Raw genomic sequence first — 72,089 nt, 5'->3', positions numbered from 1 at the left:
TGTTCTGGAATTTGAGTTAGGCCTTAATAATGTTATTATTGAGGAAGAGGAGGAGGATCAAGTAGAATCTAGTGACTCAGATGTTAGTATGGGTTCCTAAAGTTGGGGTGAGGTTGATGCTGACATTTTAGCAAGGAAAAAAGCTAGGAAATTTGCCAAACAGGCTGCTAATATTTTAGCAAAGCGTTCCTTGCAATCTGATTCAAGTTTGGAATCTTCTCCCAGCAAGTCTATTGAGGAATCTCCAAGCCGTAACACTAACATGGAAATTCAATCGGGGTTGGTTGATACTGTTTTTGATAAGAATAATATTTTGTCTAAGGAAGAATTAGAGGTGGCAAGCAATATTCAGTTGGAAGATGTGCGTGCTCAGTTCATTAGAAGTCCAGCTTTTAGACGAAAATATCTCAAAGAAAAGAGGGAGCAAATGGAAAGTATGAATTCAAATAAAAAATCTCCTAGTAAGTTGTCTCCTATTAAGCTTGTTCCTGGTAACTTTGCCTCTGAGGATGAAGATGGAGAGTTTTATGTGGATGAAGATGAAGATGTCTTGGGTAACTATGCTTTTGATACGGATATTATGGATGGAATTTTTTCTAAGAGCAAATCGTATAGAGTTGGTTGCAGCAGAAGTAAATTGCAAGGAGTTGGTTATAGATATAGGTAGCTTCTTTTAATTTTCTGGTTACTACTTTTGTTATTTCTTTTTTGTTTTTAGTCCCCTTTGGTTTATGGGGGTAGGGAGTTTTGTGCTTCTTTTTTGTAATTCTTGTAATTACGTTCTTTTTGCTTAATAAACTTTTTTGACCTATCAATCTCCCAATGAGACTGAACTGAAATATATCACGTCCCTCTGAAATATATCCAATTTTGAATACTCTCAGAAAAAAGCCTCTATACAAAATCTAAACCAACTTCGTATTGTTGAGACCAAGCAGGCTACCCTTAGCTACTTAGTTCCCTCGGTATCCCTGCGCCTTCGGCTTCTAGAGTCACGCACGTGAATAACAAGTCCTTTGGATCGTATTCCAAACAACAAAGGAAGAATCTGTTTGGTAACCACTCTAATCAATCTTTGCTATAAGATATAGATGAGTTGTTGACAAAGGCTCTTCCGTTTAATCTAATAAACTCATTTGTTTGGTTATATCTATCTAAGTTTAACTACCCAAATAGTAAAGTATAGATTCGCACTCAATCGAATAAATCTGATTCTAGTTGGATCCCATCCGATCAAGGTTTGTGCACACAATTCACAAGATACGAAAACCAATAAGAAATCTTCTTCGTCTTCAAATATTCTCTTGTGATCAATCACACACAGAACGGAGTCTTTTAACAACGGATTATCACAAGATGTCTTTTGATCTAACAACAGTTCTAAATATCCCGTCGATACTTCTATTTATTTTGAGTGAATCTTATATCAGAAGAGAAGATTCTCAAGAATAAACAAACTAGGTGCAATCAAAGTTTCAACAACCATTAGTCAACCAAATCAATCGAAAACTAATAACACTACAATTATCTAGTTTCCCACCAACGGTACTCGTGGAGCTTCTTGATCCCACAAAAGTCTTTAAACGAGCGGTCGTAAGAGATTTCACCTAATTAGGATATTTTCCTCTCCGAATAGACGGCTCCACCAGAAACAACAAGAAATGAAGTTTGCCTGGCTCTTAGGATGGTCTGATAGAAATGCAAACTTAGGTATTTATAGACCAAGGATGTTTGGACACAAAGGAATTTCCAAAACCGAAAATATTCTCAAAATATACAATGAATGGCAAAATTCGGTTTTCATAATTCTAATAAAAGCTTGTCCAATATTTCCGAAATCTCTCAATAGAAAATCTCCAATTAGTAAATGCATATTACTAATTTTTATCCGGAGAGGCAAAATACATCTTGCGCTTCTGTTTGGGTTAGTTTCCCTTGCTTGTACATAGAATTATGGACAAAAAGGATTCTATTATCTATTGCAAAAATTCTTGGGAAGCCAATTGCTATTGATCAGAAAACTTTGGATCATGATGTTGAAAACTATGCTGCTGTGCTTATTGATATGATTTTTCTAAACCAATTCCTAAAAGAATTCGTTTGAAAGCTAATGACAATGAGTTTTGGCAATATGTTGAAGTTCAGGATTTGGAGAATATCAAGTTTTGCACACATTGTAAGTTTATGGGTCATAAGTTCGAAAATTGTCTTGCTGCTCGCAAGCTTTTGGGAGGTTCTAAAATTGTCTTGCTGTCTCAAAAACCTCAGAAAGATGATAAACAGGTTAACAATCCAAATAAAAAGTATGCTTGGAGTGAAGTACGTGGAAAAAATAACGTGAATGGTAATGGTTCCAATGCAGACAAGGGAATTCATTCTAAAGTTATTGTTTCCCATGAAAACCATGAAGAGAACGTCAATAATATTGAAGCAAAGGAAGGTATTCAGTCTGTTGGTGCTATTACAGCACAAACTGACCAAGGTGTTGGAATTTCTTCACATCAAGAGAAAGAATTAACTGAGGATAAACAATTGGAGGATGAGCTTAATAGCTCTTTTGTTGAGTATCGTGAAGCTCAGCTCAAACTAATAAGATATAAAAATGCAATTGCAGCAAAAAAGGATATTGCAGCACGTAAAAATTCTGTTCATGCAATTCATGAAGCTGTTCCATCAGATAGTATGCAAAGTAATTCGAAGATTACTAGCAAGCAAACTCAGTCAAGGACTAACGTGGAATCTGGCTTGGTTATGCAGAAGCAAACTTCCGTGCCCAATAAGAACTCTGAGTCTGTATCCAAGCAAAACTTGGTTTTGGAAACTCAGCAGCAGTTCGTGTACAAGGAAAACTCTGAGATTATGTCCGTGAATTGTCATACTCAGGCCTTGAATATCTCTCCAGAGCCAGGGTCTGTACCCAACTCGGTTTTGGAAACTTATTCCAAGTCAGAGTCCGTGAATAAGAATAAGCATGCCAAGCAAGCTGAAAATCAAGCCGTGACTAATTCTGAGGCTAATTCTAAACAAGAGTCATCTAAAGAGGATTGGAAAACAGTTAAAGGTAAGAACTCCCCTACTAAGGGTACACCTTTTAAATTTAAATCTTTTGAAACTCCTTATGTGGATGCACATTTTCAATCTGAATTAGTGGTGAATAAAACAAGTATGGTGCTCTAGCTTCTGAGTTAGGCCTTGCTAATGATTCTAGTGAGGTTTTGGTGGAGGAGGAACAAGATGATTCTAGTGACTCAGACATTAGTATGGGTTCGAAAGAATGGGATGACGTTGATGCAGATATTATAGCAAGGAAACAAGCTAGAAAAGTGGCCAAGAAAGCTGCAAAACACTTGGCGTTGCGGTCTTTGCAATCTGATGCTAGCTTGGAGTTCAATAAGGCCAATGATGAATCTCTAGGTTGCGACAATGATCATAACAAGGGAACAACAACCGAATTTGATATTAATAATATTTTATCTATGGAGGAATTAGAGGAGGCAAGTAACATTGAGAATATTGAAGTGTGTGAAAATTTTATTAGGAATCCAGCCTTTAGACAAGACTATTTCAAGGAGAAAAAGGAGCTAATGGATCGAATGACACCTAAGAAAAAAGCTCAATCTCCTATTAAGCTTATTCCTGGTGGTAATTATGCTTCAGATGAGGATGAATATGATGATATTTATGAAGATGAATACAAGCATCCTTATGGAGACCTTGATTTGACACAAATAATTACTGGGTCATTCCAAGAAGAGGAATTTTAGAGTTGGAAACAAGGGGCGCAAACGATTTTAATGTTCCTAGTTTTTCACTTTATGTTATTTATTTGTGTTTATGAGCTTATTTTATGAGCTTTTAGCGTTTTCCTGCCCCTTTGGTTTATGGGATGGGGAGGCCTTGAGCCTCCCATCTTGTAATTCTTGTAATTACGCTTTTTTGTTATAATAAACCTTGGACTTAACAAAAAAAAAGCATATTACTAATTTTTATTCTCTAGAGATATGCATTTAATTGCTGGTAATTAAAGCATATAAAACCAAAACCTTAATTAAAAGATTCTCAATTTATTTCGGCACATGATCACCTTGAGTAATAAGGAATATCTTTGAATAATAAATGATGAGAGTTATTGTTCGTGTTCAAACTATGTTGACATCTTTTCACTGCAAATCCTTATTTCATATTTACATGGATTTGCATTCTTTTAATCGATTATACCACACTTCCAAACAAGTTTAGAATTGGTTCACCTGTTTTCCAAGACTACTATGTGATTAATCAAATACCAAATCACATACATGGGTTCAATCGGTTCTACCAATTACTAGGATCGGTTATACCTAATTATGGAAATACTTGTGATCGATCAAATTCGGTTGTTGTTTCGTTGAAGAAAATATGAAGGAAGGAAAGAGAAACTCTGGCGAAAACACTAGGGTTTAGTTTTTTCACGTAGGTTTCATAGTTCATCACGGATTCAATATGGTAGAAAATAATCCTAGTTCATCACGGATTCAGCAACACCAATCCTTTGCGGACAAGGTAAGGGCAAAACAAACCCTAAAACCAACAGGAGTTGATATTACTAGTTTACCTAATCCTACTCTGATTGATGGAGAACCATCCCTTGTTATACCCGCGGATTACTATGAAGAGGGTTGTAAACCCTTTCAACACAGTTTCATTGCAAGACTAAACTTCACGGGGCTGAAGTTCTTTGAGGTAAAAACTCTTTTAATATCTCAATGGCAGATTAATCCTAATTCTGTTAGGTTTATGACTATGGGAAAAGGTTTCTTTGTTATTATGCTACAAGATGAGGAAACTAAGGAGAGAATCAGACGTACAAAGTGGTTTGTTCAACAGCATGAACTCAAGTTAATGGATTGGTACCCAGGTTTTGATCCTGATCGTCAAAAAACTTCCCATGCAAACGTATGGGTTAACTTTCCTGGTTTACATGCAGAACTATGGACTGAGAAGAACTTGTTATCTATGGGAAAAGTTTTAGGGACTCCTATTGTGGTTGATCAAAGAACCCTAAATCTGGAGTATGGAAACTTTGCTTCAGTTTTGGTAGATGTGGATTTTGCAGAACACATTCCAAGTAGAATTAAGATAACAGCTGGGGGGAGGACGTTTTGGCAATACTTGGATATCCCAAAATCACCTAAATTCTGTATGAAGTGCTGCATAATTGGTCACAATGATGTTGAATGTAGGAGACAATCAAAGAATAATGAGAAAACGTCTAAGGCTGATGCGAAAGGGGAGTGGCAGAATGTGCGTAATAGGAGAAACCGTAAGGGCGATGGAGCTGACGCAACCGTGGCTGTTGCTGGTGGTACAAACGTTGTTGCTGTAGGTGTTGGCGCTGCTGTAGGTGGTGTAAACGATGGTGCTATTGTGGTTCATGATGTTGTTAACGGTGCTGGTGGTAATGTGGATGATGCTCTTGCTGTAGGGCACGGTGGAGCTGTGGTGAATGGGGTGGTTGAAGCTGGTTTACTGGAGAGTGCTGGTGGTTTGGAGCAAACTCTTTAGCTAGAGAATGATTTAGCGAATACTGAAGCCAATCTTCATGCAGCGTCTGAAGCTTTTGAGAAGGCTAAGAAGGCGTTAGCATTGCAAAAGAGTTCGGTTATTGGGTTGTCAATGGTTGAAATTGCAACCTCATCTAAGTCAACTAAGAGTGGTGAATTGGCAAGAACTAATCACTCTAGTGACAGGAATGAGGCGAGTTCTTCTTTTACGCTGGTTGAGGCTGGTAATAAGTCTTTGCAAGACATGGTGGTTGATAATATTGAGGATATCTCAAGCTACAGAGCTGTTGCTGAAACTTCTATCGTGGTTTCTCCTAATAACTTCAATGTTTTGAATGATGAGTTGGGTATGGATAATGATGATGTTGAAAACTTTTCTGGAGGGGGTTCGGATGCGACAAAAAACACTTCTGGAGGTAGTTCGGATGAAAAGTTGACGCCTGAGAAAGCTTCATCAGGTGTTAAGGGTGTTAAGTAGGCGAAAATACCAGTGGATATGCCAAAGAAAAGTAGAAAACCAAGACGGGTTTTGATTACAAGTTCTAGTTCTTCTCAACAATGTTTTAATGACTCCAAATCAGATTCGGATTCTGAAGTGAATGCTTTGGGAAACCGAGTTAGGAAGGGTGTCTCTTCTGTTTTACAAAGTAGGATTCCTAGCAAGATTCCACAAGCTATTCATAATAAAAAGAAGAGTGTTTCCTGATGAGAGTTCTATATTGGAATATTAATGGGGTGGCGAAGGTGGAAGCGGGTAGTAAGTTACGTAAATTGGTGCATGAATACAAGCCGGTAGTACTTTGTATTGCTGAGCCTAAGATTCGTTGCACTGACAATGTAATGATAAGGTTAAATTCTGCTGGTTATAATAAAAAGGTAATTCATAATTCTACTTCTAGTTCTTTGGGTAATTTATGGATTCTTTGGGATGATTGTATTGAGGAGCCGGTGGTGATTAATATGTCTAGACAGGCCATTACGGTTAAAACTGAGGGGGTTCTTATCTCTTTTGTTCATGCTAGTTATATTCAAGTTTTTCGTAGGAGGCTTTGGAGTCAACTTGAAGCGGTTGACGTAACTACTCCTTGGTTGGTTATGGGTGATTTCAATTGTGTTCTTCGTCAAGATGAAAAGAAAGGGGGTAGGACAACTCGTCTCTCTTGTATTAATGAGTTTTCGGATTGGATGGAGGATAATAACTTGTTTGAAGCAGATTCGTTGGGGTCTAAGTTTACTTGGACCAATGGTCAGACTGGTGTTTGTAGAATTATTAGTAAGTTGGATCGTGCTATTATTAATGAACCTTGGCTGTCTAAGTTTTCGAATTGGCGGTGTAAAGCTCTTCCTAGGGAAGTTTCTGACCATTCGACTCTTATTGGTTTTCCTTTTTGTGATCCTAGGCCTAGACGTGCTCCTTTTCGCGTATACAGAAGATGTGGTTTTCTCATCCGGATTTTTTGAAGATGGTGGAGTTATCTTGGATGGCGCCGGTGTATGGTAATCATGGTTTTATCTTTCCTTTCAAATTGAAGCGGTTGAAGGAGGCAATTAAGTTATGGAATCAAATGGTTTTTGGTAATGTCAATGTTAGACTAAAGCAAGCAACGCTTAAGTTTGAGGTAGCTAGTAGAAATTCTGATGAAGATCCGTTTGATGTTTCAAAACTTAATAATATGAAGGATGCTCTTGTTGAGGTTCAAGATATTCAAAGGCAGCAGCATATAATGTTAAAGCAAAAATCTAGAAATCAGTGGTTGTTGGAGGGTTCTAGTAACAATTCTTTCTTTCACAACTCTATTAAAATTGTAGAAGTGCTAATACAATCTCGGATCTTGTTGCTGAAGATGGGAGTACTATTACTGATCCGGTTCATCTTAGTGCTCATGTGGTTTCTTACTATCAGGCTAAATTCAATGGTGAGGATGGTCAGGTAAGTGAAACTCTTTTTGATTATGATCATGATTCTATTACTGTGGAAGAGTCGCATATGTTGGATGCTATTCCTACTTGTGATGAGATTAAACAGGCGGTTTTTGATTTGGGAGCTGATAGTGCGACAGGTCCAGATGGTTTCTCGGGGTGTTTTTATAGACATTGTTGGGAGATTATTCAAAGGGATCTGATTTTAGTGGTTACTTATTGCTGGTCTTCTAAAACCGTTCCTAATGGGGTTAATTCTAGTCTTATTCTTTTGCTTGCAAAGGTTAGGGGAGCTGCTAGGTTGAAGAACTTTAGGCCGATTGGTTTAAGTAATTTCTTTTTTAATATTTTTACTAAAATCTTGGCCACTAGGCTTGGTAGGGTGTTGGGAAAGTTGGTGTCTGAAGAGCAAGTGGCTTTCATGAAGGGAAGGAATATCCATGAGAATATTAGTTTAGCTTCTGAGATTGTGAATGAATTGCACATCAAAAGGAAGGACGGTAATTTGGGTTTGAAGCTTGATATCTCTCAGGATTTTGATACGGTGAGCTGGTCTTTTGTTCTTGAGGTTTTTAGAAGGTATGGTTTTTCTAAAGATTGGTGCTCTTGGATTTGGAAAATTCTGGATTCGGCGCGTATTTCTATTCTTCTTAATGGTAGTCCGGAGGGTTATTTCAAGATTAATAGGGGTTTACGGCAGGGGGATCCTCTATCTCCTCTTATTTTTGTTTTGATTGAGGATGTGCTTAGCCGCAACATCACTAAACTCTTTCAGAATAAGGATATATCTTATATGGTTAAACGTAAGGGTATTGCTCCTACTCATTTATTTTTTGGTGATGATATTATGATTTTTTGCAAGGGAAATATGGAGTGTGAAGAATCTGGTGAAACTTTTGGAGAATTACCAACAAGCTTCTGGTCAGAGGGTTTGTAGGGAGAAGAGCAAGATCTACTTCGGTGGTGGGACTTTGAGTAGGCGCCAGACCATTGCAACTTTCTTAGGTATGGCAATATCTAACTTTCCTGATAGATATTTGGGAGTTAAGGTGATGCCGGGGATGGTTAAGTATAGTCACATCAGCAACGTTGTTGATAAGTTAAGGGATCAACTTTCGGTTCTGAAAGGTAAGATGTTATCTTTTCAAGATAGGGTTGTGCTTGTTAAGAATGTTCTTTCGAGTTATTATATTCATAACATGGCTGTGTACAAATGGCCGGTTAAATTCACACTTCAATGTGAGAGTGTGATTCGTAATTTTCTGTGGTCGGGTGATTCTAATCTTACCAGAGCTTTTGTAGTTGGTTTTGATAAGATTTGTAGTCCTTTAAAGGAAGGTGGTCTTGGGATCACTAGCCTAAGGACTATGAATAAAGCTTTGCTGATGAAATTGTGGTGGGCTATAAAATCTTCTCGTAAGAGGTGGGCGAGGTTTTTGGAAGCCAAATTCACTTGTAGGTATGGTCGTATTAAGATGGCAGGAGTGAAATCTTCTATTCTTCCTGGTCTTCGTTGGGTTCATAAGGAGATGGTGGACAACACGAAGTGTTTTATTGGTGACGGTAGGGATACTTCTTTATCTTTGATATATGGTATGGAAATACAACCTTAGCTAGTGTTTTAAATCGCATGGATTTAGACAGATCAGCTCGTGTTTGTGATATTATTGTGCAAGGTGATTGGCAGATTCATGGAGTTCATTCGCAACTCCTTTTAAGTGCTGGTGTGGTGCAACAGGATTTACTAAAAATTCATATGGGAGTGGATAGGCGTTTTTGGATGCCTGATTTACAAGGTAAATTTTCTGTCAAGTCAGCTAGGGAATTGATTAGGAAGAAATATCCTATTTTGAGGGAGGCGGGGTTGTTATGGAAGAGGGTGGTGCATCCTTCTTTGGCGGCTCAGAACTGGAAGTTTATTCGTGGTGCGTGTGCTACTCTTGATAAGGTACGTAGCAGATTTAAAATTCAACTTGCATCTAAATGTAGTGTGTGTCAGATTGAGGAGGAGTCTCTCCAACATATTCTTTGGAGCCGTAATTTTGCGCGTCAAGCTTGGGAGTGGATTGAAGGTATTTTCAAAATTAAACCTAATTATGATATTATTACTTCTTACCAAAAGGAAAAAAATCATAGTGGTATTGTTAAGGATTTGTGGTTGGTAGTGAATTTGGTTGTGGGTTCAGAATTATGGTTCACTAGGAACAAAAAAAGTGTATGAAAAGAAGAACCCTTGTTGGTCTTTATTTCAAAAACGTGTTTTTAGTTTGATGCAAGATTATTCAGTTCGTATGATGAGTTATATGCATAATTCTATGGATGACTTGAGAATTCTGGAGTTTTTTAGGGTTCGGCATAGAAAGGTGAAGTTTACTGATCCCAAGGAGTGTTTTTGGTTTCCACCTAATGATAATGAATTTCTTTTGTGCACGGATGGCGCCTCAAGAGGTAATCCAGGGGTGGCGGGTGCTGGTGTTGTTGCAAGGAATGCAAATTGTGAAGTGGTAGGTGCAATGTGTATTGGTTTGGGAGTTACTTCTAATTATTTGGCTGAATTGTATGGTATTATTGTGGGTATGGAGTGGGCAGTTCAGTGGGGATATGCTTGCATTGTTATTAGATCAGATTCTACAAGTGCGTTGAAGGCTTTGGAAGAAGATAATGTTCCTTGGTTTGCTAGGCAAAGATGGATGGAAGTTAAAGGTTTATATGGTTCAATTCGTTTTGAATATTCTTTTAGAGAGGCAAATTTTGCAGCTGATGCAATGGCAAAGCGTGGTTGTTTATTAGAGGATGGGGTTGGTTTTCACTTTGAAGGTCGACCAGTTTTTTTAAGTTCTATTGAGTTTCCAAATGTAATTTATTATCGTTTTAAATAGGTTTTAGGAGTTTTTTAGGGGTTTCTCTGATCCCTTTTCTCCTTCACCTATCTTGTAAATATCTTTTTTATCAATATATTTTCTTGACTTAGCAAAAAAAAAGTATATAAAATTCAACATTTTAAAAAAAGAAAAAAAACTAGGATCGGTTACACCAGTTGCAAGGATCGGTTCCAAATACACATGGTCTTACTTGTGATTGGTCACACCAGTTACCAGGACCGGTTACACCAATTACAAGGATATATTACACATACTCAGGATCAGTCACATCAATTACTAGGATCGGTCACACCGATTACAAGGATCGATCATACCATCACATGGTGATTACTTAGGATCGGTTACATAACATAACATAAGTTAAGATCGGTTCTACCATCTCAGACATAATGGTCATCCAAAGATTTGCGATGAATAGCCGGACCAATAAGCCTAATGTTTTTCCTTTCGATTCATAAAACAAGTTCATGAATGTACTTCCTTTAAACAAAAGTAAAACATTGTTTCCTAGGATGAAATATTCACGATAACCCATTCACATAATCATAAAAATGTATACAAGATTATGTCGATGTCATATCTACGAAGTTCAAAAGATAAGCGTTATACTTCATAATCTAATTCCCTAATATTATGATAATATTATTATGACCGTGTCACATCACTAGAGTATTATACAATATGTACAGTATATACAACGTCGCAGTTATGTTTTCAATATAACACGACTTGAAAGATACGTTAGGAATGAAACAACTCAAGTCAATATTACTAACCTCAACTGGAAGGATGATGTCGTCGTTGTAGTTCGCCACTTCTTCACATTCTTCAGGTCTTCAGAGTAATACTTGCATGTTTCAACATTCCTATACTTTCTAGTCTAACCTAAACGAAGTTGACTCTAGTATTTAATCAAGCGACTCTAGATGAGTTTTGATACTAAAATATGACAACCAAACTTAACATACCAATGTTTGGTGAGTTCAACCGAGCTATGCACTAACAAAATTTCTCATACAAAGGCAGAGCTCCACCAGCAAACCTGGATGTATGCTAGCTGCAGATGATATTTTTGACAATGAGGAATGGATTGTTGACAGTGGTGCTAATAATCACATTACTTCTGATGCATCTGCTCTTCCAGAAGCTACTTCTTATGATGGTACTGAGGTGATAAATACATCTAATGGTGGAGGTATGTCTATAAATCACAAAGGTCAGTCTCGAGGATTGTTAATGATCATTCTTCATGCTAAATGATATACTTCTAGTACCTCATGCATCTCATAATCAGTTATCAGCTCACAAGTTCACATCTGACAATAATTGCTCTTTAACTCTTGACTCTCATGGTTTTTCTATGAAGGATCAGATTTCTGAGAAGATTCTCTTCCAAGGTCCACATAAAAATGGACTGTGGAGGTACTATATAAGTTTTGAATGCATATTTTGTATAATGATGAAATATCTGGAAGTGTGCTAGCAAGCACCAATGATGTTTTGAAGTCTCAACAGAGTGAGTTTTAGATACAGAAGAAGATACTTAGTCATTGAGTATAAATTATAAAATATATAACACATTGAAAGCTCGTCCAGACGAGGCTCTGATATTTCCAATATATATTTATGCTTTAAAGAGGTTACATGATCAATTGGAGACTCTTGTAACAATGGTTTTATTTCAATTATCTCGCGGGATGTAAAATATGAATTTTATACTTCTAGTGCGATTCAAAGACGCATAAAGTCCCCATGTTTCTATAATTGAGTAGAAGATATTTGTCAATTTTAGCCTTCGTCAAAAATCCACCATCAACACAGTTGAAAATATAATCGGGAAACTTCTCTCCAGGCTAAGTACTTCAAAAAAAAAAGTCATCTTCTTCATACTCCTGAGAAAGGAGATTCCAACTTGGCTTTGGAAGAACATTAGTAGTGACATTGAATTAATAAAAAGTTTGGTTGTTAGTCCTCATGGGAGGGTAAACAGATTCTAATCTAGAACGATAAATGGCTACCTGAACCTGATCACCCTCGTATTCCTGCATCCACTGCCACTAATCATGAAGAGCCTAGTTAAAGATTTGGGGTATAAGGAAAGAGAGGACGTGTATAATAGGAGTTGTTCGTTTCAATAAAACCTAAACTTATTTGTGATTCAAGGTTAATTCTGAACATCATACATACGTGTATACTTTGTTTAAAGATATGAATTCGGCACAGAAAATCCGGTCCACATATATAATAAATTAATATGTAGTTATAATTTTAAAAGATCAATTTTTGTATATATACAGTGTTAGAGCATAGCTCTGTTGAACCCACCAAGCGGTGGTATGTCAAGTTTGGTTGTCATATTTTAGTGAACCAAAACACATTTAAAGAGTAGCTTACTTCGTATAGGTTAGCTAGAAAGTTACTAGGATATGATACTTACAAGTATTACGTTTAGTTACTAGGAGTTGATTAGACTCACTAAATAGATCACATTTAGTTTTGGAAAAAAGTGCATTGCAACTTGATATTCCTTCATAGGGTTTCTCCTCCGGGATATCATCTAGGGTAGTAAAACAAGCCTTGTTGCGCTTTTAAGCCTTTTTGCTAGAACAGTATTTTGCCATAAGTCCGAACCTACGACACTTGAAACATTGGATATCTCCATCACCTTTTTCATGGCAAAAAGATAATGCATCAGGAGTTGATTTATTTTTCAATAAAACATCCTTAATCCGCTGTATTAGGAGTACAATTGTTGTGTCATCATATTTTTCAACAAGTGTTTTATCCTCTTGACAACGTTCCTCAGTATGATTTATACTTACTTCTTTCGAAGATTAATTAGTATTAACTGAGACATTAAATCCAACATTTTCGTTCTTCAGTAGAATGTCTTTATCAAAGATCTTTAACTTTCCTACAAGAGAACTTCCAGAAAGTATAGAAATATCATTAGCTTCTATTATGGCATGTTTCTTAGACTCGTATCTGGATGGTAACGATCTGAGAATCTTGTATACTATTTCCTTTTCAGGTATAGTGTTTTCAAGCGAGAAAGAAGGATTGACAATCTCAGAAATTTTAGTGTTAAACTCCTCGAAGGTATTGTTATCATCCATTCTACGGAATTCCCATTCAGAAGAGAGGGATTGAAGACGAGCTTCTTTTTCTGAATCATTCCCTTCAAATGTAGTCTCAAGAGTATCCCATGCTTCCTTAGAGGTTTCACATGACAAGACATTATGTAAAAGATCATGACTCACTGCATGTATTATGGCATTTAAACCATCAGAGTTCTGCTTTGCAAGAGCTCTTTCTTCATACATATAGAACGATAAGCATTTAAACTCAGTTTCCGAATATTCTACTTTCGACCGTTCATATCATTCTTCGATTTATAGCCAAGTAATAAAATCTCGGGATTGAAGAAAAGATCTCATAGCAGATTTCTATAATGGATAATTTTTCCCATTAACTGAATCAGCCATAGATTCAAATCTTATAGGTTGGATCGCCCCAAACACAGATTGTTATATCTTTTCGTGATTTTTTTATGGTAAATCTATTAATAAATAGCAAGAGTTTTACAACTAAATTTGTAAGAAAAGAGGCATAGCACCCCAAAAACTTACAAACTTACAAAAATTAATCATCTGAAGTAAATTACATTTGGCAGTTCAATTGAACGAAAAAAATATGGTTTGTTATCATAACTAATTCCTTCACCATCTTCTGGAAAACATCCTCTCTTGCCATCATCCGCTGAAAAATTAGCCTTTGTATAAGTGTGAACAAAACGAATTCTGTTGTATCTAGCTCTTACCACAATCCACCTTTGTCTAAGAAACCACAGAATTGCCAAAGTATCACTACTATAGGCCTGAACTTCTCCCGTTGAATCTGTACGAATACAAATATCCCCAACCCCAAATTTAGTCGCCCATTCTAAGGCCACTATAATACAAAAGAGTTCCGCCAAATAATTAGTACGAACCCCAAAACCAACACTCATAGCTCCTAATACATTAACATCAGAATCACGAACCACCACACCTGCACCAGCTCTACCCGGGTTCCCTCTAGAAGCACCATCACAACATAATTGCAATTCATCAACCTCCGGAGGAACCCAATAGCACTCCTTAGGATCTGAAATCTTCACTCTTCTATGTTGCACTCTAAAGTAAGCAAGAACACGCAAATCATCTTGGCTGTTAAACATGAACCCCTTCAAACGCCTCGAGTAATCATGGATTTGATTGAAAACATTCTTATGAAAGAAATTCCAACTAACCTTTTGATTACCATAGATAAAACAATTCCTTGTCATCCACAATTCTGATCTAACAACCAAAATAGCCAACAACCATAAATCCTTGAACATACGACTTTTACCCTTTGCTTCTTTATAAGCTGTAGTGAGATTTTGGTGAGGGAAAATATCGAAAACATCTGCAATCCACAACCACGCCTTGGAAGCAAAATCACGAGACCAAAGAATATGATCTAAAGTCTCCTCTTCTCTATTACATAAGCAACATTTATTAACTACTTGATATTTAAATCTACTTCGTACCTTGTCAAGCGTTGCACAAGCACCACCAAGTAATTTCCAATTTCTAGCAGCAAGAGAAGGATGAATAGCAGGCCTCCATAACAATTTTGCACCCTCCAAGATAGGCTGTCTCTTGCGAATAAGCTCTTTGGTCGAAGAAACAGAGAACTGCCCTTTGTTATCCGGTGTCGAAACCTTGTAATCTTCCCCACCCATCGGAACTGGAAGGTCTTCTAAAACAATACCAGCAGCTAAGAACGTATATAAAGCATCTTCCGTGAATGACCATTCCCCATTTGCAATCATATCAGCAACGCGAGCGTGCCTATCCAAGTCCTCAGGTCCTAAAATATCCGCAATAGAGATATCACCCCACCAAGAATCAACTTCAGGGTAAACCCACCAAAAACCTGGAAAAATAGAAGACTTTGTATATCTAACTAAGTGCCCATTCTTAGTAAAGAATTTAGCACTTAAAAAACTCGCCCAGACTTTTTTAGAATTACAAATCTTCCAACACAGCTTCATAAGCATGGCCTTGTTCATTACCCGCATTTGAGTGATACCAAGGCCCCCCTCAGAATACGGAGCACAAACTTTATCATAAGCTACTACAAAAGATTTACTCACCTTGGAATCACCCGACCATAAGAAGTTGCAGATTTGATAAACTCCTTTCAAAAAAATAAATCCTTCAAAAACTTTTGCTGAGTATCAAATTTTGTAGTTGTACAATATATCTCATGTTCTTCTTTTGTTGTTAACTGAGTAGCACTCACCTTGGGTTGTCTTTGCAAGCCCAAGTTTGAATCCGAGCAAAAAGAGTCCTTGTTGGTTTCAAGTTCTTCACGTCCAGAGTCCAAGTGTGTTTGTCTTTCTGTGCCTTCCTTGGACTCTTCTTGTAACACACTGAATTTGTTCGGAGATAAAACTCCACCAGCACTAACTTTCGCATGTGTAGCTCTTTCCAAATCCTCACGAACCTTCATTAAATTAGCTAACTCTTCTTCCATTTTTTTCCAAGCTCCAAAACAAAACGCTCTTCAGTACTTAATTCAACACCTTGTTCCACTTGAGCCTTGAGCTGTGCTACCACACCAAGAAGTTCAAGGTTTTCCGAACTGAATTTGGCTTGTTGTTTACCATTGTGCTGTACGTCATCAGCTAGTGTATAGTCTTCAGCAGTAAACTGAGAAAACGCACCCCCATTATATGTTTTCGTGATTTCCTGCTCTAATACCAATTGAAAAGATGAGGGTACCCAAATACACCACAATCTTTTTGTTTCAACCTATAAGTCCTCTTAACAAGTGTGATCATCTATGGACAAATTCGAGACAATACAACAACTTATGTATTCACACTTTGTGTAATCGTCTATGGATACGAGATCTAGACAATACGACAAAAAGATAACTTGTGTGATTGACTATGGATACAAGATCGAGATGATACGACAATCAAAGTGTGCTACTTGATAATAGGTTCGGTAATAACCAAACTCTATAGGATCACTATCAAGTATAATGGAGTTAACGTATGTGAATTTTACTTTTATCATAATAAATGATTATAATGCGGAAATCAAAGTAAAAGACACAACAAGATTTTGTTAACGAGGAAACCGCAAATGCAGAAGAACCCCGGGACCTAGTCCAGTTTTGAATACTCTCAGAAAAAAGCCTCTATACAAAGTCTAAACCAACTTCGTATTGTCGAGACCAAGCAGACTACCCCTAGCTACTTAGTTCCCTCGGTATCCCCGCGCCTTCGGCTTCTAGAGTCACGCACGTAAATAACAAGTGCTTTGGATCGTATTACAAACAACAAAGAAAGAATCTATTTGGTAACCGCTCTAATCAATCTTTGCTACAAGATATAGATGAGTTGTTGACAAAGGCTCTTCCGTTTAATCTAATAAACTCATTTGTTTGGTTAGATCTATCTAACTTTAACACCCAAATAGTCAAGTATAGATTCACACTCAATCGAATAAATCGGATTCTAGTTGGATCCCATCCGATCAAGGCTTGTGCACACAATTCACAAGATACGAAAACCAATAAGAAATCTTCTTCGTCTTCAAATATTCTCTTGTGATCAATCACGCACAGAACGGAGTCTTTTAACAATGGATTATCACAAGATGTCTTTAGATCTAACAACAGTTCTAAATATCCCGTCGATACTTCGATTTATTTTGAGTGAATCTTATATCAGAAGAAAGGATTCTCAAGAATAAACAAACTAGGTGCAATCAAAGTTTCAACAACCATTAGTCAATCAAATCAATCGAAAACTAATAACACTGCAATTATCTAATTTCCCACCAACGGTACTCGTAGAGCTTCTTGATCCCACAAAAGTCTTTAAACGAGCAGTTGTAAGAGATTTCACCTAAACATGATACTTTCCTCTCCGAATAGACGGCTCCACCAGAAACAACAAGAAATGAAGTTTGACTGGCTCTTAGGATGGTCTGCTAGAAATGCAAACTTAGGTATTTATAGACCAAGGATGTTTGGACACAAAGGAATTTCCAAAACCGAAAATATTCTCAAGATATACAATGAATGGCAAAATTCGGTTTTCATAATTCTAATAAAAGCTTGTCCAATATTTCCGAAATCTCTCAATAGAAAATCTCCAATTAGTAAATGCATATTACTAATTTTGATCCGGAGAGGCAAAATACATCTTACGCTTCTGTTTGGGTTAATTTTCCTGGATTTTACATAGAATTATGGACAAAAAAGTTTCTATTATCTATTGCAAAAATTCTTGGGAAGCCAATTGCTATTGATCAGAAAACTTTGGATCATGATGTTGGAAACTATGCTGATGTGCTTATTGATATTGATTTTGCTAAACCAATTCCTAAAATAATTCGTTTGAAAGCTAATGGCAATGAGTTTTGGCAATATGTTGAAGTTCAGGATTTGGAGAATATCAAGTTTTGCACACATTGTAAGTTTATGGGTCATAAGTTCGAAAATTGTCTTGCTGCTCGCAAGCTTTTGGGAGGTTCTAAATCTTCTAATGTGTCTCAAAAACCTGAAAAGAAGAACCCTTGCTGGTCTTTATTTCAAAAACGTGTTTTTAGTTTGATGCAAGATTATTCAGTTCGTATGAAGAGTTATATGCATAATTCTATGGATGACTTGAGAATTCTGGAGTTTTTTAGGGTTCGGCATAGAAAGGTGAAGTTTACTGATCCCAAGGAGTGTTTTTGGTTTCCACCTAATGATAATGAATTTCTTTTGTGCACGGATGGCGCCTCAAGAGGTAATCCTGGGGTGGCGGGAGCTGGTGTTGTTGCAAGGAATGCTCATTGTGAAGTGGTAGGTGCAATGTGTATTGGTTTGGGAGTTACTTCTAATTATTTGGCCGAATTGTATGGTATTATTGTGGGTATGGAGTGGGCAGTTCAGTGGGGATATGCTTGCATTGTTATTAGATCAGATTCTACAAGTGTATTGAAGGCTTTGGAAGAAGATAACGTTCCTTGGTTTGCTAGGCAAAAATGGATGGAAGTTAAAGGTTTATATGGTTCAATTCGTTTTGAACATTCTTTTAGAGAGGCAAATTTTGCAGCTGATGCAATGGCAAAGCGTGGTTGTTTACTAGAGGACGGGGTTGGTTTTCACTTTGAAGGTCGACCAGTTTTTTTAAGTTCTATTGAGTTTCCAAATGTAATTTATTATCGTTTTAAATAGGTTTTAGGAGTTTTTTAGGGGTTTCTCTGATCCCTTTTCTCCTTCACCTATCTTGTAAATATCTTTTTTTATCAATATATTTTCTTGACTTAGCAAAAAAAAAGTGTCTCAAAAACCTCAGAAAGATGATAAAGAGGTTAACAATCCAAATAAAAAGTATGCTTGGAGTGAAGTACGTGGAAAAAATAACGTGAATGGTAATGGTTCCAATGCAGACAAGGGAATTCATTCTGAAGTTATTGTTTCCCATGAAAACCATGCAGAGAACGTCAATAATATTGAAGCAAATGAACGTATTCAGTCTGTTGGTGCTATTACAGCACAAACTGACCAAGGTGTTGGATTTTCTTCACATCAAGAGAAAGAATTAGCTGAGGATAAACAATTGGAGGATGAGCTTAATAGCTCTTTTGTTGAGTATCGTGAAGCTCAGCTCAAACTAATAAGATGTAAAAATGCAATTGCAGCAAAAAAGGATATTGCAGCACGTAAAAATTATGTTCATGCAGTTCATGAAGCTGTTCCGTCAGATAGTATGCAAAGTAATTCAGATATTACTAGCAAGCAAACTCAGTCAAGGACTAACGTGGAATCTGGCGTGGTTATGCAGAAGCAAACTTCCGTGCCCAATAAGAACTCTGAGTCCGTACCCAAGCAAAACTTGGTTTTGGAAACTCAGCAGCAGTTCGTGTACAAGGAAAACTCTAAGATTATGTCCGTTTTTTTTTTTTGATAAGTCAAAAATTGTATTAATAGATAACAAAATTTGCAAAAAGTAGATTACAAGAAAAGAGGTCACAACAACCCCAAAAACTTGTAACACTACTTGAAACGAAAATAGGAAACATTAGGGTTTTCAACGGAAATTAAAAAATCAGGTCTTCCTTCATACTGAATTCCCACTTCATTATCAAGATAACAACCATTCTTAGCCATCTTCTCTGCTGAAAAATTCGCCTCTCTGTAAGTGTGAATTATCCTTATAGAAATATAATGATTGCATAACCGCCCCTATCTTGATCTTGCAATCCAAGGAATAGAAGAGCTTTGTAAAGCTTGAACTACTCCATACGAATCAGATTGCACACAAATACGATCATAATTCCATTGCATTGCCCATTCCATACCAATTATAATTGCATAGAGTTCTGCCAAATAGTTTGTAGTAACTCCAAGACCAATACTCAAAGCACCAAGAACTGCACAGCTAGAGTCTCTTGCCACCACTCCTGCTCCCGCAATGCCTGGATTTCCACGCGCTGCTCCCTCACAACAAATGAGAATCTCATTAAGTTCCGGAGGCTGCCATAACACTTCAATAGGCTGCTGATGTCTAACACTTCTATGAACCACACGGAAGTAATCCAACAGCACTATATCATCCACACTGTTGCGCATAAACCCTTTTAGACGGACTGAATATTATTGTATTAGCTTCAACACTCTTTTAGAAAAAAGACCCCAGCTCGGTTTGTGCTTCTCAAAAATGCATTTGTTGCGCATAGCCCATAGCTCTGACCTGATTACTAAGTTCGCCACCAGCCACAAGTCACTGACAATTGCACTTCTTCCCTTAGCTGCCTTGAAAGAATCCACAATGTTGAAGTTTGTTGTCATACCAAAGATACCAGAAATCCAAGACCACGCACGAGATGCAAAAGAACAAAGAAAACGAATATGTTCTAGCGATTCTTCCTCAGTATCACACAGAACACACTTGTTAGCCAAATGAATTCTGAACCTAGATTGAATGATATCCAAAGTGGCACAAGCACCACGAATGAATTTCCAGTTTTGAGCCGCAAGTTTAGGGTGAATTTCCTTCCTCCACAGCATAGACGCTGCATTGAAGCTACCATGTTTCTGACGAATAAGCTCCTTGGCAGAGCTTACCGAAAAATCACCTGAAAAGTTTGGCATCCAAACTCTCTTATCTTCACCCCCATTTGGCAAAGGAAGATTATGCATATCCACACCAGCCGCGAGTAAACAGTTCAAGTGATTTTCAGGAAAAACCCATTGGTTATCCCTATAACAATCACTCACCAAAACCAATCTGTCAAGAGTAAAATCATCCAATATCTCTGCAAAACATTTTTCTCCATACCAAACATCATAATAGAGAGAAGTAGACCTGCCATCACCAAGAAGAACTTTAGTGTTAGCCTCCACATATTTATAAACCCTTCTAATTCCTAGAAGAATGGTAGACTTCACCTCATAAGTCTTAATGCAACCTCTTCGACTAAAAAACTTAGCCTTAAGATAACCTGCCCAATTATTCTTAGAAGTAATGATCTTCCACCATAACTTCATCAACATTGCAGAATTCATAGTAGCCATACGAGATAAACCCAAACCCCCCTCCTCAAAAGGGCAACAGATTTTATCATACGCCACCACAACAGCACGACTGACATTAGAGTCACCAGACCAAATAAAATTCCTAATTGCACGCTCACATTGCACAATGAACTTGCTAGGCCACTTATAAATAGCCATATTATGGATGGAATAACTCGAAATAACAGATTTAACAAGCACAATACGGTCATGAAAAGATAAAAGAAAACCCTTCCAACCAGCAAGATGGGTTTTAATCTTCTCAACCACATTAGCAATATGATGATACCTCACAGCACCGGGCATTATTTGAACACCCAAATAACAATCAGGGAAAGTAGCTACACTCATACCCAAATAATCAACAAGATAATTACGTCTACTCAACGAACCACCACCATAATAAATTTTACTCTTTTGGCGACAAACAGATTGACCCGAAGCACACTGATACTTACCCAACAGATCCACCAGATTATTAATGCTCCACAAATTTCCTTTACATAAAATCATAATATCATCAGCAAAAAAGAGATGAGTAGGAGAAATACCACCTCTAGTTACCATGTAAGACATCCTCCATCAAAACAAAGATCAAGGGAGAAACATGATCTCCCTGACGTAAACCTCTATTTATCTTGAAAAAACCCTCCGGACTGCCATTCAAGAGAATAGAGATTCTAGCAGAATTGAAGATATGAGAAATCCAAGTGCACCAATGCTCCGAGAAACCATACCTACGAAAAACCTCCAAGACAAAAGACCAACTGACCGTGTCAAAAGCTTGTGAAATATCAAGCTTAAGGCCCAAATTACCATCCTTACGATTGATATGAAGCTCATTAATCAATTCGGAAGCAAGACTAATGTTTTCATGGATGTTACGCCCTTTCATGAAAGCCACCTGTTCTTCAGAAACAAGTTTATCTAAAACGCTCCCTAGTCTAGTAGCTAAGATCTTAGTAAAGATTTTGAAGAAAAAATTACTGAGACCAATAGGACGAAAATTACGAAGAGAATTAGCACCTCTTACCTTGGGAATCAAGACAATTAGGATAGAATTTACCCCATTTGGGATATGACCAGAATTCCAGCAATAAATAACGGCTCTTAATAAGTCATCTTGAATAATATCCCAGCAGTGTCTATAGAAACATCCAGAAAACCCATCCGGCCCTGGAGCACTGTCTGCCCCTAGATCAAAAACTGCTTGTTTAATCTCCTTAGAAGATGGAATTCTGTCCATGGCTAAACTTTCCTCCTCCGAGATGCTAATATGATCATAGTCAAACAAAATAGGATCAATCTCCAACTCCGGCCCATTAAACTTATCCTCATAATAGTGCACAACATGATTTCTAAGCAGCTCATAATCAGAAATAGTATTGCCTGCACTGTCAACAAGTTCATAAATAGTGTTAGAACTTCTACGAATTCTAATGCTATTATGAAAGAAATTAGTGTTACTTGAACCCTCCACAAGCCACTTATTTCTAGATTTCTGCTTAAGCATAATATTCAACTGAGCACGAGTATCATTAAGTTTAGCCATAGCATCCTTCATAATATTTAACTTTGTAATGTCATCCGGGTTTTCATCAGAAAGAAGAGCAGCTGCCTCAAACCTCAACTGATCCTGCTTTAACCTAGAATGCACATTACCAAAAACACGAAGATTCCATTCCTTGATAACTCCTTTTAGTCTCTTTAATTTTTGAGTGAAAATAAAATCAAAAGACCCAGAAATAGGCATACTCCAACTATCTCTAACCATACGAAGGAAATCAGAATGTAAGAACCACATCTTTTGAACTCGAAAAGGAGCTCTTTTGGGTCTTGGAACAGCAAAAGGAAAACCCAAAAGAGTAGAATGGTCAGAAACTTCCCTAGGAAGAGCTTTACACCGCGAATTCACAAAATTTTCAAGCCAAGCCGCATTAATAATAGCACGATCAAGTTTACTAACAATTCTAGTCATACCTGATTGTCTATTCGTCCAAGTGAACTTACTTCCCAAAGCATCAGCTTCAAAGAGATTGTCGTCATCCAACCAATCTGAAAACTCATTAATAGCTGAGGTTCTAGGTTCAAGACCACCCTTCTTCTCATCCAAACGAAGAATACAGTTAAAATCCCCAATGACTAACCAAGGAATACCATCACCAGAACTAACAAGTTGCTGCCAAAGACTCCTCCTAGTAACCTGAATATAGCTAGCATGGACAAAAGAAACATGTACACCATCCACCTCAACTATTATTGCCTGCTTACTGACATTAACAATTGAAAGATTTAGAGTATTTGAATAACAAACCCAAATATTAGCAATACTAGAAGAAGAAGCATTATTAATAACATGAGAAGAATAACCTTCTCTTAGCAAACCAATCTGAACCCAGCAGAACAGGGAACTTTTGGTTCAGCAATACCAAAAATATCTGGTTTAAACTCTCTAATCAACTCCTTTAGTTTATCTTGAGCTACATCACGTGCAACTCCATTGATATTCCAAAACAACACCCGCATTTAAACAATAGGGTTTTGATTATTGCTTAGCTGTACTTCAGAAGTATTTGAGGAGGATTTTAATCTTGGAGAAGAACCTTTTCGAGCTCGAACTCCTAGCTTTGATTCCTCATCCAAGTCGGTTAAAGCTTCTACATCCCTCAAAGTGTCTAGTCTAGCCTGAAAAGCCAAAAGCTGTTGATGTTTAGCCTTACGTGCAACTTCATCAATATGCCCAAGCTCATGTACACTTGCCGTTTCCCCCACAAGAGTACTATCCAAGATAGTAAACCTATTTGAAGAGACGTATTCAGAAATCTCCTCCACAACTTCACAAACAGGAGTATAAATAGCTTCCGAAACAGGAATCCTACCCGGATTAGGAAGTCTAGTTCTGGCCAATTCAACATTTCCACCAGGCTTAGTATTTATGGCAACAGTACTCAACGACTTTGCCCTACTAACTAAAATTGAATGCGCAACAACAGCCTTATCCGCCATAGCTGAAGCAGTGCGCATTGCAGCTTCGGACCTGATCAGTTCTTCCTGAAGCTGTTGTTCATAATCATCAGTTCCATTCCTCACCACATCAACCTGCACACGAGTATCTGTAGCTACTTTCTTATTTTTCTTACCATTCTTCTTATGACTTATAGTCTGCCATGTATCATTATTCTCCCCTTGATGAATAACAAGAGTTTGAGGTTGTTGAGCCTGATGCGATTCATTCTGCTGTGTTGCTTGGTATGCTGAAGAACTTCCCAACTCTAAAGTTCTATCTAACTGTAGAGAAGAAATACCAACCAGCTGATGTGATGAGATACCAGCATTTTTTCGAACGTCTGTACGTGCATGAGCTGCATGTAATGCATTAACTGCATGCTTCTTCCTACATTCTTTATCTAAGTGCCCAACAATCTTGCATTTGGAGCAAAACTTAGGTTGTTTTAGATTTCAATAGGTTGCAGAAAGTGACGTCCATCAACTTCAACATAAACTGAATCAGTATCATGTTTAGCAAAATCTATATCAATCAAAACAGATGCATAATGACCATATTCATGATTTAGGGTTCTCTTATCTACCACAATGGGTGTTCCAAGAGATTTCCCTAAAGCTAAAAGAGTTTTTTCTACCCACATCTCCACAGGAAGGCTAGGAAACTTCACCCAAACCGTTGAATGAGAAGTACATTGCTTGTCTGCGTCAAACCCTGGATACCATTCAATCAAACGAAGAGGCTGATCATTAACAATCCATGGTTCTTTGTTACCATCCTTGAAAACTTTGTCTTTATCTTCTTGAGTTAACAGTTTTATAATGAAGAATCCACGGTTCATAGGGATAAACTGAACCCTAGCATCTCCCAAACCCCATTGCTGTTCCAGATTTTTTTTGACATCAATGAGCTTCACACCTTTGAGATCTAATCTTCCAATAAGGCTAAATCTCCATATTTGACAGCCTTCTTCATAATAATCCTGAGGAATAACAACTGCCAGTTTTCCATCTCTGGTAGTAGGGTTTGGTAAAGAACTTATATCAACAGCTGTTGAAACTTGTTTTTTTGTTATGTTTTCCCATCACCAATTCAGCAAACGTGAACTTTGGATGATTAGAATCACCCACAGATTTTTCTCCCATCGTAATCACCAAGGATGATTATAGTATTGAGCGCCAGAAATTTTTGAAAAGTTTGTAAACCCTAAACCCTAAGGAAAAATCGCCTCAGAGACAAGAGAAAGCCTAGTGTGATGATCCTGAGATTATGTCCGTGAATTGTCATACTCAGGCCTTGAATATCTCTCCAGGTTTGAATACAAAGCCAGAGTCTGTACCCAACTCGGTTTTGGAAACTTATTCCAAGTCAGAGTCCGTGAATAAGAATAAGCATGCCAAGTAAGATGAAAATCAAGCCGTGACTAATTCTGAGGATAATTCTAAACAAGAGTCATCTAAAGAGGATTGAAAAACAGTTAAAGGTAAGAACTCCCCTACTAAGGGTACACCTTTTAAATTTAAATATTTTGAAACTCCTTATGTGGATGCAATTTTTCAATCTGAATTAGTGGTGAATAACAAGTATGGTGCTCTAGCTTCTGAGTTAGGCCTTGCTAATGATTCTAGTGAGGTTTTGGTGGAGGAGGAACAAGATGATTCTAGTGACTCAGACATTAGTATGGGTTTGAAAGAATGGGGTGAAGTTGATGCAGATATTATAGCAAGGAAACAAGCTAGAAAAGTGGCCAAGAAAGATGCAAAACTGTTCGACCGCAATCTGATGCTAGCTTGGAGTTCAATAAGGCCAATGAGGATTCTCTAGGTTGCGACAATGATCATAACAAGGAAACAGCAACCGGGTTTGATATTAATAATATTTTATCTATGGAGGAATTAGAGGAGGCAAGTAACATTGAGAATATTGAAGTGCGTGAAAATTTTATTAGGAATCCAGCCTTTAGACAAGACTATTTCAAGGAGAAAAGGGAGCTAATGATAGAATGGCACCTAAGAAAAAAGCTCAATCTCCTATTAAGCTTATTCCTGGTGATAATAATGCTTCAGATGAGGATGAATATGATGATATTTATGAAGATGAATACAAGCATCCTTATGGAGACCTTGATTTGACACAAATAATTGTTGGTCTTCATTCCAAGAAGAGGAATTTTAGAGTTGGAAACAAGGGGCGCAAATGATTTTAATGTTCCTAGTTTTTCACTTTATGTTATTTATTTGTGTTTATGAGCTTATTTTATGAGATTTTAGCGTTTTCATGCCCCTTTGGTTTATGGGGGTGGGGAGGCCTTGAGCCTCCCATCTTGTAATTACGTTTTTTTGTTATAATAAACCTTGGACTTAACAAAAAAAATCATATTACTATTTTTTATTCTCTAGAGATATGCATTTAATTGCTGGTAATTAAAGCATATAAAACTAAAACCTTAATTAAAGATTCTCAATTTATTTCGGCACAGGATCACCTTGAGTAATAAGGAATATCTTTGAATAATAAATGATGAGAGTTATTGTTCGTGTTCAAAGTATGTTGACATCTTTCACCGCAAATCCTTATTTCATATTTACATGGATTTGAATTCTTTTAATCGATTATACCACACTTCCAATCAAGTTTAGAATTGGTTCACCTGTTTTCCAAGACTACTATGTGATTAATCAAATACCAAATCACATACATGGGTTCAATCGGTTCTACCAATTACTAGGATCGGTTATACCTAATTATGGAAATACTTGTGATCGATCACACTAGTCACTAGGATCGGTTACACTAGTTGCAAGGATTGGTTTCATATACACATGGTCTTACTTGTGATTGGTCAAACCAGTTACCAGGACCGGTTACACCAATTACAAGGATAGATTACACATACTCAGGATCAGTCACATCAATTACTAGGATCGGTCACATCGATTACAAGGATCGATCATACCATCACATGGTGATTACTTAGGATCGGTTACATAACATAACATAAGTTAAAATCGGTTCTACCAGACATATTGGTCATCCAAAGATTTGCAATGAATAGCCGGACCAATAAGCCTAATGATTTTCCTTTCGATTCATAAAACAAGTTCATGAATGTACTTCCTTTAAACAAAAGTAAAATTTGTTTCCTAGGATGAAATCTTCACGATAACCCATTCACATAATCATAAAAATATATACAAGATTATGTCGATGTCATATCTACGAAGTTCAAAAGATAAGCGTTATACTTCATAATCTAATTCCCTAACCTCAACTAGAAGGATGATGTCGTCGTTGTAGTTCGCCACTTCTTCACATTCTTCAGGTCTTCGGAGTAATACTTGTATGTTTCAACAATCCTATACTTTCTAGTCTAACCTAAACGAAGTTGAATCTAGTATTTAATCAAGCGACTCTAGATGAGTTTTAATACTAAAATATGACAACCAAACTTGACATACCAACGTTTGGTGAGTTCAACCGAGCTATGCACTAACAGAATTTATCCTACAAAGGCAGAGCTCCACCAGCAAACCTGGATGTATGCTAGCTGCAGATGATATTTTTGACAATGAGGAATGGATTGTTGACAGTGGTGCTAATAATCACATTACTTCTGATGCATCTGCTCTTCCATAAGCTACTTTTTATGATGGTACTGAGGTGATAAATACATCTAATGGTGGAGGTATGTCTATAAATCACAAAGGTCAGTCTCGAGGATTGTTAATGATCATTCTTCATGTTAAATTATATACTTCTAATACCTCATGCATCTCATAATCAGTTATCAGCTCACAAGTTCACATCTGACAATAATTGCTCTTTAACTCTTGACTCTCATGGTTTTTCTGTGAAGGATCAGATTTCTGGGAAGATTCTCTTCCAAGGTCCACATAAAAATGGACTGTGGAGGTACTATATAAGTTTTCAATGCATATTTTGTATAATGATGAAATATCTGGAAGTGTGCTAGCAAGCACCAATGATGTTTTGAAGTCTCAGCAGAGTGAGTTTTAGATACAGAAGAAGATACTTAGTCATTCAGTATAAATTTAAAATATATAAAACATTGAAAGCTCGGCCAGACGAGGCTCTAATATTGCCAATATATATTTATGCTTTAAAGAGGTTACATGATCAATTGGAGACTCCTGTAACAATGGTTTTATTTCAATTCTCTCGCGGGATGTAAAATATGAATTTTATACTTCTAGTGCGATTCAAAGACGCATAAAGTCCCCATGTTTCTATAATTTAGTAGAAGAGATTTGTCAATTTTAGCCTTCGTCAAAAATCCACCATCAACAACAGTTCAAAATAATAATCGGGAAACTTCTCGCCAGGCTAAGTACTTCAAAAAAAAATAAGTCATCTTCTTCATACTCCTAAGAAAGGAGATTCCAACTTGGGTTTGGAAGAACATTAGTAGTGACATTGAATTAATTAAAAGTTTGGTTGTTAGTCCTCATGGGAGGGTAAACAGATTCTAGTCTAGAACGATAAATGGCTACCTGAACCTGATCACCCTCGTATTCCTGCATCCACTGCCACTAATCATGAAGATCCTAGTTAAAGATTTGGGGTATGAGGAAAGTTTAGGACGTGTATAATAGGAGTTGTTCGTTTCAATAAAACCTAAACTTATTTGTGATTCAAGGATAATTCTGAACATCATACATACGTGTATACCTTGTTTAAAGATATGAATTCGGCACAGAAAATCCGGTCCACATATATAATAAATTAATATGTAGTTATAATTTTAAAAGATCAATTTTTGTATATATACAGTGTTAGAGCATAGCTCTGTTGAACCCACCAAGCGTAGCTTGATTATTTACTAGAGTCAACTTCGTATAAGTTAGCTAGAAAGTTACTAGTATATGAGACTTACAAGTATTACGTGAAGACTTGAAGAATGTGAAGAAGTAAAGAGCTACATCGACGACATCATCCTTCCTCTTGAGGTTAGTAATATATAACTTGAACTGCTTCATTCCTAACGTATCTTTCAAGTCGTGCATATTGAAAACATAACTGCAAAGTTGTGAATTATTATACTCTAGTTAGACATAGTATTAAGGAATTACAATACAAAGTATAACGTCCATCTTTTGAACTTCGTATATAAGACATCGACATAATCGTATGAATGCTATTATGATTATGTATGGGTATGGGTATGGGTGAAGATTTCGTCCTAGCAAGGATAAAAGCTAGGAAAGTTGCCAAACAGGCTGCTAATATTATAGCAAAGCATTCTTTGCAATCTGATTCAAGTTTGGAATCTTCTCCCAGCAAGTCTATTGAGGAATCTTCGAGCCGTGACACTAACATGGAAATTCAAGCGGGGTTGGTTGATACTGTTTTTGATAAGAATAATATTTTGTCTAAGGAAGAATTAGAGGTGGCAAGCAATATTCAGTTGGAAGATGTGCGTGCTCAGTTCATTAGAAGTCCAGCTTTTAGACAAGAATATTTCAAAGAAAAGATGGAGCAAATGGAAAGAATGAATTCAAAGAAAAAATCTCCTAGTAAGTTGTCTCATATTAAGCTTGTTCCTGGTAACCTTGCCACTGAGGATGAAGACGGAGAGTTTTATGTGGATGAAGATGAAGATATCTTGGGTAATTATGCTTTTGATACGGATATTATGGATGAAATTTTTTCTAAGAGCAAATCGTATAGAGTTGGTAGCAGTAGAAGAAAATTGAAAGGAGTTGGCTATAGATATAGGTAGCTTCTTTTAATTTTCTTTTTTTGTGGTTATTACTTTTGTTATTTCTTAAAAGTTATTTAGACCCTTTTGGTTTATGGGGGTAGGGAGTTTTGTGCTCCAAATTTGTAATTCTTGTAATTACGTTTTTTTGTTATAATAAACTTTGGACTTAACAAAAAAAAAAGATTTCGTCCTAGGAAACAATGTTTTGCATTCGTTTAAAGGAAGTACAATTCATAAACTTGTTGTGTGTATCGAAAGGGAAATAGCTAGGATTATTGGTATTGTTATTCATTGCAAATATTTGGATTACCAATATGTGTGTAATAAACGCTCACAACTTGTTTATGTATCTTGGTAAAACTATTCACAATGCCTGACTTTTGTATTGGTATGACTTTTATTAGTGAAACCAATCTTAAGTCATCACCTGAGATGGTATGATCGATATTTTGTAATTGGTATGACCAACTCTAGACATTGGGGAACCGATCCTAGTAAGAGGTGCAACCGATCACAAGTATGTGGAATCGATCCCTGTAAAAGGTACAACAAGTCTTAGTAATTGGTAACTGATCCTATGACTTGTGCAACCGATCACAAGTAAAATACCATAATTATGTGGTAACCAATCCAAGTACCTAGTCAATCAATTTTTGGAAAGCTAGTGTGACCGACCCTAGTACCCATATGGAGGTAGAACCGAAGCTTTGTTTTGGTAGAACCGTGAAACCCATTAATGGTGATTTTATAGGATAATCAATCACATAGTTCTTGGAAGTCAGATGAACCAATTCTAAACTCGTTTGGAAGTGTGGAAAATCAGTTCCAAGATTGTAAATATGAAAAAAGATTTACAAAGTGATGTCGACATACTTTGAACATGTGCAGTAATTCTTATCTTTTATTATTCAAAGATATTCCTTAATAACTAAAGGAGAATCCTGGATCGAAATAAATTCAAAATCTTTTAATTAAGGTTTTTAGTTTTTATATGCTTTTAATTTCCAGCAATTAAATGCATATCTTTTGAAAATAAAAATCGGTAATGTGCATTTACTAATTGGAGATTTTCTACTGAGATTTCGGTCAATATTTGGACAGAGCATTTCCAGGAATTATGAAAACTGATTTTGGCTTTATTGATTATCTTTGAGAATATTCGGTATTTGGAAATTCCTTAGTGTCCAAACTTCCTTGGTCTATAAATATTGAAGTTTGCATTTCGAGCAAACTAATCCTTAGAGCCAGCAAAACTACCTAGTTGTGTTGTTATTGGTGGATCCGCCTATTCAGAGAGGAAAGTACCCTAATTAGGCGAAATCTCTTACAACTGATCATTTTAAAGACTTCTTTGGGATTGGGAAGCTCTACGAGTACCGTTGGTGGGAAACTAGATAATTGCAGTTTATTATTAGTTTTCGATTGATTTGATTGACTAGCGGTTGTTGAACTTTGATTGCACCTAGTTTGTTTATGCTTGAGAATCTTCTCTTTTAATATAAGATTCACTCAAATTAGATCGAAATATCGACGGGGATCTTTAGAACTGTTTGTAGATCTAAAGACGTCTTGTGATAATCCATCATTAACAGACTCAGTTCTGTGTGTGATTGATCACAAGAGATTCAAGTTGTTTATGTGCAGGTGTTTATTGAAGATCTAAGAAGATTTGAAGACAAAGAAGATTTCTTGTTTGAGTTCATAATCTTTGGTGCGCACAAAACTTGATCGGTTGGGGATCCAACTTTACTCGGTTTATCTTTGTGATAAACTTGATTGATTTGTTGAGTAGATCGGCCTCAATACATTTCTTTATGATTAATAGTATTGATTGCGTAGTCTAAACAATTACTTTGGTAGTTGTTAAATAGATTGATCTAAGAACCTGACAAAGGAGTTTATTGGGATAAACGGAAGAGCCTTTTGTCAAACTCATATCACGTTGTTTGAAAAGAGTTGTTACCGAACAGATTTGTTGTTCCTTTACTATTTGGAATACGAACCAAAGGAATTGTTCCAAGTGCGTGACTTATTACAAGTTGGAGACGCAGGGATACAGAGGAAACTAGGTGAACTATAGGTTTAGTTGCTTGGTCTCAACTATACGAAGTTGGTTTAGATTTTGTATAACGGCTTAATTATGAGAGTATTCAATTCTGGACAAGGTCCCAGGGTTTTTCTGCATTTGCGGTTTCCTCGTTAACAAAATCTTGTTATGTCTTTTACTTTTCTATTTCCGAAATTATAATTGTTTTTATTATAATTAGAAGTAAAATACACAAACGTTAATTCCTATTTACTTGATAGCAATCCTATTGTGTTCGGTTAAGTCCGAACCTATTATCAAGTAATCATACTTCGTTGTTGTATTGTCTCGATCTTGTATCCATAGTCAATCACACAAGTTATCTTGCTGTCGTATTGTCTCGATCTCGTATCCATAGATGATCACACGAAGTGTGAACCGATTGTATTGTCTCAACTCAGTCCATAGAAAATCACTTTCAGAGAAAGGACTTATAGGTGGAAAAGTTTTAGATTGAGGTATATTTGGGTACCCTCGCCTTTTCAATTGGTATCAGAGCAGGCAAACACGAAAAGATCTAACAATCTGTGTTGGTGCGATCCGACCTATAAGAAATTGAATCTAATGGTTGATTCAGTTAACGTAATGGAAGGATTTGACTACTTCAAAAACTCGTGGTGGAAGACACGAATGAAGTATGTAATACTCTTATTCCTAAATGTATTAGGAAATTGGAATTATGTCTATGTCTTTCTTGAGGGACTTACATAATCAGTTGGATATCATAGTATTGTATATCATTGCCCTGGATACTAACATGTTTAGTAACAATGATACAATGCTCTACGAGACAGATTGTATCTCGAAAATGCATAAGATTCCTCTCAGAATTTTTTTTATTATATAAACCATGCCTATTGTGTTCTTGAAAAATCTGGAATCTTAAATATATTTTGGATATCCTTTCAAAGTATATATATGTACATTTTCAGATCTAAGACTGTCAATGTATTGCTACCTAGGATGCGATTTTGGAAACCTTGTAACCTTACAAGGAATGATTTTTCAGTTAATAATTCTATTAACAATGGATTGCTTCATGCACCTCACAACTGTTTTAATGAAGCAAGTGATCTTTTGAAATATTACAGGATTTATGATTCTAATGGTATTTTTAACAAATACCATATTATGTTCAAATTTATCTTTGCATACTCTAATAAAAAATTCTTGAGTGAATTTCAAATGATGTTATCAAATTCTGGTAATAAAAGAGTAAACAAATGTTTGGACAGAAACATAGAATCAATCTGAGATAAAGATCCAGACCATGAAAAACCGTTTTTCCAACAGAAAGACTTAGATAAAAAATCGGAATTGTCTCCCCACAAGCTTCGGTTTCCGATTTTGGTAGAATTTCCTAAATCTAGTTATTTCCGGTTTTTGATATTTATTCTTCCTATAAAAGATAACCTATTTCTATGTTCACAAACTTATCGGGTATGTACGTTCACGTTGATTGAAAAGGAAAGAGAATGTCCGTTTTTTTCTCTTTTTGGCGATTTTGGAAAACCAAGTTTTTTCAGGTTTAGGGTTTCAAGTTTTACGTTTTTGGATTATCAGAATCTATACGTTGATTCATTCTTTAGATAACCTTCCTAGTAGCTCAAATCAAAACCATGCTAAAACAGTTTCTTTTGCTGAAAAAGTTAGGGAACGTAAAACCCTAAATCCAACTTCAGTTGATATTTCCTTGTTACCAAACCCTACTCTTGTTGAGGGTGAGCCAGCTCTTGTCATTCTAATGATTATTATCAGGAAGGGTGCAAGCCTTTTCAATATAGTTTCATAGCTAGGCTGGATGCTACAGGTTTAAAGTTTGTTGAGGTTCAAAAATCAATGGAAACTTAAGAATAGGTGTAAGTTTATACCTATGAGCAAAGGATTCTTTGTTATTATGTTATCTTCAGAATTGGACAAGGAGAAGATTCGTGCTGAAAAGTGGTTTGTCAATCAACAAATTCTGAGGTTGATTGATTGGTACCCAGGTTTTAATCCTGATAAACAAAGAATGTCCCATGCAGCTGTTTGGGTACGTTTTCTTGGTCTCCCTATTGAGATATGGACTGAGAGATCATTACTTTCTATTGGGAAAATCCTTGGAACACCAATTGTGGTGGATCAAAGAACCTTAAATCTAGAATATGGTCACTTCTCAGCTGTTTTAGTAGATATAGACTTTGCAAAGCATATTCCTGACCGCATCTCTATCACTGCAGGAGGTAAAAAAATTTGGCAATATGTTGATATACCAAATTCACCTAAATTTTGTTTATCTTGTAATATTATTGGGCATGTTGATGGTGAATGCAAAAAGAAGAATACCATGAAGGCTGCTGGTAAGGAAAAACAGATTGTTCATAAACCTACAATCCAAGTTTGGCAAGCAAAATCAACTAAAACTAATGAGGGTGAGGAGAAGTCTTTGAATCTGGAGAATAAGGAGGATAGTATGGTTGGTGCTTCAGTTGAGAAGGAGGATGATCGAGTTTGTGAGGCTCAGCTTAGATTGCAAAACTAAATTGCAGCCAAGGAAGCGCTTGCTGCACGTACACAATCTGCTCATGCAGACCATGCAAAGTCCGGGTTAAACGAAAACTCTACAGCTCAGTCCGGGATAAACCAAATCTCTACAGCTCAGTCCGTGTCTGAGTTGGAAACCCAAATAAGAGTCGTGAACAAAGAAACTTCTGAAGTTGTTGGCGCTACAGCTGAAGAAGATAATGCACGTACAGATTCTATCAATGCAGGCCATGCAGGTCAGTCCGTGGTTGATTTGATAAATCTTAAAAACACTCCTACTGACGTTATTGATGCTAATCAGTTGGAAAAGGAGCTAGCTAAATCTGCTGCTGAATTGCGTGAGGCTCATATGAAGTTTATTCATTGTAAAAATACTATTGCAGCTCAGAAAGATATAGCTTTACGTAAAAATAAGGAAGACATGGCTGCTTAGAGCTTTTCTAATGATGAATGGACTGAAGTGAAAGGAAAGAAATCCCCTAGCAAAGGTACTTTCTCTTTTACTCCTTTTGAGAAGGATTATACTCCTTTTGCAGATGAGTTGATGCAAACTGAATTTTGTGGTTAAAAACAAATTTGATGTTCTAGAATCTGAGTTAGGCCTTGATAATGTTGTTATTGAGGAGGAGGAGGAGGATCATGTAGAATCTAGTGATTCAGATGTTAGTATGGGCTCTAAATCTTGGGGTGAGGTTGATGCTGACATTTTAGCAAGGAAAAAACTAGGAAAGTTGCCAAACAGGCTGCTAATATTATAGCAAAGTGTTCTTTGCAATCTGATTCAAGTTTGGAATCTTCTCCCAACAAGTCTATTGCGGAATCTCCAACCCGTGACATTCAAGCGGGGTTGGTTGATACTGTTTTTGATAAGAATAATATTTTGTCTAAGGAAGAATTAGAGGTGGCAAGCAATATTCAGTTGGAAGATGTGCGTGCTCAGTTCATTAGAAGTCCAGCTTTTAGACGAGAATATTTCAAAGAAAAGAGGGAGCAAAAGAATAAATCTCCTAGTAAGTTGTCTCCTATTAAGCTTGTTCCTGGTAACTTTGCCTCTGAGGATGAAGACGGAGAGTTTTTGGTGGATGAAGATGAAGATGTCTTGGGTAATTATGCTTTTGATACGGATATTATGGATGGAATTTTTTCTAAGAGCAGCAAATCGTATAGAGTTGGTAGCAGCAGAAGTAAATTGAAAGGAGTTGGCTGTAGATATAGGTAGCTTCTTTTAATTTTATTTTTTGTGGTTATTACTTTTGTTATTTTTAATCGTTATTTTGTCCCCTTCGGTTTATGGGGGTAGGGAGAATTGTGCTCCAAATTTGTAATTCTTGTAATTATGTTTTTTTGCTTAATAAACCTTTTTGACCTAACAAAAAAAAAAGTTCACAAACATATCGGGGAAGATTGATCGAAACCGTAACTAGGGTTTTTCATAATTTCGCAAATATGAGAAAAAGGAAATCAAAGGAAGAAACTCTGAAACAGACAAACTGGTTTTAAATCCATTTATTCCTCCTGGAGATATTGAGAAAATCAAGTATCCTCAGTTGATCAAAGATAAACATGATCGTACAATCTTCATGGATAATACATGCTTTGAAAGTTATCAAGCTTTAAAGGGAGTAAGTTTCACTGCAGAAAAGAGATTTGATCTAGATGTTTCAGAAACCAATTATGTGAAGTTTGTTCAAGACCGAATCTGGGGAAATATGTTCGGGTTGAAAAATATTCACCTGATATAGTAAGAATTTTTTATGTTAATATTAATATTAATCATGAAAATCTTACTTTTAGTACTTTGATTGGAAGTATTGTTCATCATATCGACAGAAAGACGACATCAAAAATCATCAATTATAAAGTGAAAGGAAATCATATGATTACCGGTTCTGAAATTGAGCATTTTTTTTGCTAGGTCAAAATGGTTTATTAAAGCAAAAAAACGTAATTACAAGAATTACAAAATGGGAGGCTCTAGGCCTCCCCACCCCCATAAACCATAGGGGCATAAAACTCTACAAATTCATAAAGAAATCTCCTAAACACCTTAACAAATAGCATAAAGAAGAAAAATAAGAAAATTAAAATCGTTTTCGTCCCTTATTTCCGACTCTAAAATTCTACTTCTTGGGAATGAGACCAACAATTATTTGAGTCAAATCATAGTCTCCATAAGTTTCCTTGTATTCATCTTCATAATCAACATAAGGTTCATCATAGTCATAATCCTCTTCATTTTCATCTAAAGCATAATTACCTCCCGGAACAAGCTTAATAGGAGATTGAGCTTTCTTCCTAGTTGACATTCTATCCATTTGCTCCTTTTTTTCCTTGAAATAGTCTTTTCTAAAGGCTGGATTTCTAATGAAATTATCACGCACTTCATCAATCTGAATGGTGCTTGCCTCCTCTAGTTCCTCTTTTGTCAAAAATATTATTCATATCAAAAACACATTCGTGTAACCCGATTTGGCTAGGAGTTTCCTCATTGGACCTAGAATTAGTAGCCATGATTTTGGCAGCTTGCTTGGCCACTTTTCTAGCTTGCTTTGCTAGAATATCTGCATCAACTTCACCCCAATCTTTCGAACCCATACTATTATCTGAGTCACTAGAATCATCTTGTTCATCCTCCACGAAAACCTCACTAGTATCATTAGCAAGGCCTAACTCAGATTCTAGGGCACCATACTTGTTATTCACCACTAATTTTGTTTGAAAAAGCTCATCCACAAAAGGAGTTTCAAAAGATTTAAATTTAAAAGGAGTACCTTTGTGTGGGGAGCTCTTACTCTTTACTGTTTTCCAATCATCTTTTGTTGTATCAGACTCCTTAGAAACTCCCTCATTTTGCTTAGATCCTGTCTTGCCTTCAGCGGAAATAACATTCAAACTAGAAACTGAATTATGCACGGTTTTATTTTCCAAAGAAGAGTTTGATTTGGCCACGGACACAGTTTGAACCAAAACAACGTTTTTAGCTCCCAAACTGGAGTTTGTGTTCGATACGGACTTATCCATATGACCGTCCGTATTTTTCTTGGACACTGATTTAATCCCAGAAGTTTGCTTGGTCACGGACTCAGAAGTTTCCAAATTAACAGAATTCTTCTTGGTCACGGAATGATGTTGAGTATTCATACCCTGAGAAGTTTGATTTGACACGGAAGTTAGTTGAACCACAGACTCTTGCTGAGCTTCCAAAGTTTGCACGGACTGAACTCCAAAATTTTGCACGGACTGAGTAGTTTCCAAAGACATGCCATTAGTCCCGGATTGGAATTGCTTGCTAGACTTCCCTTACGAACTATATGCATTGCCAATATTGGCAGAATTTTTACGTATAGCATGATCCTTTTTTGCTTCAATATTGTTTTTACATCTCATCAACTTAATTTGTGCTTCACGATACTCAATAACAGCTTTGTCGAGCTGCTCTTCTAGCTGTTTATCATCAGCATTCTCATAAACAACATCAAAAATCTCCTTCCCATATTGGACATTAACTTCTGTCATATTCTCATTCCGGGTCTGCAAACTGTCACTTGCTGCAATTCCCAACTCTATAGACTGATTAGCATGATCTGCATGGGAGCCATGCAAATTACCATGCATATTAGTCTTTCCACGCACTTCCCTCCAAGCATACTTTTTATTTGTATTGCTAACCTCTTTACCATCCTTGGATTTTTGAATCTGATTTTTGTGAGACTCAACAGATTTAGAACCTCCCAAAAGCTTGCGAGCAGCAAGACAATTTTCGAACTTATGACCCATAAACTTACAATGTGTGCAAAACTTGATATTCTCTAAATCCTGAACTTCTACATATTGCCAAAACTCATTGCCATTAGTTTTCAAACGAATTCTTTTGGGAATTGGTTTAGCAAAATCAATATGAATAAGCACAGCAGCATAGTTCCCAACATCATGATCCAAAGTTTTCTGATCAATAGCAATCGACCTACCAATAATTTTAGCAATGGATAATAGAATTCTTTTCGTCCATAATTCAATGTATAAGCCAGGGAAGCTTACCCAAACAGTAGCACAAGAATTATTTTGTCTCTCCGGATCAAAATTAGGGTAAAAATTGAAAACTCTAAGTTGTTGATCCTGCACTACCCACGTATCACCATGCCAAACATGTTATTTGTCTTCAGTTGTAGTTAACTTGATGATGAAAAAACCCTTTGTCATTGGTACCAACTTACTCCTCCTATCACCAAGTTTCCATTGCGCTTCTAAAACTTTCTGAACTTCATTAAGTTTTAACCCTTTAAAATTCAGTCTCCCAATAAGACTGAATTGAAAAATCTCACGCCCTTCTTGTGTAAGTTCTAAAGGTAAATCCAAGGCTGGTTCCTTTTATACAAAGATGCATCAGGTAGAGATAGTAAATTAGAATCGTTTAACATATAGGGTTTTTTACCCTTAACCAAATCAGCAAAAGACACGGTTTTATTCTCATTAGGATTCCTAGAAGAATCAGAAGTTTCCCCCGTCTTGAATCACCTAAAAGATGATCCAAGATGAAGGAGTGGACGTGAGAAATATGAAATCCTAAAAAAATCGCCAAAGAATTTTGGAGAGAAAATTTCGCATCTACCACCTCTGAAATTGAGCACGATAACATTTCAAAACTTATCACTGGTAAAACTGTTGAATGGAAAAAGGGAAAGATGCTAACCAAAGATGTACCCTTCTACTTAAGGATTTTCGGCAAACTTGTTGTAGCAACCCTTTTTTCTTGTACAAGAGATTCTTCACAATGGAGTAAAGAATTTGTTGAATCTGTATACTACCTCCTAGAAGGCAAAAAAAAAAAATTGACATATGTGGATTAATTATAAATCAAATGATTAAAATCATTGAATCCATCAATACCACAGCATTCCATAGAAATCTTGGATATCCTTGTCTCATCACCAAGATGTGTGAAAACGCAATGGGGAACAACTTTGGAGATAAGAAAAACACTAAAACTATCTCTCAAGGAATTATCAAGCGGATGAGTGGGACTCAAAAGGGATCTAGTATCTCATATGATCAAATCTATAGCAATGGAGATCTCATGTTCCACATTTTACGTCTTGGGAGACAATTAGACTGTATTCAGAAACAGTTGGCCTTTGCCTATAGAGATGATCCGGAAACTCTTAAAGGAATCCTAGTGATCAATAATGAGTTTCTAAAAGGTGAATAAAAACAAGACTCTGAAGAAGATTCTGATGAGCAAACAAATGAAGATTAATTTGTCTTCAAGAGGGAAAATAGATATTAGTTTTTGATTATTTCAATAAAGTCTATTATGAATAAAACTATATATTATTTATGAATAAAATTATTATTTTATAATTTTTCTTGTGATAGTTTTCGATTACATAGCCTGCGCTTGAATGCTTTATTTTATTGCTATGTATATTTACGGGATGTTTGACTTGGGTTTTCATAACCATAATATTCGATCTCATATGGTGTGAACCCTTATGGTTTGGGTGACTTTTTGGTTTAGCGGGATTAAGTTCTAGCCCATGTTGGTAGGCTTTATCAAAGGATCATAAGGAGTTCCAATTGAAACTCATGTGTGAAAAAGTCACAATATGTTGAATCGTTTTTGGTTTAGCGTAAAAGCATTTGTGTTTCGGGTTTTCAACTTTTACATCACATTAGTTAAAACCGATTTTCAACATTTCTCTAGTAAAGGTTGGTGTTTGTTGTTGTTCTTTTGTCTTGCAAGAGGATGACAACACAGTGATATTCTACCCCTGAAAGATGTGAAGAAATGGGTGAAGAGGATGCAGAATTTGAGGTAACGAATTTGTTAGTTAATCGTTTTCCTGTTTAAGAAAAGCCTGATTTTATTGCATATATTTATTGCTTTTGCTTAACAAAATTTCGGTACAATTGATGTTTATTCCACTATTTGTGTATGTATGTGTGTGTGATTCAATTGTTTCTGGTTAAGAAAAACTATTGTTATCTTTCTTTATGGTTGGTATCAATTTTTTAGGCTTACGAAATTTCGGTGCAATTGCGGTACTATAATGTCTATGTTTGTTTCAATTGCTTCCGGTTGAGGTAAATAATCAAGCAAGTTGATTTATTTGGTTTGTATGAATTATTTATGGCTTAACAAAAAGGTTTTCGGGATCAATTGTTTAGTCCAATTCGGTTCCGGATAAGAGAAACTAAGCCAATTCGGTTTCGGTTATTCAAGTCTAATCGAATGCCTTAACAAGAAATGCTAGTTAACTAACCTAGTACTTGTCTTGTTTAAAAGTGAAACGTCTAAGTTATTATTTGAATAATTAGAACCTGGTGAGAAAAATTGAGTTAATTATGATCTTTATTTTGGTCTTATCGAACAAGCGATTGTATTTGTACACATATATGTACAAGTCCTTATTCCTTGAACCAAAGTTTGCGAACTTTGTTGATCAAGAGAAACAGAATGTGGCGTGAGCCAAGTCCGCGAACTGACGGAAGTTCTCGACCCGAGAATTTCTGCTGGAGTTTGTGAACTCCTTCCGTGAACTTAAGTCCGCGAACCCAGTCCGCGAACTTGAGCAGGTTATATCTAAAATTGGTTGTTCTTGAACTCATGTTTATGTAAACTAAGGAATTCTTTTGCAAACCGTGGTTATAAAGTTGATGAACCGATTCGAGTGAATCGAACCGTTTTTGCTTCGATTGTGTCGTGTGTAGTTACATAAGATCTAAGCAATTGAACAAATCTCTAACTAGTTCATTTGAGTCATTTGAACTAGTTATGGTGAAGAAGAATATGGTGGATATGAAAGTGATCATATGGCTAACCATTTGGTTAACTATTGTTGAACCAACAAATGTTAATGTTTGGGAACGGTTACATAAACCCAAAATTGGACATTTCATTTGTGTTTAACAAGCTAAGTTTTCGATCCAACGGTTGAGAAATATGAGCTTGAATCAGGTTTCATCTAACGGTAAATATTGAATGCTTTGGTACCAAGCTAACATTGATTGCAAACCCTAATTTGAAAGACTATATAAGGGAGAACTCTAGCAATTGGGAAACCTAATCCCCACACCTTACGTGTGATACTAGTTGCATAAGCTAGAGTCGATTCTCCTTTAACCTTGGGTTTTCTTCTTCTAAAACCAAGTTAACGACTTTAAAGACTTCATTGGGATTGTGAAGCCAGATCGATACTACTTTTCTTGTAGTTGTGTGATCTAATCTTGCTGATTCTATCGTTTTGAATACAATTATAATAATTGGCTTGAGATTTATATCTCCGATAGGCAAGATAGAAAAGTAATCACAAACATCTTCGTCTCATCGTTTGTGATTCAACAATATCTTTTTTCGCTGCGTCGATTAGGATTATTGTGAGGTGATTGATAATACTAGGTTGTTCTTCGGGAATATAAGTCTGGTTTATCAATTGGTTCCTGTTCACCTTGATTTATCAAAACACGGAACAAAACTCGTAGGTATATCCGTGGGAGACGGCTTTATCTATTACCGTAGACTTTTCTGTGTGATACAGATTTGTTTATTAAAGTCTTCGACTTTGGGTCGTAGCAACTCTTAGTTGTGGGTGAGATCAGCTAACATTGGGTCGTAGCAACTCTTAGTTGTGGGTGAGATCAGCTAAGGTAATCAAGTACGTAGCATCTTGCTGGGGTCAGACGCGTAGGAGCATAACTGTACCTTGGATCAGTGTGAGATTGATTGGGGTTCAACTACAGTCCAGACCGAAGTTAGTTTGGATTAGGCCAGTGTCTGTAGCGGCTTAATACAGTGTGTGTTCAATATGGACTAGGTCCCGGGATTTTTCTGCATTTGCGGTTTCCTCGTTAACAAAATTCTGGTGTCTGTGTTAATTCCTTTCCCGCATTATATTTTGTTATATAATTGAAATATCACAGGTTGTGCGTTGTTCAATCAATTAGAATATCCGACCTTTTGGTTGTTGATTTAAATTGATTGACACTTGGATATTGGTCTTTGGTACCATCCAAGTTATCTCTCTTTGATAAAGACTCGCAGATTTCTATTTGCTTGAGTATATATCAAATCGAGAGATTGAGATATAACTCTTTGATATACTTTTTATCTAGATTGAGTCTAACTGTCTAGTTGATTCTCTAAAAAGTTTATTGGAGTTTGTCCATACAGATTGCTAAGCGAAATATTGGGTGTGGTTGTTATACCCCCGCTTTTTCAATTGGTATCAGAGCAAGAAAACACGTTGAAGACCTTACAAGTATGTGTTTGTAGCGATCTGAGGATGGACGATAGTATCTCTGATAAACGCGTCACCAAAAATAAAGGCTCTGTCAAGAGAAAGATTCTTCGATCTCGAATATAGACGAACCATGTGAAAGATTCTTCGATCTCGAATATAGACGAACCATGTGTTCCAACAAGACAGACAGGCTCCGACATGAGTATTTCCGATTACCCTTCAAAAGAGTCTTCATCTCTAAATGAATGGGAAACAGCTGAAGAGTGTGTCTTGATTCTAAATCTTGCTAGAATCCAAGATGATAGATTTAATCGGTTAAAACACCATGTCGGTGTTCTGCTTGGTATAATAAGAGACTGCAAATTCACCACGTACGACTCTTGAGGGTAGCCTCAAAAAGGATGCTTTGGAAATTGAACATCGCTTGAGTAAACTCTCTATTCAAGGATGCTCTAAGCAGTCTAATATACAAAGCACTTCTGCTACGCCTGAAAAACTTCTAGCTCCAGAGGTAAAATTGGAATCCCTTCCTTTTAAAAAGAATGTGTCTGAATTTCCCATTGATCAAGGATGTTCCACATCACATGGAATAAAGAAATCTCCTAACGAGGTTGTTAAGACTACCTTGTCTAATCACTCTTGTGATTAGAAAGTATGCCTCTTTTGCGATGCAAAAGGCTCTGCTAAACAAAAGAGAAACTCAAGGTTGAATAAAACCTCCTTGGTTCAACTTCAACACACCTTAGACTTAATTCTCAAAGGTTTAACTGACATTCATATGTCTTTGGTTTTCGTACTTACCCTGTGTATGTACCAGGAAGGTCAGGTCGATGAGTTCCTCAAATGCTCTAAAGCAGAATAGGAGTCTTAACAAGAATCGTCTAAGGAAAGATCATGTCGTTTCCTCTGGAAATAACATTTTCCTTAATGTGAACGAAATTCCAGAAGAAAGAAGAAAAATTGATGATATGAGAAATAACCTGATGGAGATAATTGATGGATATATAAAGAAATTGTCGACAGGTTGTCATCCTCCTCAAGTCAAAATTCTTCTGGTAAGAACTCTAACTATGTCTCGTATTTTGATGACAGTAAGTTTTATGATAATTTCTCATATCAAAAGGGATCCCTCTCTAGATTCAGAAGGAAAAAGAGACTCGATCATAAACACAGTTCTTTTAATGAGCCCAGAGCTCATACTTGTGCTAATTAATCACAAGGGTTAAGAACTTGCTCATAAAAATCCTGTTGAGCAAGATGTGTAAAAATCAGGTATACTATGGCAATTTGATATTCTGCTTAGTTGAGCTATCCTCTTATCATTTATAGCTAAACTAGTGTTTGCAGACAATATTAGCCTAAGAAGTATTTGTGTTGTCTAGTATCGTTTCTCTCTTTTTGCAATTCTTTTGCAACTTTGTGGACTGCTACACTTGTGCTCTAAATTACTCCTATGGTAAGGAAATTATTGAGCCATTTATGAATTCTCATGTAGCAAAAGTTCTTCTGTTGTTTTATTCCTTATGGGCCATGATGTATTCGTATGTGTACACGGGTTACCATCACGAGTCAACGGTTTGCAAACCCTAAAGGTCTTCTTCCCTAAGAAACCATATATATACCAAACCTCTGAGTCACGTTTGCATACTCTAGGTTATTTTGATTTATCAAGAATGTCGTCCTCTTCACGAGCTTTTGGTTTTTCAAAAGGCTTTCTTAATAAAGGTATTGGTTTTGTGTCCGAAGGAAGGAAGAAAAGAACCCTTGTAGATGAAGGTCATCCTAATGCCTCATGTTAGTATGCCTATACTCAGGAGGATGTTGAGAAGGAGGATATGATCTCTGCTGAAGTGGTTCATGACTTTCTTAAGTATTACAAGGAAGAAAAACTGCAGCTTGTTGATACCTTGAAGAGTCTTAATGTATTAAGAACTGAGTTGGAAAAGGTTACGTCTGACCTTGGTCTCATGAAAGCACAAATTAAAGACATATTCAATGAGGATTTATTTTCTAAAGATGTTGTCGTTCACAAGCTTGAAAACCTCAAGACTCATGAGGATCCTGAATCGTCTATTTGACTTTAGTACTTGTACGGCTTTGGCATAGGAGTCTGGTTTTGTTTTAGCTTTTTTTATTATTTTCCTAGTAAATCTTCTATTTTCTTGTTTTGTTTAGAAGAATAACTAGAGTTTGGAATATCCATGATTGTGATTACACATAGCTATGACCAACGTTTTCATCTTCTTGTTTTTTAGATTTATTGGTTTGAATTCTAAATTTGTTTGGAAGATGATTTTTGCAGTATTAATCTTTATGGATTTATATATTGCAATTGCTTATGGGATATCTGTGTTTGCGTCCGTGAACTATGATTGTCCCATATCTTGTCAAAAGTAAAGTCTTTCGTAAGTCGATATTCTTATATTGATAAAAGAATGAATGGACTTTTGACAAATACAAAAGTTAAGCCTATATTGTCAATTATTGATGGAAGATAGGTTAAAATCTTTTGTTTTCCAAGGATTATGTCTATTGTATGTCATGGTGCAAATTGTGATGGAAAATAGAATGAATCCTTGTGTATTCTGTTGATCTCCCTGTTCCATATTCTATGTATTATTGTGAGGCTCCGTAATGTGTCTTATGTTGAGGTCAAAATTTACAGAAGAAGTTTACAAGAAAAGAGGTCAGAAAACCCCAAAAACTTGTAAACTATTTGAAACTAAAAATAACTTCTCCTGAAGCCAAAAAAAGCTCAAGAGACTCATAACTAAAAGAAGAACAAAGAAAAAAAGACAAAATGCCTAAATTTCTTCAAAACCTCAAACTCAAGTGTCTCCACCTTTATTTTTCTTCTTTGGAGTTTTCATTCTTTTTAGTTGATGTTTTGTCTCCTTGACGTACTCCTTTCTAAAAGAAGAATCCTTTAAATATTTTTGTTGAATATCAAATTTTGTAATTGTACAAAAAATCTCTCGTTCTTCCTTTGTTAACTGAGTAGATAAATTAGCACTCACCTAAGGATGTGCTTCCTCACCTTGTTGTTCCGTAAGGTACTTTATGTCGAGCATTCTTGAACTAAATTAATCATCTTGTTTGGTTATTTTGTTATGACTCTGTAAGTTTTTATGTTTGAGCGTTTTTGACTGGTTTGATTATTTTCATGATTAACTTAGTCATTGCTCCATAGATTATCTTATGTCGAGTATGACCAATTAAATTGATTACTTTTTCTGATTAATCTAATTGAGTTTTTTAAGTCTCCATAAGGTGAAGAGTTCCATGAATATTCTGTTAGGGTGAAGCGTTCCATGCGTAATACTTCAGCAGATTTGGAGATTTTGAACCACTTCCGTGTGGCTCATAGGCAGGTTCATCAGGTCGAACCAATTGAAGTTTTTTGGCATCCTCCTAATAGGGATGAGATTTTATTATGTTGTGATGGTGCGGCAAAAGGAAACCCAGGTGTTGCAGGGGCTGGTGTTGTGGTGCGTGATGCGGATTGTAACTTTGTTGGGGCTATGAGCATTGGGCTGGGAATTACAAATAATTTCTTGGCTGAACTTTATGGTGTTATTGTTGGTTTAGAATGGGCTTTGAAGTGGAATATGAGAAAGGTTCTTGTGCGTTCAGATTCAATGGGAGCTATTGCTGCCTTGACGGGTACAAATCTTCCTTGGTTTGTTAAACACAGGTGGAGAAGAATTAATAACAGTTATGATTCTATTCGTTTTGTTCATACTTTTCGTGAGGCAAATTTTGCAGCTGATTGTATGGCAAAGAGGGGATGTTATCTTAAAGAGGGGATGTTATCTTAGAAATGGTGAAGGGTTAAGCTTTGATGAAAGGCCGGATTTTCTTAGGCATTTAGAATTTCCATATGTTTCTTATTTCAGATTTAAATAGTTTGTAAGTTTTTGGGGTCTTAGGACCTCTTTTCTTGTGAACTCTTTGTAAATATTGGCTATTCATTAATACAATCTGGATTTAGCAAAAAAAAAAACTTATGTTTAAGCATTTTTCGATTAAATTAATCATGGGTTCTATTGTGGTTAGTTTAATTGAATATTTTGGATTCAAATTCATACTTGTATGTGATTTGTTGTCCAAAGAAAGCCTTATTTTCTTTCGAAATTAAGGTTGCTCTTGTTGTTCCTTCAGGAATGACATTTTATGGGGGAGAGTTCTTTTTGAACTTGCGCTTAATAGCCAAATCTTTGTGGGGAGTGCGGCTGTGGAATATTATAAGGGTTATCTTGTATCTTTAAACACCTTGATGAATGCATTTAGCTTCGGCTTTATGATTGCATCTAAATAAGATGACATGTGTTTCTTTCTTTTGGTCATGAAATGTCTCTTTCGGAAATTTCATTAGGATCCCATTCTTGTACCTTTGCCAATTTTATTGAAAAAAAGGGGGAGAATTAATATGTAGTTCACACTACATATACATATGGTTTTCGGATCATTATGTAAGAAGGAGTGGTTTCCATGTGACATGGAGTATTGACTAAGGGGGAGTGATACATATCACCATAGTATTGTTGTTAAAGTTGTAATATAATTGAACTTTGACGATGTATAATGATACTATGACACTGTATAACAATGATTGAGAACTATTGTTTTCTTGTTGTTATAGCTACGGATTTCAACAACGATGATGCTAAACTTACAAACTTTGGGATCATTGGAGTACTTGGAAGTGACGAAGATTTCGAGTAATGCTGAAGATTAGACATGTGGAATAGGAGCTACAAAAGTTAATTTATTTATGTTTTGTATTTCATATGTATTAATATTTTTGTCACTAAAATTGACAAAGGGGGAGATTGTTAGAGCATTGCTCGGTCGAACTCGCATGTGTTGCTATCTCAAGCATGTTTGTCAATGTTAGTGATCAAAACTATAAGTCTTGATTACTAGCCTATATAGCTAAAGGTCTCAGACTAGGTTAGAAAGTGTAGTTGAGCTCAAGACTCCATGGCAATCATCATACAAGACGAAGGACTACTCAAGGAACCAGTGGATCTTCATCGACTAAAAGGTATTTGGAGACTTGAACTTATCTATCACTCAAAAGTCTATTTACTCTATCTCCTACTCTTGAGACAAAAGTCGTTTTGATATATAGACTTTGTTTATACACATTTTCTATTTCGAGCCGAGTTTATCTCGCCTATCAATTTCTCGAAATATGTGTTGGTAAGCTTTTGCTTTAGCCAAATTCATCTTTACCTAGTGACGAATGTCATGTTATGTTTCAATCACTTTGAAAATTGCTCTAACGAAAAATGGTCTGTGAATAACGGCTATATAATGTCCTCTGAGAATGTTTAAATGATTGAAATGAGAGTTTAGATTATAAACCATTGGAGGATATAAGCATTGTTGTGGAAACACATATATGTATAAGTCCTTATTCCTTGAATCAAAGTTTGCGAACTTTGTTGATCAAGAGAAACGGAATGTGGCGTGAGCCAAGTCCGCGAACTGGCGGAAGTTCTCGACCCGAGAATTTCTGCTGGAGTTTGTGAACTCCTTCCGTGAGCTTAAGTCCGCTAACCCAGTCCGCGAACTTGAGCAGGTTATATCTAAAATCGGTTGTTCTTGAACTCATGTTTATGTAAACTAAGGAATGCTTTTGCAAACTGTAGCTATAAAGTTCATGAACCGATTCGAGTGAATCAAACCGTTTTTCTTCGATTGTGTCTTTTGTAGTTACATAAGATCTAAGCCAAATTCATTTGAGTCATTTGAACTAGTTATGGTGAAGAAGAATATGGTGGATATGAAAGTAATCATATGACTAACCATTTGGTTAACTATTGTTGAACCAACAAATGTTAATGTTTGGGAACGGTTACATAAACCCAAAATTGGACATTTCATTTGTGTGTAACAAGCGAAGTTTTCGATCCAACGGTTGAGAAATACTAGCTTGAATCTAATCAGGTTTTCATCTAACGGTGAATATTGAATGCTTTGTTACCAAGCTAACATTGATTGCAAACCCTGATTTGAAAGACTATATAAGGGAGAACTCTAGCAACTGGGAAACCTAATCCCCACACCTTATGTGTGATACTAGTTGCATAAGCTAGAGTCAATTCTCCTTTAACCTTGGTTTTCTTCTTCTAAAACACGGTTAACGACTTAAAGACTTCATTGGGATTGTGAAGCCAGACCGATACTACTTTTCTTGTAGTTGTGTGATCTGATCTTGCCAAACACCAGATTTGAGGTTTAGCTATACCCCATTTGTACATGACTTGAGATGGGGCAAGTAACGGGTTGATTTTGATTTAATTCCTTTTTAAGCTTTTCAGTAGGTACTTTCCTTAATAATGTATGTACCTTCAAAAAACCTACTTACCTTTAGTGGGTCGCGGTTCGTGTACGGGTCCAAGCCCATGAGTGGGTATAAAAGAAATTTGGAGTACGCGTACTCTTCTTCCTCCCCAAACAGTCCGCGTACGTGAACTATTCTAGGGTTCATGTTTTCTCTCCATTAAAGCTTGTTGAAGAACAATTGTGAAGAGATTCTTCAAGATAAAAATTCAAGTAAGTAATATCTTGCCCACTCCCTTATTTCCTTCTAGAATCATGAAGAATGTTAAGGGATCAAAAGGTTTTTCATACAACCTAGGATCTTCATCCTCATCAATTGATCTTCCTGTTGATCAGAATTCTACTAGGATTAGATTTTTGGATGAATCATGTAGCAAAGTATTTGAAAAGATTTCTACTTCTGGGTTTATTTTAGAAAAGAAATTGGATTTGACAAGTGGGCATAAGGATGATTTAACTTGTTTTAAAAAATTCAAGCTTGGAAACATCTTTGATGGTCTTGGTGAAGGTTTTGACATTCTTGCTAGGATCTTCTATGCCAAAATTTATGATGTTGTCCCTGAGGACATGGAATTCAAGACCATGGTTAATAGAGTGAGGATTCTAGTTAATAGAGAATTGATTTCGAAAATTACCGGAATTCTGTTGGGAGATTTTCGCCTTCCTAGACCAAGGGATGAACGACCTTCACAAGAAACTATTTCAAAAGAGCTGTGTGGAAAGAGTGTTGTGTTGAATGGAGGAAAATTTCCTACTAATCAACTAGATTTTCCTTCAAGGTCTTTTGGAAAATTGGGTATTTCTAACCTTTGTCCTTCCACGGTTGAGAAATCTCGTTGGAGTCGTGAGTTTGCGGAATTGGTCTATTACCTTTGATGGAAACCAAAGGTCTTGACATTTGTGGTTTCATTATTTTTCAAATGTTAGACATGACTTCCGTTGACAAGAAGTTAGGCTATTCATGCTTGATTGAGCGAATTTGTCGCAACTTCTCCATTGAACCCATTGGGAACTCAATTGGAACCCCCAAAGCTTGTTCGGCCGTGTACTTTCAATCGAATGAAGGAATATGCTTGTAAGAGGCAAAGGTGTGACACAACTAATGGCTCGAGTGATTCTTCTACAAAGCTTCTTCGCCAAAATTACAAATGTGTTTGTAAATTGAATACCAAAGTAAGTTGTGTTCAAGAACAATTACTTGTGATTGCTACCAAGTATCCCGATATTAAAGAAGACATGGACAAAGTTCGTTCCTCCTTCGTAATCTCCGAAGATGAAGATGATGAGTAGCCTCTTGTGCTTCTTTACATTGGTGATTAGATTATTTTTGCCTAGAAAGTATTCTTATGAGAATTTATCTCTTATGTCTTAGGAAGAATAACTAGAGTTTGGAATAGCCATTATTGTGAGTACACATAGCTATGCCCATCGTTTTGTTTTCATCTTTATTTTTTAGGTTTATTTATTTAAATTCTAAAAATTGATTTGCAAGATGATGATTGTAGTATTAATATTTATGGTTTTATATATTGCAATATGTTATGGGATATGTGCGTTTGCGTCCGTGAACTATTACTGTCCCATATGATGTCAAAAGTCATCTCTTTTATACGTCGATATACAAGTATTGATACAAGATCAATGAACTTTTGACAAAAAAAAGTTAAGCCTATTATGTCAATTATTGATGGAAGATAGGTTAAAATATTTTGTTTACAAGGATTATGTCTATTGTATGTCATTGTGCAAATAATGATGAAAATAGAATGAATCCTTGTATATGCCGCAGTATTGATCATTCCCTGATCCACATCTTATGTGTATACTGTAATGCTCCATAAGTTTTTCTTGTGTTGAGCATAAGACGATTGAGTTAATCATTTATTTTATGGTGAACTTAGTCGAAGCTCGGTAAGTTCTCTTATGTCGAGCATTTCCAACTAGATTAATCATAGATTCGTTTGTGGTTATTTTGGTTGTGTATTCCGATTAAATTAATCATGGGTTCTCTTGTGGTTAGTTTAATTGAGTTTTTGGATGTAGAAAATCATTCCTTATGGTTTTTAGTGTCCAATAAAATCCTTCTTTTCTTGTAAAAGTAAGGTCGCTCTTGTTATTCTCTTGGGAATGACATCAAATGGGGGAGAGTTCTTTTGAACTTCCGCTTAATTTTCATATCTTTGTGGGGAGTGTGGCTGTGGAATAATTTAGGGGTTATCTTGTATCTTTATAAACTCCTTGATGAATGCATTTAGCCTCGGCTTCGTGAATGCATCTAAACAAGTTGATATGTACTTTTCTTTGGTCACGAAGAGTCTTCGTGGAAATTTCATTAGGATCCCGTTTTCGTACCTTTGCCAATTTTATTAACAAAAAGGGGGAGAATTAATGTGTAGTTCACACTACAAATACATATGATTTACGTGCTTTACGGGTCATTATGTAAGGGGGAGTGGTTTTCATGTTGAGACGAAAGTATTGACTAAGGGGGAGTGATACATATCACCATAGTATTGTTGTCGAAGTTGTGATATGATAACTTTGATGTTGTGTAATAATACTATATGACACTGTATAACAATGATCGAGAGCTTTTGTTTTGTCATTGTTATGGCTACGGAACTTCAACAACTAGGATGTTGAATTGAACATCTATGGAATCATGGGAGTACTTGGAAAAGACGAAGTTTTCATGTAACGTTGAAGCACCAAAGAGATCAAGCATGTGGACGAGAAGCTACAAAGTTTTATTTATTTTGTAATCCATACATATTGATAGTTTTGTCATTGTTAGAGCATTGCTCGGTCGAACTCGCATGCGTTGCTATCTCAAGCATGTTTGTCAATATTAGTGATCAAAACTATATGTCTTGATTTCTAGCATACTTATGACTAAGTCTCGGTCTAGGATAGTTAGGAATAGTTGAGCTCCAGACTCCATGGCGATTATCTTGCAAAGACGAAGAACTACTCAAGGAACCAATGGAACTTCATTCGACCAAAAGGTATATGGAGACTTGAAATCATCATGTCACTCAAAAGTCTATCCACTCTTGAGACAAAAGTCGTATAAGTATGATAGTTTTCATACATACACATTTGTTATTTCGAGCCGAGTGTACTCGCCTATCTTTTTCTCGAAATACGTGTTGGTAAGCTTTTGCTTTAAACATTTTCATCTTTACCCGTGATGAAAGTCATGATGACGTTTCAATCTTGAAAATAACTTTGATGACGATAGTCGATTCATTATGTCTAACGACTGTTATAACATTATAGAAGAATGTTTCAATGATTGAAATGTAGAGTTGAGAATATGTAAGCACATAGTGTGTTCGCCCATTAGTGTATAAATCCATGTGCCAGAAACCAAGTGCGTGCATATGTGTGCATGCAGTATTGGTGAAGGAGACAGGTTGGGTACGCGTACTGGCGGAAATTCACGTCCGTGAAATTCTGCTCAGTTTGAAGTTTACAAACTCAAAAACCAGTCACCTTAGGTACGCTTACTGGCGGAACTTTTTCACCTGAAAAAGTCTGCTGAGTTTGGAAACTAAAACCAACTCAAAATCCGGTAGCTAAGGTACGCATACCCGTACGCATACCCAAGCTAGTTATTTCTCAAATCGGTAGTTCATGGACTTAAAACAATAAATTATAAGGAATAAAATCTTTGCAAACCATGGGTATATTGTTCATGAATTGATTCAAATGAATCAAACCGATTTTGTTTTAGTTGTGTCTATGTATAAAGACCTAAGCAATTGAAAAACTCTTGAACTATTTCTTACGAGTCATTTGAACTAGTTATGAGAAAGATGAATACGGTTAATATGAAAGCACTCATATACCTAAACCAATGTACACGTTTAGGTACGGTTAATCAAGTCTAATACATTTCATTTGTGTGTGACAAGCTAAGTTTCGATCTAACGATTGAAAGATATTAGCTTGGATAAATCAGGTTTTTCATCTAACGGTAATTATTGAATGCTTTGTTACCAAGGTAAAATAGATTGCAAAACCTGATTTGAAAACTATATAAGGAGACGTCTAGCAACTGTACAAAACTAATCCCCACACCTCCTGTGTGATACTATTTGGTTTGCTAGACTCGATTCTCCTTTAATCGTAGGTTTCTTCTCGAGACCCTGTCGATTAACGACTGAAAGACTTCATTGGGATTGTGAAGCCAGACGAAACTACTTCTCTTGTAGTTGAGCTATCTGATCTTGCCATTTTCTATCGTACGAGTTCAATTGAATAATTGACTTGAGATTATATATATGATAGGGCAAGATAAAAAGAAATCACAAACATCTTCGTCTCATCGTTTGTGATTCCGCAATATCTAGTTTCGCTACCATACGATTTAGATTATTGTGAGGTGATTGATAATACTAGGCTGTTCTTCGAGAATATAAGACTGGTTTGTCAATTAGTTCTTGTTCACCTTGATTTCTATCAAAAGACAGAACCAAACTTTTAGGTTTATCTGTGGGAGACAGATTTATCTATCCTCGTAGACTTTTCTGTGTGATACAGATTTGTTTGCTAAAGTCTTCGACTTTGGATAGTAGCAACTCTTGGTTGTGGGTGAGATCAGCTAAAGGGAATCAAGTGCGTAGTATCCTGCTGGGATCAGAGACGTAAGGAGCGCAACTGTAACTTGAATCAGTGTGAGATTGATTAGGGTTCAACTACAGTCTAGACCGAAGTTAGTTTGTAGTCGGCTAGTGTCTGTAGCGGCTTAATACAGCGTGGTGTTCAATCTGGACTAGGTCCCGGGGTTTTTCTGCATTTGCAGTTTCTTTGTTAACAAAATTTCTGGTGTCTGTGTTATTTCTATTCCACATTATATTTTGCTATATAATTGAAATATCACAGGTTGTGCGTTTGTACCGATCAATTGTGAAATCCAACCTTTGGTTGTTGATTGGAAATTGATTGATCCTTGGATATTGGTCTTTGGTACCATCCAAGTTTATTATCCTTGTATTTGATAAAGACTCGTAGATTTCAATTCGCTTGAGTAAAATCAAATCAAGAGAGAGATATTAACTCGTCGATATACTTGTCTCTAGATTGATTCTGACTGTCTAGTTGATTCTCTAGAAAGTATTTTGGAGTTAGTCCATACAGATTGCTAATCGAAATATTGGGTGTGGTTGTTATACCCCCGCTTTTTCAATTGGTATCAGAGCAGGCAAACACCTTAAAACCTTATAAGTTTGTGTTTTCTCGATCCTCAAAAGTCTATCCCTATGGGAAATCGTTTTGGGAGACTTGCTCATAGCATCTGTAACGCACACCAGAGCTCCTTAAAGATTGTTCAAATATTATTCATTAGACCTACGGTCCCTCATAATAATCACACTCCATCTAGTATGTCGAAAATCTAGATGTGAGAAAACAATCTAAGGAAAAAATTAAAAAGAATTTTCAAAGAAAACATAGTCAATGCTCAAAGGTATGGACTCTCACAAGAATTACTCTTAATCTCTTTGAGGAATACTACCATAAAGGATCAATTGACAAGGATCTATTTAGGGCGTTTAAAAATGTTTTAAAATTCTTAGAAAAACTAAATTCCCTGGAAAATTTGAACTTCCTGTGCCTGTCAAATCTTTTGATTATGCACAAACTATTCCCAACACCAATTCAGGTGGAGTCAATAAGAGTTCATATGTAACTGGCAAAAGAACCATTTATCAGAAAAGGTCAATTCCTGGTCATAAGAAAAGGAGCCCAAGTAATTCTAAGTATTATCAGTATACTTCTGATTCTGGCTACAAATATCAACCAAAAAACTCGCATGAGAAATTCTCTGCAGTTTCCAAACACCTGATTTGAGGTTTAGCTACACCTCATTTGTACATGACTTGAGATGGGGCAAGTTACGGGTTGATTTTGATTTAATTCCTTTTTTAAGCTTTTCAGTAGGTACTTTCCTTAATAATATATGTACCTTCAAAAACCTACTTACCTTTAGTGGGTTGCGGTCCGTGTACGGGTCCAAGCCCATGAGTGGGTATAAAAGAAGTTTGGAGTACGCGTACTCTTCTTCCTCCCCAAACAGTCCGCTTACGTGAACTATTATAGGGTTCATGTTTTCTCTCCATTAAAGCTTGTTGAAGAACAATTGTGAAGAGATTCTTCAAGATAAAAAGTCAAGTAAGTAATCTCTTGCCCACTCCCTTATTTCCTTCTAGAATCATGATTTATTTTTTTTGCTAGGTCAAAAAGGTTTATTAAGCAAAAAAACGTAATTACAAGAATTACAAATTTGGAGCACACTTCTCCATAGCCCCATAAACCAAAGGGGATTAAATAACGATTAAGAAATAACAAAAGCCATAACCACAAAAAAGAAAAACTAAAAGAAGCTACCTATATCTATAGCCAACTCCTTTCAATTTACTTCTGCTGCTACCAACTCTATACGATTTGCTCTTAGAAAAAATTCCATCCATAATATCCGTATCGAAAGCATAATTACCCAAGACATCCTCATCTTCATCCTCATAAAACTCTCCTTCTTCATCCTCAGATGCAAAGTTACCAGGGACAAGCTTAATAGGAGATAACTTACTAGAATCATGAACAATGTTAAGGGTTCAAAAGGTTTTTCATACAACCTAGGATCTTCATCCTCATCAATTGATCTTCCTGTTGATCAGAATTCTATTAGGATTAGATTTGTGGATGAATCATGTAGCAAAGTATTTGAAAAGATTTCTACTTCTGGGTATATGTTAGAAAAGAAATTGGATTTGACAAGTGGGCATAAGGATGATTTAACTTGTTTTGAAAAATTCAAGCTTGGAAACATCTTTGATGGTCTTGGTGAAGGTTTTGACACTCTTACTGGATCTTCTATGCCAACATTTATGATGTTGTCCCTGAGGACATGGAATTCAAGACCATGGTTAATAGAGTGAGGATTCTAGTTAATAGAGAATTGATTTCGAAAATTACCGGAATTCTGTTGGGAGATTTTTGCCTTCCTAGACCAAGTGATGAACGACCTTCACAAGAAACTATTTCAAAAGAGCTGTGTGGAAAGAGTATTGTGTGGAATGGAGGAAAACTTCCTACTAATCAACTAGATTTTCCTTTAAGGCCTTTTGGAAAATTGGGTATTTCTAACCTTTGTCCTTCCACGGTTGAGAACTCTCGTTGGAGTCGTGAGTTTGCGGAATTGGTCTATTACCTTGTGATGGAAACCAAAGGTCTTGACATTTGTGGTTTCATTATTTTTCAAATGTTAGACATGACTTCCGTTGACAAGAAGTTAGGCTATCCATGCTTGATTGAGCGAATTTGTCGCAACTTCTCCATTGAACCCATTGGGAACTCCATTGGAACCCCCCAAGCTTGTTCGGCCGTGTACTTTCAATCGAATGAAGGAATATGCTTGTAAGAGGCAAAGGGGTGACACAACTAATGGCTCGAGTGATTCTTCTACAAAGCTTCTTCGCCAAAATTACAAATGTGTTTGTAAATTGAATACCTAAGTAAGTTGTGTTCAAGAACAATTACTTGTGATTGCTACCAAGTATCCCGATATTAAAGAAGACATGGACAAAGTTCGTTCCTCCTTCGTAATCTCCGAAGATGAAGATGATGAGTAGCCTCTTGTGCTTCTTTACATTGGTGATTAGATTATTTTTGCGTAGAAAGTATTCTTATGAGAATTTATCTCTTATGTCTTAGGAAGAATAACTAGAGTTTGGAATAGCCATTATTGTGAGTACACATAGCTATGCCCATCGTTTTGTTTTCATCTTTATTTTTTAGGTTTATTTATTTAAATTCTAAAAATTGATTTGCAAGATGATGATTGTAGTATTAATCTTTACAGTTTTATATATTGCAATATGTTATGGGATATGTGTGTTTACGTCCGTGAACTATTACTGTCCCATATGATGTCAAAAGTTATCTCTTTTATACGTCGATATGCAAGTATTGATACAAAATCGATGAACTTTTGAAAAAAAAAAAGTTAAGCCTATTATGTCAATTATTGATGGAAGATAGGTTAAAATATTTTGTTTACAAGGATTATGTCTATTGTATGTCATTGTGCAAATAATGATGAAAATAGAATGAATCCTTGTATATGCCGCAGTATTGATCATTCCCTGATCCACATCTTATGTGTATACTGTAATGCTCCATAAGTTTTTCTTGTGTTGAGCATAAGACGATTGAGTTAATCATTTCTTTTATGGTGAACTTAGTCGTAGCTCGGTAAGTTCTCTTATGTCGAGCATTTCCAACTAGATTAATCATAGATTCGTTTGTGGTTATTTTGGTTGTGTATTCCGATTAAATTAATCATGGGTTCTCTTGTGGTTAGTTTAATTGAGTTTTTTGGATGTAGAAAATCATTCCTTATGATTTTTAGTGTCCAATAAAATCCTTCTTTTCTTGTAAAAATAAGGTCGCTCTTGTTGTTCTCTTGAGAATGACATCAAATGGGGGAGAGTTCTTTTGAACTTGCGCTTAATTTTCATATCTTTGTGGGGAGTGTGGCTGTGGAATAATTTAGGAGTTATCTTGTATCTTTATAAACTCCTTGATGAATGCATTTAGCCTCGGCTTCATGAATGCATCTAAACAAGTTGATATGTACTTTTCTTTGGTCACGAAGAGTCTTCGTGGAAATTTCATTAGGATCCCGTTTTCGTACCTTTGCCAATTTTATTGACAAAAAGGGGGAGAAATTAATGTGTAGTTCACACTACAAATACATATGATTTACATGCTTTACGGGTCATTATGTAAGGGGGAGTGGTTTTCATGTTGAGACGAAAGTATTGACTAAGGGGGAGTGATACATATCACCATAGTATTGTTGTCGAAGTTATGATATGAGAACTTTGATGTTGTGTAATAATACTATGGCACTGCATAATAATGATCGAGAGCTTTTGTTTTCTCATTGTTATGGCTACGGAACTTCAACAACTATGATGCTCAATTGAACATCTATGGAATCATGGGAGTACTTGGAAAAACGAAGTTTTCAAGTAACATTGAAGCACCATGGAGATCAAGCATGTGGACGAGATGCTACAAAGTTTTATTTATTTTGTAATCCATATGTATTGATAGTTTTGTCATTGTTAGAGCATTCCTCGATCGAACTCGCATGCGTTGCTATCTCAAGCATGTTTGTCAATATTAGTGATCAAATTTGACCTAGCAAAATAAAATAATATATATTAGTGATCAAAACTATACGTCTTGATTTCTAGCGTACTTATGACTAAGTCTCGGTCTAGGATAGTTAGGAATAGTTGAGATACAGACTCCATGGCGATTATCTTGTAAAGACGAAGAACTATTCAAGGAACATGTGGAACTTCATCCGACCAAAAGGTATGTGGAGACTTGAACTCATATTGTCACTCAAAAGTCTATCTACTCTATCTCCTACTCTTGGAACAAAAGTCGTATAAGTATGATAGTTTTCCTACATACACATTTGTTATTTCGAGTCGAGTTTACTCACCTATCTTTTAATCGAAATACGTGTTGGTAAGCTTTTGCTTTAACCATTTTCATCTTTACCCGTGACGAAAGTCATGATGACGTTTCAATCTTGAAAATAACTTTGATGACGATAGTCGATTCTTTATGTCTAACGACTGTTATAACATTATAAAATAATGTTTCAATGATTGAAATGTAGAGTTGAGAATATGTAACCGCCTATGAATGTAAGCATATAGTGTGTTCGCACATTAGTGTATGAATCCATGTGCCAGAAACCAAGTGTGTGCATATGTGTGCATGCAGTATTGCTGTTACTAGGAAATTTGTTGTTGGGTATCCTAAAGTTTGTTGTCCTCTGAAGGAAGGTGATCTTGGTATAACCAGCATGGTTGTTATTAATAAAGCTCTTCTCATGAAGCTGTGGTGGAGTATTCGTTCCTCAGACAAGAAATGGGCTCGTTTTTTGTGGGCAAAGTTTACTATTAGAAATGGTGGTATCAAACTTTATGGTGTGAATTCTTCAATTCTGCCGGGCATTAAATTGATTCATTCTATTGTGGACAAGCATTCTAAGGTTCTTATTGGTGATGGGAGGGCTACATCTCTTTATTTTGATGTTTGGTATGGGAATGAGAGCATTGCTGATATGCTTAATGAAACTGACCTTGACAGAAATGTTAAGGTTAGTGATATGATTGATAATAATACTTGGCAGTTGCAGGGTATTCATCTCCAGAATTTGATGCGTGCTGGGGTAGTCTTGGAGGATTTGCCTTTGTTGCAAGGTGGGAAGGATTGTAGAATTTGGATGCCAGAGATGAATGGACGTTTTTCTGTTTCATCAACTAAGAATCTCATTAGAAGGGAGTATTCACCTTCAGCGGTGTATGGTCTTTTGTGGAGGAAGGAAATTCATCCTAAACTTGCTGCCCAGAATTGGAAGATTTGTAGAGAGGTTTGTGCTACTCAAGACAAGATTAGGAGTAGATTCAAAATTGAATTAGCCAACAAATGTTACTTATGCAAGGCTGATGAGGAATCGTTGGAGCACATTATTTGGAGTTGTCCGTTTGCTATGCAAATCTGGCATGGTGTTCAGGTTTGTTTAATTTAAGACCTTATTATGATGTTGTGACCTCATATAAATCAGCAAAAGGTAGGAGTCGTATTATTAAGGATTTATGGCTTCTTGCTAACTTGGTGATTCGCTCGGAGTTGTGGCAGACTAGGAATTTAGCTTGTTTCAAAATTTGGCAGCTAACATTCACTTCTTCAAGAAGAGAGTTTTCTTTTTGGTTCATGAATATTCTGTTAGGGTGAAGAGTTCCATGCGTAATACTTCAGCAGATTTGGAGATTTTGAACCACTTCCGTGTGGCTCATAGGCAGGTTCATCAGGTCGATCCAATTGAAGTTTTTTGGCATCCTCCTCATAGGCGGCAAAAGGAAACACAGGTGTTGCAGGGGCTGGTGTTGTGGTGCGTGATGCGGATTGTAACTTTGTTGGGGCTATGAGCATTGGGCTGGGAATTACAAATAATTTCTTGGCTGAACTTTATGGTGTTATTGTTGGTTTAGAATGGGCTTTGAAGTGGAATATGAGAAAGGTTCTTGTGCGTTCAGATTCAATGGGAGCTATTGCTGCCTTGACGGGTACAAATCTTCCTTGGTTTGTTAAACACAGGTGGAGAAGAATTAATAACAGTTATTATTCTATTCGTTTTGTTCATACTTTTCGTGAGGAAAATTTTGCAGCTGATTGTATGGCAAAGAGGGGATGTTATCTTAGAAATGGTGAAGGGTTAAGCTTTGATGAAAGGCCGGATTTTCTTAGGCATTTAGAATTTCCATATGTTTCTTATTTCAGATTTAAATAGTTTGTAAGTTTTTGGGGTCTTAGGACCTCTTTTCTTGTGAACTCTTTGTAAATATTGGCTATTCACTAATACAATCTGGATTTAGCAAAAAAAGCAGTATTAGTGAAGGAAACAGGTTGGGTACGCGTACCCGTACGCGTACTGGCGGAAATTCACGTCCGTGAAATTCTGCTGAGTTTGAAGTTTACGAACTCAAAAACCAGTCACCTTAGGTACGCGTACTGGCGGAAATTTTTCACCCGAAAAAGTCTGCGGAGTTTGGAAACTAAAACCAACTCAAAAATCCGGTAGCTAAGGTACGCATACCCGTACGCGTACCCAAGCTAGTTATTTCACAAATCGATAGTTCATGGACTTAAAACAATAAAATATAAGGAATGCAATCTTTGCAAAACGTGGGTATATTGTTCATGAATTGATTCAAATGAATCAAACCGATTTTGTTTCAATTGTGTCTATGTATAGAGACCTAAGCAATTGAACAACTCTTGAACTAGTTCTTATGAGTCATTTCAACTAGTTATGAGAAAGATTAATACGGTTAATATGAAAGCACTCATATGGCTAACCATTGTTCAACCATTTGTGAACCAACCAATGTACACGTTTAGGTATGGTTACTCAAACCTAAATGAATACATTTCATTTTTGTGTGACAAGCTAAGTTTCGATCTAACGATTGAAAGATATTAGCTTGGATAAATCAGGTTTTTCATCTAACGGTGATTATTGAATGCTTTGTTACCAAGGTAACCTAGATTGCAAACCCTGATTTGAAAACTATATAAGGAGACGTCTAGCAACTGTGCAAAACCAATCCCCATACCTCCTGTGTGATACTAGTTGGTTTGCTAGAGTCGATTCTTCTTTAATCGCAGGTTTCTTCTCGAGACCCTGTCGATTAACGACTGAAAGACTTCATTGGGATTGTGAAGCCAGACGAAACTACTTCTCTTGTAGTTGAGCGATCTGATCTTGCCATTTTTTATCGTACGAGTTCAATTGAATAAGTGACTTGAGATTATATCTCCGATAGGGCAAGATAAAAAGAAATCACAAAAATCTCCGTCTCATCGTTTGTGATTCCGCAATATCTAGTTTCGCTACCATACGATTTAGATTATTGTGAGGTGATTGATAATACTAGGCTGTTCTTCGGGAATATAAGACCGATTTATCAATTAGTTCTTGTTCACCTTGATTTCTATCAAAAGACATAACAAAACTTTTAGGTTTATCTGTGGGAGACAGATTTATCTATCCTTGTAGACTTTTCTGTTTGATACAGATTTGTTTGCTAAATTCTTCGACTTTGGGTCGTAGCAACTCTTGGTTGTGGGTGATATCAGCTAAAGGGAATAAAGTGCGTAGTATCTTGCTGGGATCAGAGACGTAAGGAGCGCAACTGTAACTTGAATCAGTGTGAGGTTGATTAGGGTTCAACTACAGTCTAGACCGAAGTTAGTTTGTAGTCGGCTAGTGTCTGTAGCGGCTTAATACAGTGTGGTGTTCAATCTGGACTAGGTCCCGGGGTTTTTCTGCATTTGCGGTTTCCTCGTGTCTGTGTTATTTCTATTCTGCATTATATATTGATATATAATTGAAATATCACAGGTTGTGCGTTTGTATCGATCAATTGTGAAATCCAACCTTTGATTGTTGATTGGAAATTGATTGATCCTTGGATATTGGTCTTTGGTACCATCCAAGTTTATTATCCTTGTATTTGATAAAGACTCGCGTATTTCAATTTGCTTGAGTAAAATCAAATCAAGAGAGAGATATTAACTCCTCGATATTCTTGTCCCTAGATTGAGTCTGACTGTCTAGTTGATTCTCTAGAAAGTATATTGGAGTTAGTCCATACAGATTGCTAATCGAAATATTGGGTGTGGTTTTTATACCCCCACTTTCTCATAGATAAACTCATCTTTAACAGAAAAAGTTTTAAAAATGTATTGTAACAATAATTAATATGTTCGAAGGTAGTACGTCTAGTAAAAATTGCATTTCTATGTACGTTGATTCAAGAATATATGAAGGAAGTCAAATTTCACAATAAAATAATGATGAAAGACCAAGCAGAACTAATCCAAATCCTAACAAATTTCATCTATATTGAATCAAATAGAAAGACAAAGCCAACACAAAAAGAAAGAGTTCATAAAATGTTGAATTTTATATACGTTAACTCGAAAAAAGTCTACAAACTTCGGTATAAGTCGGAAATTGATTTCTGGGACTAAATTGTAAACTAGATAAACTCATCTTTAATAGAAAAAGTTGGAAAAATGTATTGTAATCACAAATTATATGTTCTATGGTATTACGTCTAGTAAAACTTGCATTTCTATGTACGTTAATTCAAGAAATATGAAGGAAGCCAAATTTCACAATAGAAGAAGGATGAAGGACCAGCCAGAAATAATCCAAATTCTAACAAATTTTATCTATTTGAATAAAATTGAAAGACAAAGCCAATACAAAAATAAAGAGTTCATAAAAATGTTGAATTTTTTATGCGTTAAATCAAAAAAAGTCTACACTCTTTGTTATAAGTCGGAAGTTGATTTCTGAGACTAAATTGTAAACAAGATAAACTCATCTTTAATAGAAAAAGTTTGAAAAATGTATTGTAATCACAATTAATATGTTCTAAGCCATTACGTCTAGTAAAAATTGGATTTCTATGTACGTTGATTCAAGAAAATATGAAGGAAGTCAAATTTCACAATATAAGAAGGATGAAAAAGACCATCCAGAACTAATCCAAATTCTAACAAATTTCATCTATTTGAATCAAATTTAAAGACAAAGCCAAGACAAAAATAAAGAGTTTATAAAAATGTTGAATTTTTCATACATTAACTCAAAAAAGTCTACACTTTTCGTTATAAGTCGGAAGTTGATTTCTGAAACTAAATTGTAAACTAGTTAAACTCATCTTTAACAGAAAAACTTTGAAAAATGTATTGTAATCACAATTAATATGTTCTAAGGCAGTACGTCTAGTAAAAATTGCATTTCTATACGTTGATTCAAGAATATATGAAGGAAGTCAAATTTCACTATAGAAGAAGGACGAAAGACCAAGCAGTTATAATCCAAATCCTAACAAATTTCATCTATCTTGAATCAAATAGAAAGACAAAGCTAACACAAAAAGAAAGTGTTCATAAAAATGTTGAATTTTATATACGTTAACTCAAAAAGTCTACACACTTCGTTATAAGTCGGAAATTGATTTCTGAGACTAAATTCTAAACAAGATAAACTCATCTTTAACAGAAAAAGTTTGAAAAATGTATTGTAATTACAATTAATATGTTCTAAGGAAATACGTCTAGTAAAAATTGCATTTCTATGTACGTTGATTCAAGAAAATATGAAGGAAGTCAAATTTCACAATAGAAGAAGGATGAAAGACCAAGAAGAACTAATCCAAATCCTAACAAATTTCATCTATCTTGAATCAAATAGAAAGCCAAAGCTAACACAAAAAGAAAGAGTTCATAAAAATGTTGAGTTTTATATACGTTAACTCAGAAAAGTCTACACACTTCGTTATAAGTCTGAAATTGATTTCTGAAACTAAATTGAAAACTGGATAAAGTCATCTTTAACATAAAAAGTTTGAAAAATGTATTGTAATCACAATTAATATGTTATAAGGCAGTACGTCTAGTAAAAATTGCAATTCTATGTACGTTGATTCAAGAATATATGAAGGAAGTCAAATTTCACTATAGAAGAAGGACGAAAGACCAAGTTGAAATAATCCAAATCCTATCAAATTTCATCTATCTTGAATCAAATAGAAAGACAAAACCAACACAAAAAGAAAGAGTTCATAAGAATATTGAATTTTATATAAGTTAACTCAAAAAAATCTACACACTTTGTTATAAGTCTGAAATTGATTTCTGAAACTAAATTGTAAACTAGATAAACTCATCTTTAACAGAAAAATTTTGATTTTTTTTTTTGCTAGGTCAAAATGGTTTATTAAAGCAAAAAAATGTAATTACAAGAATTACAAAATGGGAGGCTCAAGGCCTCCCTACCCCCATAAACCAAAGGGGCAAAATTTTTTTATAACACATAAAATAACATTTTCGCCCCTTATTTCCAAATCTAAAATTCTTCTTCTTGGCAATGAGACCACCAATAATTTGAGTCAATTCATAGTCACCATAAGTCTCTTTGTAATCATCTTCATAATCAGCATAAGTTTCAGCATAGTCACAATCCTCTTCATTTTCATATGAAGCATAATTACCACCCGGAACAAGCTTAATAGGAGATTGAGCTTTCTTCTTAGTTAACATTCTATCTAGTTCCTCTTTTTTTTCCTTGAAATAGTCTTGTCTATAAACTGGATCTCTAATGAATTTAGCACGCACTTCATAAATTTATCTGAAATAGTCTTGAAAAATGTATTGTAATCATAAATAATATGTTCTAAGGCATTACGTCTAGTGAAAATTGCATTTCTATGTACGTTGATTCAAGAAAATATGAAGGAAGTCAAATTTCACAATATAAGAAAGATAAAAGACCAGACATAACTAATCCAAATTCTAACAAATTTCATCTATTTGAATCAAATTTAAAGACAAAGCCAATACAAAAATAAAGAGTTCATATAAATGTCGAATTTTTTATACGTTAACTCTTTTTTTTTTTTTTTTGCTAAATCCAGATTGTATTAATGAATAGCCAATATGTACAAAGAGTTCACAAGAAAAGAGGTCCTAAGGCCCCAAAAACTTACAAACTATTTAAATCTGAAATAAGAAACATAAGGAAATTCTAAATGCCTAAGAAAATCCGGCCTGTCATCAAAACTTAACCCTTCACCATTTCTAAGATAACATCCCCTTTTTGCCATACAATCAGCTGCAAAATTTGCCTCACGAAAAGTATGAACAAAACGAATAGAATCATAACTTTCATTAATTCTTCTCCACCTGTGCTTAACAAACCAAGGAAGATTTGCACCCGTCAAGGCAGCAATCGCTCCCATTGAATCTGAACGCACAAGAACCTTTCTCATATTCCACTTCAAAGCCCATTCTAAACCAACAATAACACCATAAAGTTCTGCCAAGAAATTATTAGTAATTCCCATCCCAATGCTCATAGCCTCTACAAAGTTACAATCCGCATCACGCACCACAACACCAGCCCCTGCAACACCTGGGTTTCCTTTGGCCACACCATCACAACATAATAAAATCTCATCCCTATTAGGAGGATGCCAAAAAACTTCAATTGGTTCTACCTGATGTACCTGCCTAAGAGCCACACGGAAGTGGTTTAAAATCTCCAAATCTGCTGAAGTATTACGCATAGAACTCTTCAGCCTAACAGAATATTCATGAACCAAAAAGAAAACCCACTTCTTGAAGAAGTGAATGTTAGCTGCCAAATTTTGAAAACAAGCTAAATTTCTAGTCTGCCACAACTCCGAGCGAATCACTAAGTTAGCAAGAAGCCATAAATCCTTAATAATATGACTCATACCTTTTGCTGATTTATATGAAGTCACAACATCATAATAAGGTCTTAAATTAAACAAACATGAACACCACTGCCAGATTTGCGTAGCAAACGGACAACTCCATATAATATGCTCCAAAGATTCCTCATCAGCCTTGCATAAGTAACATTTGTTGGCTAATTCAATTTTGAATCTACTCCTAATCTTGTCTTGAGTAGCACAAACCTCTCTACAAATCTTCTAATTCTGGGCAGCAAGTTTTGGATGAATTTCTTTCTTCCACAAAAGACCATACACCGCTGAAGTTGAATACTCCCTTCTAATTAGGTTCTTAGCTGATGAAACAGAAAAACGTCCATTCATCTCTGGCATCCAAATTCTAACATCCTTCCCTCCTTGCAACAAAGAAAAATCATCCAAGACTGCCCCAGCACGCACCAAATTCTGAAGATGACTACCCTGCAACTGCCAAGTATTATTATCAATAATATCACTAACCTTAACGTTTCTGTCTAGATCAGTTTCATTAAGCATATCAGCAATGCTCTCATTCCCATACCAAACATCAAAATAAAGAGATGTAGCCCTCCCATCACCAATAAGAACCTTAGAATGCTTGTCCACAATAGAATGAATCAATTTAATGCCCGGCAAAATTGAAGAATTCACACCATAACGTTTGATACCACCATTTCTAGTAGTAAACTTTGCCCATAAAAAACGAGCCCATTTCTTGTCTGAAGAACGAATACTCCACCACAGCTTCATGAGGAGAGCTTTATTAATAACAACCATGCTGGTTATACCAAGACCACCTTCCTTCAAAGGACAACAAACTTTAGGATACCCAACAACAAATTTCCTAGTAACATCAGCATCACCAGACCAAAGAAAATTACGAATGGCTCTTTCCGCCTGTTGAACAAACTTTCTAGGCCACTTGTACACCGCCATGTTGTGAATGGCATAGCTTGCTATCACTGAATTAACTCAAAATAGTCTACACTCTTCGTTATAAGACGGAAGTAGATTTCTGAGACTAAATTGTAAACTAGATTAACTCATCTTTAACAGAAAAAATTTGAAAAATGTATTGTAATCACAATTAATATGTTCTAAGGCAGTACATCAAGTAAAAATTGCATTTCTATGTACGTTGATTCAAGAATATATGAAGGAAATCAAATTTCACAATATAAGAAGGACGAAAGACCAAGCAGAACTAATCCAAATCCTAACAAATTTCTCTATCTTGAGTCAAATAGAAAGACAAAACCAACACAATAAGAAAGTGTTCATAAAAATGTTAAATTTTATATATGTTAACTCAAAAAGTCTACACACTTCGTTATACGTCTGAAATTGATTTCTGAGACTAAATTGTAAAACTCATCTTTAACATAAAAAGTTTGAAATGTATTGTAATACAAATAATATGTTCTAAGGCATTCCGTCTAGTAAAAATTGCATTTCTATGTACGTTGATTCAAGAAAATATGAAGGAAGTCAAATTTCACAATAGAAGAAGGATGAAAGACCAAGAAGAACTAATCCAAATCCTAACAAATTTCATCTATGTTGAATCAAATAGAAAGACAAAGCCAACACAAAAAGAAAGAAAAATGTTGAATTTTATATACGTTAACTCAAAAAAGTCTACACACTTCTTTATACGTCTGAAATTGATTTCTGAAACTTAATTGTAAACGAGATAAACTCATCTTTAAGAGAAAAAGTTTGAAAAATGTATTGTAATCACAAATAATATGTTCTAAGGCATTACGTCTAATAAAAATTGTATTTCTATGTACGTGGATTCAAGAAAATATGAAGGAAGTCAAATTTCACAATATAAGAAGGATGAAAGACCAGCCAGAACTAATCCAAATGCTAACAAATTTCATCTATTTGAATCAAATTGAAAGACAAAGCCAATACAAAAATAAAGAATTCATAAAAATGTTGAATTTTTTATACGTTAACTCAAAAAAGTCTACACTCTTCGTTATAAGTCGGAAGTTGATTTCTGAGACTAAATTGTAAACTAGATAAACTCATCTTTAACAGAAATTTTTTGAAAAATATATTGTAATCACAATTAATATGTTCTAAGGCAGCTAGTAAAAATTGCATTTCTATGTACGTCGATTCAAAAATATATGAAGGAAGTCAAATTTCACTATAGAAGAAGGACGAAAGACCAAGCAGAACTAATCCAAATCCTAACAGATTTCATCTATCTTGAATCAAATAGAAAGACAAAGCCAACACAAAAAGAAAGTGTTCATAAAAATGTTGAATTTTATATACTTTAACTCAAAAAAGTCTACAAACTTCGGTATAAGCCGGAAATTGATTTCTAAGACTAAATTGTAAACTAGATATAAACTCATCTTTAACAGAAAAAGTTAGAAAAATGTATTGTAATTACAATTAATATGTTCTAAGGCAATACGTCTAGTAAAAATTGCATTTCTATGTACGTTGATTCAAAAAAATATGAAGGAAGAAAAATTTCACAATAGAAGAAGGATGAAAGACCAAGAAGAACCAATCCAAATCCTAAAAAATTCCATCTATCTTGAATAAAATAGAAAGACAAAGCCAACACAAAAAGAAAGAGTTCATAAAAATGTTGACTTTTATATACGTTAACTCCAAAAAGTCTACACACTTCGTTATACATCTGAAATTGATTTCTGAGACTAAATTGTAAACTAGACAAACTCATCTTTAACAGAAAATTTTTGGAAAATGTATTGTAATCACAAATAATATGTTTAAAGGCATTACGTCTAGTAAAAATTGCATTTTTATGTACGTTGATTCAAGAAAATATGAAGGAAGTCAAATTTCACAATAGAAGAAGGCTAAAAGCCCAGGCAGAACTAATCCAAATTCCAAAAAATTTCATCTATTTGAATCAAATGGAAAGACAAAGCCAATACAAAAATAAAAAGTTCATAAAAATGTTAGATTTTTTATACGTTAAGTCAAAAAAGTCTACACTCTTCGTTATAAGTCGGAAGTTGATTTCTGAGACTAAATTGTAAATTAGATAAACTCATCTTTAACAGAAAAAGTTTGAAAAATGTATTGTAATCACAATTAATATGTTCTAAGGCAGTACGTCTAGTAAAAATTGCATTTCTATGTACGTTGATTCAAGAATATATGAAGGAAGTCAAATTTCACAATAAAATAATGATGAAAGACCAAGCAGAACTAATCCAAATCCTAACAAATTTCATCTATATTGAATCAAATAGAAAGACAAAGCCAACACAAAAAGAAAGAGTTCATAAAATGTTGAATTTCATATACGTTAACTCAGAAAAGTCTACAAACTTCGGTATAAGTCGGAAATTGATTTCTGAGACTAAATTGTAAACTAGATAAATTCATCTTTAAGAGAAAAAGTTTGAAAAATGTATTGTAATTGCAATTAATATGTTCTAAGGCAATACGTCTAGTAAAAATTGCATTTCTATGTACGTTGATTCAAGAAAATATGAAGGAAGTCAAAGAAGTCAATGCATTGTTAGACCCCATGGGGCCCATACTATGACTTCATAAATAACACAATGCATTTCTATGTACGTTATATCCCACCCCACAACTATTTGGATTTTCTAACACAATGCCCATACTATGACTTCACAAATAACACATTGCATTTCTCTTTGACATAGAAAATATGATAGTGTTATTTGTGAAGTCAATGCATTGTTAGACCCCACCCCACAACTAGACACTAGTAAATGGAAGCCTAAAATTGAACCTCTTGTACTGTCCGAGTCTCAACTAGTTCCATCAGTCGAGAAAGCTCCGACCTTTACTCTTAATCCATTGCCTAACATCTAAAATATGTTTACTTAGGCCCTTGAAAACACTTTACCTGTTATTATTGCTTCTAATCTCACACTAGAAGGAAAGTAGGTTGGTAGATTTCCTTAGAGAACATAGAACGACTATCGGTTGGTCCATAACAGATTTGAAGGTATTAGTCATAGTGATGTATGCATCATATCTACTTAGAAGAGAATTCTAAAACGTCTAGAGAAATGCAACATATGCTAAAATCTACATGAAAGAGGTTGTAAGAGAGGAAATTCTGAAACTATTGGATGCATGTATCATTTACCCAAATATCCGATAGTACTTGGGTCAGCTGTTCAAGTTATACCCAAGAAATCAGGAATTACTGTAGTCAAGAATGATTGTAATGAATTGATTCCCAGTCGGCAGATCACGGGTGGCGTATATACAGTGACTATAGGATATTGAACAAGGACACAAGGAAAAAGATCATTTCCTCTGCCATTCATCGACCCAAATGCTTGAGAGGTTAGCCGGCCGTAGTTACTATTGTTTCTTAGATGGTTACTTTGGTTATAACCAATCCTATTGCCTGCTGACTGAAGACCAAGAAAGACCACTTTAACTGTCCATTTGGGACATTTGCATATAGACGCATGTCTTTTCGGTTATGTAATGCACCCGCCACTTTTCGCGTTGTATATTAAGCATATTTTCTGACATTGGTAGAAAGGTTTATTGCAGTTTTCATGGATGATTTTTATGTTTGGTTCTTCTTTCGATGAATGTGTCCATCATCTCACTCTTGTCTTAGTGAGGTGCAAGGAGAAAAATCTTGTGTTGAATTGGGAGAAATGTAATTTCATGGTTCAATCTGGAATTGTGTTAGGTCACATTGTTTCTTCCAAGGGTATAAAAGTGGACAAGGCGAAGGTTGATTTAATTTATAAGTTGAAACCTCCACATACAGTTACAGAAGTTAGATCATTCCTAGGTCATGCAGGTTTTTATTGTCGTTTTATTAAAGATTTGAATAAGATCTCATGTCCTTTATGTAATCTTCTTGGTAAGGACGTTTCTTTTGTCTTTGATGAAACTTGTGTTGCAGCATTTGAGAAGCTGAAATTATTGTTAACTTCTGCCCCTATTATACAACCGCCTAATTGGAATGTTCTATTTGAATTTATGTGTGATGCATCTAATTTTGCAGTTGGAGCTGTTTTAGGACAGCGTAAGGATAAAGCACATCATGTTATTTACTATGCTAGTAAGACACTGAATGATGCACGATTGAATTACACCACAACAAAAAAAGAACTCTTATCGATTGTGTTTGCCTTAGAAAAATTTAGACCTTATCTCTTAGGGTCTAAGATCATTATATTCTCTGATCATGCCGCATTAAAATACCTTCTTTCCAAGAAGGATGCTAAACGTAGGTTGGTTAAATGGATATTGTTGCTGCAAGAATTTAACTTTGATATTCAGTACAAGAAAGGTTCCGAAAATATAGTGGCAGATAACCTTTCTAGAATCATTTCAGAGTCTTCTAATGATGATTTGCCTTTGCATGAATCATTTCCCGATGAACAATTATTTGTTGTTTCGCAATTACCTTGGTTTGCTGATATTGTTAATTATCTTGCTATTGTTCAAATTTCTGAGCATTGGTCGAAACAAGATAGAACTAAATTTTTAGTTGAGGTTAAGCATTTTTTTTGCGATGATTCATATTTGTTTAAATATTTCCCTGATCAGATTATTCGCAGATGTGTGCCTAATGATGAAATTATGAGTCTTATCACTTTTTGCCATCTTATGCTTGTGGTGGCCATTTTAATTCCAAGAAAACTGCTGCCAAAATTCTGCAATGTGGATTTTATTGGCCTACTTTGTTTCATGTGCTCATGAGTTTTGTCGAAGTTGTGACAGGTGCCAAAAGATGGGAAGGATTAATCGGCGCAACATGATGCTGCTAAACTCCATATTGATAGTGGAAATATTTGACGTATGGGGAACAGACTTCATGGGACCTTTCCCTTCTTCAAACAAGTAATGTATACATCTTGTAAGCGGTTTATTATATGTCTAAATGGGTAAAGGCTATACGTACCAAGACGAATGATCGCAATGTTGTGATCAAGTTCGTTAGAGAATATATTTTTTCTCGATTTGGTACCCCTAGAGCCATTATTAGTGATGGAGGGTCATATTTTTAAATGTTCCTTTAAAACTCTTCTAAGTAAGTACTCCATTACTCATAAAGTCTCTACACCATATCACCCCCAGACTTGTGGTCAATTCGAAGTTTCTAACCACAAATTAAGCAAATATCCAAATCGTAAAGATTGGTTTGCACAATTATTGGATTCACTTTGGGCTTACCGAACTGCTTATAAGACACCCATTGGTATGCCTCCGTATCGACTTGTCTATGGGAAGGCATGTCTACCGGTTGAGTTAGAACATAAGGCCTATTGGGCCATTAAGACTTTTAATGTTGAT

The 72,089-nt window shown here is 35.7% G+C and overlaps 1 protein-coding gene across 1 annotated transcript; it reads left to right on the top strand.

Annotated features, from left to right (window-relative positions):
* Positions 1–17,554: 17,554 nt before the first annotated feature.
* LOC113330849 lies at positions 17,555–19,346 on the top strand. The gene is made up of 2 exons (XM_026577653.1): positions 17,555–17,973; positions 18,707–19,346. Exons 1-2 carry the CDS (start codon positions 17,555–17,557, stop codon positions 19,344–19,346), a joined length of 1,059 nt encoding a protein of 352 aa, XP_026433438.1.
* Positions 19,347–72,089: the final 52,743 nt, after the last annotated feature.

Source organism: Papaver somniferum, unplaced genomic scaffold (assembly GCF_003573695.1).
Source record: "Papaver somniferum cultivar HN1 unplaced genomic scaffold, ASM357369v1 unplaced-scaffold_119, whole genome shotgun sequence".
Taxonomy (NCBI): domain Eukaryota; kingdom Viridiplantae; phylum Streptophyta; class Magnoliopsida; order Ranunculales; family Papaveraceae; genus Papaver; species Papaver somniferum.
The sequence above is the reverse complement of the archived record's forward strand: the minus strand, read 5'-3'. Positions and strand labels throughout refer to the sequence as shown.

Coding starts and splice junctions, on each gene's coding strand:
- LOC113330849 (XM_026577653.1), top strand. CDS start 17,555: ATGCATATTACTAATTTTGATCCGGAGAGGCAAAATACATCTTACGCT. Junction 17,974..18,706: donor GAAAAGAAGAACCCTTGCTG/GTCTTTATTTCA, acceptor TTCTTGACTTAG/CAAAAAAAAAGTGTCTCAAA.